Genomic DNA, 72089 nt, shown 5'->3' on the forward strand with positions numbered 1-72089 from the left:
TTTCGGCTGATCTCACTCTTTGCCATTACAACTCGGTCGTTCGGATTACAAACGCTTGCGCCCTTTGAGTCCGCGCTGACAAGGAAGCATTCCTCGCGGAACTTATTGACCATGCGCCTCTCAGCTCCTCCGCCTAAGCTATCCTAGGGGATTTTAACCTCATCCGCTCTCCTGATGAGCGCAACAACGATAACTTTTCGCCCTCTGAGGCTATGTGGCTCAACGAGTTCATCAATGATCTTGCTCTCATCGATCTTCCGCTTCGTGAGCGTCAATTCATGTGGTCCAACAGGCAAGCTTCTCCAGTTCTTGCTAGGCTAGATCGCATGATCATTAACGTTGCCTGGAACTCCAACTTCCCCACCTCTATGCTTGCTTCCTTCACCCGCTCTACCTCTGACCATGTCCCTCTTGTTGCGTCTATCTCCTCGACGACCCCTAAAACTCAGTTTTTTTAGAAGTCATGGACGCTTCATCCGTCTTTCTGCTCCGCCATGCGTTCTGCTTGGACGTCGACGTATAGGTCCTACGCCACGGCCCGGCTTGTGGCTAGGCTTCGCCAATGCCGCATCACCTGCAAACGTTGGGCGAAATGTGTTGCCCTGGCCGCTCAATGTGAACAAGACTGTCGTGTTCTCATCGACACCCTCGATCATCTTGAAGAGCTCCGTCCCCTTTCCATGTTGGAAAACCTCCTCCATACTCTTACCATCAATGCTCTACATGTCTCTATCAAAGAGAGAGTCATCTACTAGAAACTCCGCACTAAGTTTTGTTATGGCATTGACGATGATGAAAACACATGTTTTTTTCGTGCCTCCGCATCCGCTCGTTTTTGTTGTAACTTGCATCACGGTCCTCTCCGTCGAGGGACGCGAGATCACTTCACATGCAGACAAAGGTTTGGCGCTCCGGGAGTACTACAAGGGCCTCCTTGGTACTGCGACCCCTGCGAGTGGGCCTTCTCTCTCCTCCAGCTGTATCCTGACGCCCCCCCCCCTTACGGACTCTCTCTCTCTCTCTCTCTCTCTCTGCCGACGAGGTGCAAAAAGCCTTTTTTGACATGAACCGCCTCTCTAGTCCAGGCCCTGACAGGTTTGGACCCTCTTTTTATGCCTCCTTTTGGGATGTCATCTCTGCGGACGTCCTCGCTGTTTTTCGTGACTTCTTCGAAGGCACTATTGGTCTCTCCAGGATTAACCGTGCCTTTTTGGTTCTCCTGCCTAAAACTAAAGCTGCTCGCTCCCCCCTCCCCCCGATTTCATACCTATCTCGCTTCAAAATTGCATCATGAAATCCATCACCAGAGCTCTTTGCACCCGTCTCCAGATGCACATCCACTCTCTGGTTGACCCGGACCAGACGGGGTTCCTCCCCGGCAGGCGCATTTTCGAAAACATCATGTATGTTGCCGATCTTCTTCGTGTTTCCCACTTGTGCAAGGTCCCCAATGTGGTCTTTAAAATCGACTTCCATAAAGTCTTTGATTCTGTTAACTGGTCGAGTCTGCTGAAAATTCTTTCTGTACAGGGTTTCGACACTCGATGGTGTGGGTGGATCCACGCCATCCTCTCACCCGGGCACACTTTGGTACTTCTCAACAATGTTCCCAGGGATTGGATTCTTTGCTGCAATGGCCTCCGCCAAGGGGATGCCCTCTCCCCATACCTTTTTATTATCGTTGCCGATGTCCTTCAGCGCATAGCGCGTTTGGCAAGTAACGAGGGGCGGCTGTGTCACCCCATCGACTCCTCCCTCCCCTGCCCGGTGTTACAGTACGCCGATGATACCTTGATCCTCTGCCGTGCCGACATCCCCTCTGTCACTCACCTTAAGCGCATCCTTGATAATTTTGCTTATTAACTTCCATAAATCCGGATTCATCCCCATGAACTGTGGCGCCGAGCTGTCATCCGAGATGGCCTCGATTCTTGGGGCCCCATCTCGTCCTTCCCTTAGCCGTATCTGGGGCTCCCCCTCTCTCCGCTTAAGCTTGCCATCTCTGCCTACGACCCTCTAGTCCGTTCCTTTGATCGCTACTTATCCGGGTGGCGCGCTCTTCTCTCGTCGGGTGGTAGGCTTGTTCTCTGCAATGCGGTTCTTAATAACCTTGCTACTTATTTTATGTGTTCCTATTTTCTACCCCCCGGAGTTATTGAGCAGATTGATTGTAGGCGTCGTTCTTTCTTTTGGACCGATAAAGATACCTGCCCTGGGGCTTGCTGTTTAATTGCTTGGAAAACAAGGTGTGTGTTGATGTGCAGGAGGGTGGCTTCGGCGTCCACGACCTACGACAACAGAACATGTGCCTTCTTCTCAACTTCGTCGACGCTCTTCACCGCCCCAAGTGCCCGCCGTGGAAGCACTAGTTTCTTTGCAGCATCAAGGGTGACGTTGGCGACCCCTACTCGGCTCCATCGTTCCTCCAAACGATCATGCATGCTGCCCTTCCAACCAACAGGTCCATCACGCGAGTGCAGCTGCGAGACGGGTGCTCCACTTCTTTTTGGCAGGATCGCTGGCTCCCTGGCGGCGCTTTGCTTCACCTTCGAGGCTCTCTTCTCCCACTCGACGCGGCCGACCGTCTCGGTCGCTACGGTCGTGACGGATGGACTCGTGCTCCAGCCGCGGCTGTCCGTGGTTGCAGCCACCCAGCTTCGCTTCGTTCAGGACCTCCTCTGTGGGGTTCATCTCGTGACTGGGCATGGCCGTCGCTTCATGTCCTGGGGCGCCAATCTTGCCTTGAGCTCGCGGGCTGCCTTCCGCGTGCTGTCGCCGCATGGCATCGTGGACCAGACTTCCGTCGACATTTGGGGGGTCCCGCCTCCCCAACAAAATCAAGATCTTTGGTCGTCTGCTGGTCGGCAACCGGATTAGCACTCGGGCTAATTTGCTCGCCAAGAACTGTGCTCCTTCACCAACATGTGCCTCCTGTCAGGGCCACGAGACGACGGATCACCTGTTCGCTGCCTGCTGCCGTGCTGCCTCGGTCCGGTCTCGACTTGGCATGGGGTCGTTCCTCTCCGTGGACGACATTGTTTCTGCGCCGCCGCAGGCGTAACTGGCTGTTGATGCTTCGAGGGATGGCCTCCTCATCCTCCTTTGGCATGTGTGGAAGGTGCGGAATGACGTGGTGTTCAACTCCATCATCTGTGGGACTGCTGAAGTTCTCCGTCATGCGGCTGACAACACAATGCTCTGGGCCCAGTGGTACGAGAGTGGAGCACGCGAACGACTCTGGCTATTCCGCTCCTTCCTTCACCCGGCCACCTAGCTCGCCTTCTCCCTGTACTTCCTTCTTCTGTAGTTTTCTTTCTTTTCTCTTTACCTTGTTGTTTTTTATCTCCTCGGTGGAAAACATTGTATGACAGCCACGTCGTTTCGGGTAATTACAACAAAAGGTGGGGCTTTGCCTCCCTTCATTCTTGAAAAAACAAGCATGATATGATGGGTTGCAGTAGACCCAGATGTTCGTAGGACGTGTCCGCGGTGCATGCGCTTTGAATGAGGTTTCTTTTTTCTTTTTCTTTTTTGTGGGTTTCATTTTGCTGTGGTTGGTCTTTCCCAAGAACATTGCACAAGGATCTCAAATGAGAGCTTAGTGAAGTATGCGCATATGTTTCCTACACCACCTGCAAGTACTGATTGTTTTATGCAATAATAAGTGATTTTTATTATCTACTTGCTAACTTGTCCTATTCATGTAGGTAGATACTAGCACATATGCCCGTGCGTCGCAACGGGGGAGACAATTTGAAACCGGAACATTTTTCAAAAACATGAACCTTTTATAAAATCACAAATATTTTTTGACTTGTGATTGTTTTTCAAAACATGAACATGTTTTCTACATTCGGAACAATTTTAGAAAATGTGCTCTTGAAACAAGAACATTATTTTCAATTTGTGAACATTTCAGTAAAACAAGAATATTTTTTGAATCTTGAACATTTTTAAATTATAATTGTTTTCTAATCTCAAACAATTTGGAAAATAGAATATTTTTTTTAATTTTGAAGAACAGTTGGAATGATAAAAATAAAATAAATTTCCAAAAATAATAATTTAAAACAGTATTTGTTTCAAAATTCTCAAAGTTTTCGAAAATTTGACCAAAATTGAAATTCTGATAATTTTGAATTGACAAAAAAAGTGAAAAATTAAAAAAAAGGAAGAAAAAGGAAAATATAAACTACAGAAAAAAATAAAATGGGCCGGCCCAGCCTTGGCTGTCATGTGCGAAGCCCTGACTATATGCTGCGGTATGCAGGAAAATAGGATTGTTTTTCCCCACTAAGTGGACAGTAAATTAAGTGGGCTGGCTTCCCTGGGCCAGAGCGCGTGTGGCACATATACAAAATTCTGGGCGAATCATTATTCTTTTCTAACAGACGGACGCACAAAAATTTAGTGCCACCTCGAATAAAGGAAAAATCTTTTCGGCAGTGAACGGATGAAAAAAATCTTTTCTAGCAGACGGACGCCTAAAAATTTAGTGCCACCTCGAATAAAACAAAAACTTTTTGGTGATGAACGGATGAAAAAAATCGGAGAAACGCATCTTGCTTTATTAATAGGTACTACCACATATGCCTGTGCGTTACAAAGGGAGATAAAATAGTATGCATTTAAAGTCAGTGATAATTATATGTGCAAGAAAAACCCTGTGAGCCTACGAAGAAGGAACATTTAGCTTTTCGGTTTCACTACGTGTGAAATCAATCCGCTATTTTTACATTCATTGATCGAGGGCATTTAAGAGTTTTGTTACGTGATCGTACGCCAGAGAAGGCCCATGACTTATTCAATCTACTCTTCCTTTCAATCCTTTCAATCGAGGGGATTTTAAGGTATGAAGTTTCATATGAATAATTTTTTAAATCCTGGAAAGTTTTTTGAAAAAATTGTACACTTTTGAAAACACGCGAACAAAATATGAAAGGGAAAAACTTTTGAAATTAACAATTATTTTCTGAAAACACCCATTTTTTTATAAAAACATGAACATTATTTGAATTTGTGAACATTTTTTTTAAAACGGTAACATGTATTGAAAATTCATAAGATTTTTAGAAAATGTGTATCTTTTATACACGAACATTATTTTTAATTTTGAAAATTTCACTAAAATATGAATATTTTTCAAATTTGGAGAATTTTTTGAAATACCATTTTCTTTTTAGAAATCCTGAACAAATTTGAAAAACAATAATTTCTTGAAAAATGGGCAGATTTTTACAAGTTCCGGATACTTTTCAAAATAGGAACAAAATTTTGAAATTTTTTACATTTTCCAAAAAAATTAATACTGAACGTTTTTTACGAATTTTTAATTTATGAAATAAATCTAAAAGAAAGATAAGCTTATAAGGGAAAAGAGATAGGGAAAGGAGAATAAAAATAGAAGTAAAACGCAGAAAAAAAAAAGAAAATGGGCTAGCTAATTATTGGTGGCATGTGCGGAACTCTGACTATTTGTCGCGCAGAGCGGAAAATAGAATTTTCCCAGCTGCGTGGATAGAAAAATAAGTGGCCCACGTATGAAAACTGTTTCTCTAGCCGACAAACGCGTAAGAATTTAGTACCACCTCGGATTAAAAAAATTCGGCGGTGAATGATGGCTCGGAGTACTGAAAGCTAAGTAGCGCATCATGAATGTTGTACCTAGTTTCCAGCCTCTTACCCAAAGCGATATTCTCTTTGCGAGACTAGGTTGTTCGACAAGGAGTTTGATGAATGGAATGATGATGAGGGTTGTAGTGCCTCAAAAGAATTGGGATTAGAACCACTACAAGGGGGAAAATGTTCCGGCTACACTTGATGCCGTCCACATGAACACAAGGCACGATGAAACTGCCAACTCCTAAATGAGCTTGAGGGAATGATGTGTTTTTCAAGGTGTAATGTGTTCACGTACGGACAACTTTAATTTTGTGATACGTGTGCAAAGTATACATAATATGCTGCACCGTAGCTACTAAGCTAGTTGTTGGCTGGTAGTGTTTTGCTCTTTTTTTTTCTAGAACCTAACTGAAGTCATGTATTAAAGTTGTGTGCTGCATATACAGCACGTCTTGTTTGGTTTCTATGCATAGAGTAATACGTGTTTCCTCTTTATTATATTCTAAGTGATTGAGGTTGCCGGGTCCTTAGTTCATTATTTGTATAAATTACCTACATATTATTAGTTATTTTCGTTAGTATGCTCAATTATCTACAACATGATGCATCTATTTTAACCAAAGTGTGTGACAAAATTTATTCTCATGTGGCCAAACTAGAAAATTCTATTAAAAGATAAACTCTGTAACATGTTATTAGCTACAAGATCACTTATAGCTAAAACAACATTTTTTGATATCCTTATCATTAAACAACATGTAAAGATTCTCTCAAATCTTCAAAGGAGTTCATGACATTCCCACTCACAGTTTGTTCAGACAACTATATAGTTGCTTCCTGAAACACTATGGCTCTAGTGTTGCAGCAGAGCTTCCGTGTACATGATTCTATTTACACTGGCACATTGATTCGACTCACCTAAATATGGTTTGGTGGACCTTTCAGAATCTCCCAGCCTTCACATCACACATCAACAGTGGCGATAATGACATGCTCCACTCGTTCATAGTTCAGCAACATACACATCACAAGAAAAATTACATACATGGATTGATAATCATGAATGACTATTAGTGTTCATGAGGTCTCAGTTCCTTTATCCTTGTCAATAAAGCAAACAAAGGTTTTACGCCAAAAGAAGGCAAACCAAGGTGTTTTAGCTACAAACAGAATCCGTACATGCGGGGAGGATGGTGTCAAAATTTTCTTTCTTAGAAAAGTCTGCTAGGCTTTTTGTAACACCCCCAGTGTCATGCTACAGTAACCCTTTGTGATTAAGCTAATCATTTTTTCAAACAGTGCTTAATCACCTTTGTTCAATATCCCATTTGAAATTCCAGCCAATTCAAATTCAAGTGAAGTTTGAAGTTGCTCAAAAGTTGCTGGAAAAATGTTCATCATTTGTCAAAAATTCCATAACAATTATTTGTTAAGGAACAGAACATCACTTTTGTGCAAAGATGAGCATTAGCAATTATAACAGCACCAATTCAGCATTTTTAAATGTATCCTATTTATGAAAAATACCAAATGAATTCTTCTGGTCTCCAAAATATTTGTGGCACTTTCTATAATCACCAGGGATTTAATGGGACAACTCCCAAAATTTTCCTAAGTGAAATAGTTGACCAAATAATTCCCTTTCTCTCTCTGTTAATAAATAAAAGCTAAAACAGAAGATAAGAAAGAGAAAAAGGCCTAATGACTACTGTGCGACTGTGCCTCAGTGAAACAGTAGCCGGCCCAGCCCATTTGGAGGTCGTCGTCTTGCTCATCGCGCGGTGTCGCGCGCCCGTACTGACACGACGACAGCCGCCTCGCTGTCGGCCATCCCACGGCTCCCCGGCGCCGATAAGAGCCTCCCCGGTCGCCTCTCCCTTCCCCGCAAACCCTAGATACCCCAGCTTTCCCCTCGCTCTCTCTCTATCGCTCCCGCGCGAGCTCGCCCGAAGCGCTCGCCGCCGTCCCCCGCTCGATCCCGCGGCCACCGTCACCTCTCCGCCGCCTCACCGTGCCACAACGACGCGCCGTCCTCGGCTACTCCCTCTGCACCAACCGGAGCGAGAAGGGAGCCACCACCGCGAGCCGGCGACCCCTTCTTCCTCCTGCGGCCGTCTTCGTATCCGACACCGATTCACCGCCGTTGGTCCTCCCCGAGCCCGCTAACGCACACCTACAGGTTCACGGTGAGCAGCCGCATCGCCTCCCCCTCTCTCCGGCCTCTCCCCGTAGCCGTAGCCGCCGCTTTTGCCGCGCCCGAACACCTTGCTGCCGACGAGCTCGTAGCCGTGCCCTCGCTGCCCGTCGAGCTCAAACGAGCTCGGGTTTGTGCTTAGCACGCCCGTGCGAGCCCGAAGCACCCATCCCCGCGCTCTGCCGAGCCCCGTAGAGCCAAACCCGAATGCGGCCAAACTCCAGCGCCGCCTCCGCCACTCGCCGTCGCCGTCTCAGGCTGTTCCCGGTCAAACCGCCGCCGCTGATCGACGTGCGAGCGAGTGCTCGTTCGAACGCACTAGGCCGCGTGCCAAATGGTCGCCTGAGGCCATTTTCCGGTGAGATCCGAGCCGCACCGCCGCATTTGGCGTTGCCGGCGTTGAGCCGCCGGCCACCGCCTACGTGGCACACCTGGGGCCACCCCTGGGTCACTGCCAGCGGGCCCCGCCGGCCCCGTTGACTGGGTTGACCCAGTCAACGTGCTGACTGGGCAGCCCAATGCCACTGACATGAGGGGCCCGCTGTTGGAAATATGCCCTAGAGGCAATAATAAAATGGTTATTATTATATTTCCTTGTTCATGATAATTGTCTATTGTTCATGCTATAATTGTGTTATCCAGAAATCGTAATACATGTGTGAATACATAGACCACAACATGTCCCTAGTGAGCCTCTAGTTGACTAGCTCGTTGATCAACAGATAGTCATGGTTCCTGACTATGGACATTGGATGTCATTGATAACGGGATCACATCATTAGGAGAATGATGTGATGGACAAGACCCAATCCTAAGCATAGCACAAGATCGTGTAGTTCGTTTGCTAGAGCTTTTCCAAATGTCAAGTATCATTTCCTTAGACCATGAGATTGTGCAACTCCCGGATACCATAGGAGTGCTTTGGGTGTGCCAAACGTCACAACGTAACTGGGTGGCTATAAAGGTGCACTACGGGTATCTCCAAAAGTGGCTGTTGGGTTGGCACGAATCAAGACTGGGATTTGTCACTCCGTATGACGGAGAGGTATCTCTGGGCCCACTCGGTAATGCATCATCATAATGAGCTCAATGTGACCAAGTGTTTGGTCACGGGATCATGCATTACGGTACGAGTAAAGTGACTTGCCGGTAACGAGATTGAACAAGGTATTGGGATACCGACGATCGAATCTCGGGCAAGTAACGTACCGATTGACAAAGGGAATTGTATACGGGATTGATTGAATCCTCGACATCGTGGTTCATCCGATGAGATCATCGTGGAACATGTGGGAGCCAACATGGGTATCCAGATCCCGCTGTTGGTTATTGACCGGAGAGTCGTCTCGGTCATGTCTGCATGTCTCCCGAACCCGTAGGGTCTACACACTTAAGGTTCGGTGACGCTAGGGTTGTAGAGATATTAGTATGCGGAAATCCGAAAGTCGTTCGGAGTCCCGGATGAGATCCCGACGTCACGAGGAGTTCTGGAATGGTCTGGAGGTGAAGAATTGTATATAGGAAGTCCAGTTTCGGCCACCGGGAAAGTTTCGGGGGTCACCAGTATTGTACCGGGACCACCGGATGGGTCCCGGGGGGGTCCATCGGGTGGGGCCACCTATCCCGGAGGGCCCCATGGGCTAAAGTGAGAGGGGAACCAGCCCCTGGTGGGCTGGTGCGCCCCCTTGGGCCTCCCCCTGCGCCTAGGGTTGGAAACCCTAGGGGTGGGGGCGGCCCACTTGGTTTGGGGGCAAGCCACCCCCTTGGCTGCCGCCCCCCCCCCCCCTTGGAGATTGGATCTCCTAGGGCCGGCGCCCCCCAGGGGCCCTATATAAAGAGGGGGGAGGGAGGGCAGCCGCACCTAAGCCCCTGGCGCCTCCCTCTCCCTCCCGTGACACCTCTCCCTCTCGCTGAGCTTGGCGAAGCCCTGCCGAGATCCCCGCTGCTTCCACCACCACGCCGTCGTGCTGCTGGATCTCCATCAACCTCTCCCTCCCCTTGCTGGATCAAGAAGGAGGAGACGTCTTCCCCAACCTTACGTGTGTTGAACGCGGAGGTGCCGTCCGTTCGGCGCTCGGTCATCGGTGATTTGGATCACGACGAGTACGACTCCATCAACCCCGTTCACTTGAACGCTTCCGCTCGCGATCTACAAGGGTATGTAGATGCACTCTTTTCCCTCTCGTTGCTAGAAGACTCCATAGATTGTTCTTGGTGATGCGTAGAAATTTTTTAATTTCTGCAACGATCTCCAATAGTGGTATCAGAGCTAGGTCTATGCGTAGTTTCTATGCACGAGTAGAACACAAACTTGTTGTGGGCGTAGATGTTGTCAATTTTCTTGCCACTACTAGTCTTATCTTGTTTCGGCGGCATCGTGGGATGAAGCGGCCCGGACCGACCTTACACGTACGCTTACGTGAGACAGGTTCCACCGACTGACATGCACTAGTTGCATAAGGTGGCTAGCGGGTGTCTGTCTCTCCCACTTTAGTCGGATCGGATTCGATGAAAAGGGTCCTTATGAAAGGTAAATAGAAGTTGGCATATCACGTTGTGGTTTTACGTAGGTAAGAAACGTTCTTGCTAGAAACCTATAGAAGCCACGTAAAAACATGCAACAACAATTAGAGGACGTCTAACTTGTTTTTGCAGCATATGCCTTGTGATGTGATAAAGCCAAAAGGATGTGATGAATGAAATATATGTGATGTATGAGATTGATCATGTTCTTGTAATAGGAATCACGACTTGCATGTCGATGAGTATGACAACCGGCAGGAGCCATAGGAGTTGTCTTTATTTTTTGTATGACCTGCGTGTCATTGAATAACGCCATGTAAATTACTTTACTTTATTGCTAAACACGTTAGCCATAGAAGTAGAAGTAATCGTTGGCGTGACAACTTCATGAAGACACGATGATGGAGATCATGATGATGGAGATCATGGTGTCATGCCGGTGACGAAGATGATCATGGCACCCCGAAGATGGAGATCAAAGGAGCAATATGATACTGGCCATATCATGTCACTATTTGATTGCATGTGATGTTTATCATGTTTTACATCTTATTTGCTTAGAACGACGGTAGCTTAAATAAGATGATCCCTCGCAATAATTTCAAGAAAGTGTTCCCCCTAACTGTGCACCGTTGCGAAGGTTTGTTGTTTCGAAGCACCACGTGATGATCGGGTGTGATAGATTCTAACGTTCGAATACAACGGGTGTAAGCCAGATTTGCACACGCAATACACTTAGGTTGACTTGACGAGCCTAGCATGTACAGACATGGCCTCGGAACACGGAAGACTGAAAGGTCGAGCATGAGTCATATAGAAGATACGATCAACATGAAGATGTTCACCGATGTTGACTAGTCCGTCTCACGTGATGATCGGACACGGCCTAATTGACTCGGATCATGTTTCACTTAGATGACTAGAGGGATGTCTATCTGAGTGGGAGTTCTTTGAATAATTTGATTAGATGAACTTAATTATCATGAACTTAGTCTAAAATCTTTACAATATGTCTTGTAGATCAAATGGCCCACGCTAATGTTGCCCTCAACTTCAACGCGTTCCTAGAGAAAACCAAGCTGAAAGATGATGGCAGCAACTATACGGACTGGGTCCGGAACCTGAGGATCATCCTCATAGCTGCCAAGAAAGATTATGTCCTAGAAGCACCGCTAGGTGACGCACCCATCCCAGAGAACCAAGACGTTATGAACGCTTGGCAGCAGCGTGTTGATGATTACTCCCTCGTTCAGTGCGGCATGCTTTACAGCTTAGAACCGGGGCTCCAAAAGCGTTTTGAGCAACACGGAGCATATGAGATGTTCGAAGAGCTGAAAATGGTTTTCCAAGCTCATGCCCGGGTCGAGAGATATGAAGTCTCCGACAAGTTCTTCAGTTGTAAGATGGAGGAAAATAGTTCTGTCAGTGAGCACATACTCAAAATGTCTGGGTTACACAACCGCTTGACTCAGCTGGGAGTTAATCTCCCGGATGACGCGGTCATTGACAGAATCCTTCAGTCGCTTCCACCGAGCTACAAGAGCTTTGTGATGAACTTCAATATGCAGGGGATGGAAAAGACCATTCCTGAGGTATATTCAATGCTGAAATCAGCGGAGGTGGAGATCAAAAAGGAACATCAAGTGTTGATGGTGAATAAAACCACTAAGTTCAAGAAAGGCAAGGGTAAGAAGAACTATAAGAAGGACGGCAAGGGAGTTGCCACGCCCGGTAAGCCAGTTGCCGGGAAGAAGCCAAAGAATGGGCCCAAGCCTGAGACTGAGTGCTTTTATTGCAAGGGAAGTGGTCACTGGAAGCGGAACTGCCCCAAGTACTTGGCAGACAAGAAGGCCGGCAACACCAAAGGTATATGTGATATACATGTTATTGATGTGTACCTTACCAGCACTCGTAGTAGCTCCTGGGTATTTGATACCGGTGCGGTTGCTCATATTTGTAACTCAAAGCAGGAGCTGCGGAATAAACGGAGACTGGCAAAGGATGAGGTGACGATGCGCGTCGGGAATGGTTCCAAGGTCGATGTGATCGCCGTCGGCACGCTACCTCTACATTTACCTACGGGATTAGTTTTAAACCTCAATAATTGTCATTTAGTGCCAGCTTTGAGCATGAACATTGTATCAGGATCTCGTTTAATTCGAGATGGCTACTCATTTAAATCCGAGAATAATGGTTGTTCTATTTATATGAGAGATATGTTTTATGGTCATGCCCCGCTAGTTAATGGTTTATTATTAATGAATCTCGAACGTAGTGTTACACATATTCATAGTGTGAATACCAAAAGATGTAAGGTTGATAATGATAGTCCCACATACTTGTGGCACTGCCGTCTTGGTCACATTGGTGTCAAACGCATGAAGAAGCTCCATGCAGATGGACTTTTGGAGTCTCTTGATTACGAATCATTTGACACGTGTGAACCATGCCTCATGGGTAAGATGACCAAGACTCCGTTCTCCGGAACAATGGAGCGAGCAACCAACTTATTGGAAATCATACATAATGATGTGTGCGGTCCAATGAGTGTTGAGGCTCGCGGTGGCTATCGTTATGTTCTCACTCTCACTGATGACTTGAGTAGATATGGGTATGTCTACCTAATGAAACACAAGTCTGAGACCTTTGAAAATTTCAAGGAATTTCAGAGTGAGGTTGAGAATCAACGTGACAGGAAAATAAAGTTCTTACGATCAGATCGTGGAGGGGAATAGTTGAGTCACGAATTTGGCACACACTTAAGGAAATGTGGAATAGTTTCACAACTCACGCCGCCTGGAACACCTCAGCGAAATGGTGTGTCCGAACGTCGTAATCGCACTCTATTGGATATGGTGTGATCTATGATGTCTCTTACCGATCTACCGCTCTCATTTTGGGGCTATGCTTTAGAGACTGCCGCATTCACTTTAAATAGGGCTCCGTCGAAATCCGTTGAGACGACACCGTATGAATTATGGTTTGGGAAGAAACCTAAGCTGTCGTTTCTAAAAGTTTGGGGATGCGATGCTTATGTCAAGAAACTTCAACCTGAAAAGCTCGAACCCAAGTTGGAAAAATGCGTCTTCATAGGATACCCTAAGGAAACCATTGGGTATACCTTCTACCTCAGATCCGAAGGCAAGATCTTTGTTGCCAAGAACGGGTCCTTTCTGGAGAAAGAGTTTCTCTCGAAAGAAGTAAGTGGGAGGAAAGTGGAACTTGATGAAGTACTACCTCTTGAACCGGAAAGTAGCGCAGCTCAGGAAGATGTTCCTGTGGTGCCTGCACTGACTAGAGAGGAAGCTAATGATGATGATCAAGGTACTTCGGATCAAGTTACTACTGAACTTCGTAGGTCCACGAGGACACGTTCCACACCAGAGTGGTATGGCAACCCTGTCCTGGAAATCATGTTGTTAGACAACGGTGAACCTTCGAACTATGAAGAAGCAATGGCGGGCCCAAATTCCAACAAATGGCTTGAAGTCATGCAATCCGAGATAGGATCCATGTATGAAAACAAAGTGTGGACTTTGACAGAATTGCCCGATGATCGGCGAGCGATAGAAAACAAATGGATCTTTAAGAAGAAGACGGACGCGGATGGTAATGTTACCATCTATAAAGCTCGACTTGTCGCTAAGGGTTATCGAAAAGTTCAAGGGGTTGACTACGATGAGACTTTCTCACCCGTAGCGAAGCTGAAGTCCGTCCGAATCATGTTAGCAATTGCCGCATACTATGATTATGAGATATGGCAAATGGACGTCAAAACGGCATTCCTTAACGGCTTTCTTAAGGAAGAATTGTATATGATGCAGCGGAAGGTTTTGTCGATCCTAAGAATGCTAACAAGGTATGCAAGCTCCAGCGCTCCATCTATGGGCTGGTGCAAGCATCTCGGAGTTGGAACATTCGATTTGATGAGATGATCAAAGCGTTTGGGTTTAGACAGACTTATGGAGAAGCCTGTGTTTACAAGAAAGTGAGTGGGAGCTCTGTAGCATTTCTCATATTATATGTGGATGACATACTGTTGATGGGAAATGATATAGAATTCTTGGGAAGCATAAAGGCCTACTTGAACAAGTGTTTTTCAATGAAGGACCTTGGAGAAGCTGCTTATATATTAGGCATCAAGATCTATAGAGATAGATCAAGACACCTCATTGGTCTTTCACAAAGTACGTACCTTGACAAGATATTGAAGAATTTCAATATGGATCAGTCCAAGAAGGGGTTCTTGCCTGTATTGCAAGGTGTGCAATTGAGCACGGCTCAATGCCCGACCACGGCAGAAGATAGAGAAAAGATGAGTGTCGTCCCCTATGCCTCGGCCATAGGGTCTATTATGTATGCCATGCTGTGTACCAGACCTGATGTAAACCCTGCCGTAAGTTTGGTAGGAAGGTACCAAAGTAATCCCGGCATGGAACACTGGACAGCGGTCAAGAATATCCTGAAGTACCTGAAGAGGACTAAGGATATGTTTCTCGTTTATGGAGGTGACGAAGAGCTCGTCGTAAAGGGTTACGTCGATGCTAGCTTCGACACAGATCTGGATGACTCTAAGTCACAAACCGGATACGTGTATATTTTGAATGGTGGGGCAGTAAGCTGGTGCAGTTGCAAGCAAAGCGTTGTGGCGGGATCTACATGTGAAGCGGAATACATGGCGGCCTCAGAGGCAGCACAAGCAGCAATCTGGGTGAAGGAGTTCATTACCGACCTAGGAGTTATTCCCAATGCGTCGGCCCGATGACTCTCTTCTGTGACAACACTGGAGCTATTGCCCTTGCCAAGGAGCCCAGGTTTCACAGGAAGACCAGGCATATCAAGCGTCGCTTCAACTCCATTCGTGAAAATGTTCAAAATGGAGACATAGATATTTGTAAAGTACATACGGACCTGAATGTAGCAGATCCGTTGACTAAACCTCTCCCTAGAGCAAAACATGATCAACACCAGAACTTTATGGGTGTTCGATTCATCACAATGTAACTAGATTATTGACTCTAGTGCAAGTGAGAGACTATTGGAAATATGCCCTAGAGGCAATAATAAAATGGTTATTATTATATTTCCTTGTTCATGATAATTGTCTATTGTTCATGCTATAATTGTGTTATCCGGAAATCGTAATACACGTGTGAATACATAGACCACAACATGTCCCTAGTGAGCCTCTAGTTGACTAGCTCGTTGATCAACAGATAGTCATGGTTTCCTGACTATGGACATTGGATGTCATTGATAACGGGATCACATCATTAGGAGAATGATGTGATGGACAAGACCCAATCCTAAGCATAGCACAAGATCGTGTAGTTCGTTTGCTAGAGCTTTTCCAAATGTCAAGTATCATTTCCTTAGACCATGAGATTGTGCAACTCCCGGATACCATAGGAGTGCTTTGGGTGTGCCAAAACGTCACAACGTAACTGGGTGGCTATAAAGGTGCACTACGGGTATCTCCGAAAGTGTCTGTTGGGTTGGCACGAATCGAGACTGGGATTTGTCACTCCGTATGACGGAGAGGTATCTCTGGGCCCACTCGGTAATGCATCATCATAATGAGCTCAATGTGACCAAGTGTTTGGTCACGGGATCATGCATTATGGTACGAGTAAAGTGACTTGCCGGTAACGAGATTGAACAAGGTATTGGGATACCGACGATCGAATCTCGGGCAAGTAACGTACCGATTGACAAAGGGAATTGTATACGGGATTGATTGAATCCTCGACATCGTGGTTCATCCGATGAGATCATCGTGGAACATGTGGGAGCCAACATGGGTATCCAGATCCCGCTGTTGGTTATTGACCGGAGAGTCGTCTCGGTCATGTCTGCATGTCTCCCGAACCCGTAGGGTCTACACACTTAAGGTTCGGTGACGCTAGGGTTGTAGAGATATTAGTATGCGGAAATCCGAAAGTCGTTCGGAGTCCCGGATGAGATCCCGGACGTCACGAGGAGTTCCGGAATGGTCCGGAGGTGAAGAATTGTATATAGGAAGTCCAGTTTCGGCCACCGGGAAAGTTTCGGGGGTCACCGGTATTGTACCGGGACCACCGGAAGGGTCCCGGGGGGTCCACCGGGTGGGGCCACCTATCCCGGAGGGCCCCATGGGCTGAAGTGGGAGGGGAACCAGCCCCTGGTGGGCTGGTGCGCCCCCCTTGGGCCTCCCCCTGCGCCTAGGGTTGGAAACCCTAGGGGTGGGGGCGCCCCACTTGGTTTGGGGGCAAGCCACCCCCTTGGCCGCCGCCCCCCCCCTTGGAGATTGGATCTCCTAGGGCCGGCGCCCCCCAGGGGCCCTATATAAAGAGGGGGGAGGGAGGGCAGCCGCACCTAACCAACTGGCGCCTCCCTCTCCCTCCCGTGACACCTCTCCCTCTCGCTGAGCTTGGCGAAGCCCTGCCGAGATCCTCGCTGCTTCCACCACCACGCCGTCGTGCTGCTGGATCTCCATCAACCTCTCCCTCCCCTTGCTGGATCAAGAAGGAGGAGATGTCTTCCCCAACCGTACGTGTGTTGAACGCGGAGGTGCCGTCCGCTCGGTGCTCGGTCATCGGTGATTTGGATCACGACGAGTATGACTCCATCAACCCCGTTCACTTGAACGCTTCCGCTCGCGATCTACAAGGGTATGTAGATGCACTCTTTTCCTCTCGTTGCTAGAAGACTCCATAGATTGTTCTTGGTGATGCGTAGAAATTTTTTAATTTCTATAACGATCTCCAACACCCGCGCTATTTAAACATATTTTATAAATAATAGAATGTTAATTAATCTGTTAATTAGTTTTAATCACTAATTAGTCACTAACTAATGGGGCCCACACCCCTAATTAGTTCTGTTAGCCATATTAACCCACTGTTCGTCCCCCAGAGGCTGACAGGTGGGTCCCACCTGTCAGTTTGACTGGTCAGCTGGTCAGCCAACTGCTGATGCGAGCATGACCTCAGCATGATGTCATAATCCATTTCTGTTAATTTAGCTAAACTCGGAAAATGCTGAAATCTTTGTAAATTCATAGAAAATAAACCGTAATTCGTATGAAAATGTTTTCTACATGAAAGTTGCTCAGAACGACGAGACGAATCCGAATACGTGTTTAGTTTACCTGTCAGATGCCTCTAACTATCTGAACATGGAACATTTCCCCTCCGGTCATTTGTGTGACACAGGTCCGGAACCGGGAATACATTCCCGGTTGATTTTCCCCCTTCACCTATATCGTGTAGCCATACGTTAGGCCACACCTGGCACATCATATTGCCACGTTATGCTTTGTGATGCTATGTTTGCCTTATATTTACTGTTTCTTCCCCCTGTTCTCTCCGGTAGACCCCGAGACCGATGTTGCCTCTGTGATCGACTACGTCGGCGAAGACCCCTCCTTGCCAGAGTAACCAGGCAAGCCCCCCCCCCCCCCTAGACCACCAGATATCGCCTATTCTTCTCTATGCAGCTTGCATTAGAGTAGTGTAGCATGTTACTGCTTTCGGTTAATCCTATTCTGCTGCATAGCCTGTCATTGTTGCTACAGTTGTTACCCTTACATGCTATCCTACTGCTTAGTATAGGATGCTAGTGTTCCATCAGTGGCCCTACACTCTTGTCCGTCTGCCATGCTATACTACTGGGCTGTGATCACTTCGGGAGGTGATCACGGGTATATATTATATACTTTATATACATGACACATGTGGTGACTAAATTCGGGTCAGCTCGTTGAGTACCCGCAAGTGATTCTGATGAGGGGGCTGAAAGGATACGTGGCTCCATCCCCGTAGAGGTGGGCCTGGGTTCCTGACGGCCCCCGACTGTTACTTTGTGGCGGAGCGACAGGGCAGGTTGAGACCACCTAGGAGAGAGGTGGGCCTGGCCCTGGTCGGCGTTCGCGGATACTTAATATGCTTAACGAGATCTTGGTATTTGATCTGAGTCTGGCAATTTGGTCTATATGCACTAACCAACTACGCGGGAACAGTTATGGGCACTCGGCGTCGGGGTATCAGCCGAAGCTCTTTTTGACGTCAGCGACTGAGTGGCGCGCGCCGCATTGGACCGTAAGCTCGCGCTTGTATTAAGGGGGCTAGGTCTACTTCCGGCCGCGTACGCAACGTGCAGGTGTGCAATGGGCGATGGGCCCAGACCCCTGCGCGCATAGGATTTAGACCGGCGTGCTGACCTCTCTGTTGAGCCTAGGTGGGACTGCGACGTGTTGATCTTCCGAGGCCGGGCATGACCCAGGAAAGTATGTCCGGCCAAATGGGATCGAGCGTGTTGGGAAATGTGGTGCACCCCTGCAGGGAAGTTTATCTATTCGAATAGCCGTGTCCCTCGGTAAAAGGACGACCCGGAGTTGTACCTTGACCTTATGACAACTAGAACTGGATACTTAATAAAACACACCCTTCCAAGTGCCAGATATAACCCGGTGATCGCTCTCTAACAGGGCGACGAGGAGGGGATCGCCGGGTAGGATTATGCTAGGCGATGCTACTTGGTGAACTTAACATCTACTCTCTTCTACATGCTACAAGATGGAGGTGGCCTGAAGCGTAGTCTTCGACAGGATTAGCTATCCCCCTCTTATTCTGGCATTCTGCAGTTCAGTCCACCGATATGGCCCTTTACATAGATACCCATGCATATGTAGTGTAGATCCTTGCTTGCGAGTACTTTGGATGAGTACTCACGGTTGCTTTTCTCCCTCTTTCCCCCCTTTCCATTCTACCTGGTTGTCGCAACCAGATGCCGGAGCCCAAGAGCCAGACGCCACCGTCGACGATGACTCCTACTACACCGGAGGTGCCTACTACTACGTGCAGGCCGCTGACGACGGCCAGGAGTAGTTTAGGAGGATCCCAGGCAGGAGGCCTGCGCCTCTTTCGATCTGTATCCCAGTTTGTGTTATCCATCTTACGGCAACTTGTTTACTTATGTCTGTACTCAGATATTTGTTGCTTCCGCTGACTCGTCTATGATCGAGCACTTGTATTCGAGCCCTCGAGGCCCCTGGCTTGTATTATGATGCTTGTATGACTTATTTATGTTTTTAGAGTTGTGTTGTGATATCTTTCCGTGAGTCCCTGATCTTGATCGTACACGTTTACGTGCATGATTAGTGTACGATTGAATCGGGGGCGTCACAAGTTGGTATCAGAGCCAACTGCCTGTAGGAATCCCCCTTCCACACTCCTTGGCCGAAGTCGAGTCTAGACATTGCAAAACTTTTACTAACATGGCTGTGTATCTTACGGGCCGACACCACCATTGGGTGGTATTAGGATCTTTTACTCCTTGTCTATACTCTGGGACTCTGATCTCTCTTCTATTCGGGTTAAATGAATTCTGCTAAATCTAACATTAGGATCTCGTGATCACTTTCACCCGGAGAGCATCTTATTACCGATGGTCGACTGCTGCACCAGAAGATTTCGAAGTTACTCTCCGATACTCTTTCGAGAATTTGTGCCCGTCGCTTTTGCAGTTCCCTACCACCGAAATATCCCTATGGATAAATACATAAACCTGCTGTCCTTACTTTTATTCCCAATTGATCTTGTTATTACAAGATACCCTGAAATCCTCTCTATTGTTCCGAGAATATTTTGTGCCAACTGCCTTGCAGTTCCTTGCCACCTGAATACCCATACGGATAATTCCTCACACTTATCGAGGATTCATTCATCCCCAGTTGTTCATGCGTTTCACAAAATACTTCGAAATGCCATTCGATCTTCCAAGAATCCTCTACAGCTTGGTGCTCTTGAGAATCTTGTTGCCTGCTGCATTGTGGTTAATTCCATATGCCTAGCAATATTCTTTGACGTCCTTTGTCATTATCACCTTGAGTCCCTCGATTCAATACGTGTGTGATTTCTCACAATCATCACCTGATCCTTAGGAATTGTCTTTCTGGCTCAGACGTCATTCCAGATATGAGCTGGTTTTCCGCCAATCAAACATTGACTGATGGTGCCTCTAAGTCTACTCAACTTACTCGTAATTGATCAGGGCATCTGATTCTGATACACCGATCTGGTATTCATAATTTCTTTGATTTTAAAACATCGAAGTATTCAGATATTGCCATAATCTTATGCCTTTGTATTCTTTCTTCCTCTGGTTGTGTGCCGATACTCACATCAGCTCCGCTATGGACCGTCGGATCCTTTGTTGAAATATCATCCGACAGTGTCCTTCTTATACAAAAACCTCAAGAAGTTCTTTCCCTGATACATAATGCCTTCGGTAAATTGTATCCTCTCCTTTTGTCACCCATGCTCTACTATCGAGCTTGTGTTATTTACTATTAAAGCTTGTGGTATATGTTCCCAAGATGCCCCTAAGGGTTGAACCTATGCCTTCCCAGATCCGGGTAAACCTGAGAGCTATCACGAGTCATACTCTTCTCGTGTTTTGCTAGATAAAATTTAAACATTACAACTTCATCGAAAAATGAGAAGTGAATGAAAGGTTATGCATTGGAGAAGTGGGAGTCGACCTTGAACTTTGTGTTCATGCCCATGGACACAATGTAGATCCTATCATAGAAGCTTCTTGTAATAATAACTATTTCCTTGATATGATATCGTCTGGTATCTGTGTATTGATCCTTTGCAATCGTGGTTCCGACCACATTTTCTCCTTGATTCCATTTCTCAGACAAGTTAAAGCACTTGCCTTCTGTTGATCGATACATCTCCGCAACCTCTAATTTTTCTTTTCTTCCTCGAGTATTACCCTCTGGTATCTCGAGAACTGTGTTGCTTCATGCGAGTCTTCATCTAAGTATTGCTTCTCACCGATTTCAGATTTCCCCCAGGTTCTGAGTTATTAGTCACTCGAGAACACCGATAAGTGAATCGATTCCGCACTCCGATTCAATAACTCTTAAGTAATTTTCGTGGCTTACGAGTTTAATAATCCTTCAAGCCATTCCTAGCCTGATCGGCTATATCATTATCGTGCTAAATTTTAACTGTGCTACCGGGTCCTTCTTCCCGGAGCAAAAGTTTCGACGGTGAGCTAATCTTACGTCGATCTTCCTCGTCATATCATTTGTCCTTGAACGACAAGTTTGATTTCGAGTTTGTGTCGTACCCTTGGTTCCAATAACCTTTCGCTTCATCATTCCCGTGACTTGATGTCAACACCGGTTGATTACATCTTCATGAAATCTCTCAACAAATGTGTCATGATCATCAGCAGCATTCTGAGATCTTCTAGGATATCAATTGAATTCATGATGAGAAATACCATCCTTGCCCTTGATGAATTTTATTATCATCGACCACTTTATTGCCTTCCCACCAACACAACTTGTTCGTGTTTGGTGTTATACCTTGAGTTCCCTGCCATCCAGCAATTGTTCTTCTTTACTCGGAACATTACCATCTCTTATGTCATCAATGTTGTGAGAATTACACCACCTCTTAAGAATTTGTGATACAGTGATGCTTCTCACCATCACCATTCTTTTCTTGGTCCCCGTGTTGAGTGAACTCTGTTGTGCAAATTTAATATCTCCAGCAACCCTATTGCTTCAGAGTTATTGGACAATAATTCCAATTTAGTGTGTTGGTTGCTCAATCGCCATTCCGACGTTGGGCGTGCAACCCAACCCACATTTCGGGTGCACCCAAGGTTGGAAAAAGCGGTAGGCGTAAGCGAGGCGGTTGGCCTTCGCCTAGTGCCTAGGCGGTGCTTAAGCTCCCTAGGCGCAGCCTAGGGGATTATATAATTTTTACTATTAGGGTGTATATGTGGTTATTATATGTGTATTTTTTTAATTTAGGGCATATAAGTATGTTAACGACCAACTACTACGATTGGAATATGGCCCTTTGGCATATCAGTGCAATATGGCATATGATTTCTCGCTTGGGTAGACAATTTTTACTTGCTCTGCCTAGACTTCTGCTTATGCCCTAGGCGAGGCGTTTGTCCATTGCCTAGCACCTAGGCGTGCCTAAGCGCCTCCTAGGCACTGCCTTTTCCAACAGAGGGTGCACCTACCAATGTTTAATTGTGTATGTTTTCCTTGAGCATACATCATTATACCATTTGATCTGAAAAATGTTATCTCCTTGTTCACATAATTGTGGAAATCCATATTTTTTTAATCTCGATAAATTGTTGCTGATTCCATCAGCCACCTCCTCATCCTCTCATTAGTTTACTGATAAACTCTTGTTTCGGAACTCGCTTCCATAGTTCATTTATCGAGAATTTTACAATGTCATCTCGTCAATTTGTATTGCACCTTTTCCTCTCAGGCATCCTGAGTCTGAGTTATCCTAACACCATTCAGATCTGAATTCCGGTCAGATATGATGGTTGGAACATATTTCCAAGAGTTATAACATTTGTCTCTACATAACCCGGTAAGGTGGTGTCTTTGCTTAGCACCCCTAGCCAGAGGACCTTTTGTTATAATTTCCTTTTTAGCAAGGTTAACCATTCTTCCATGAGGAAATTGAAAGACTTATTCTATATGTTGTTCCTGATGAATCCTTTTTGTATCCAAGTCCGACCTTTGCTTCAAGACCATGTCAATGCTATCTCGAAGCATGTCTGTGGTACTCCGATTTTCAACAAGAACACTTATCCCAATGCTAATTGTTTCTTGCTCAATTATCCAAACACTGTTGTATGGGTAATGTCATGAAAATTTCTCTCCCCCTACCTAGCGGGTTTTCTACATTATATCCTGTCACGGATATCATGCCCCGCTTGTCCTTGGGAAGGATATATCCCTGAAATATGTGCTTAAACACATTTTCCTTGCCATTGTTCTGTTTACTCTGATAATCAGATTTTCCTTTCCATTGTTTGGTTTAACCTTTCTTGTGATCTATATGATCTAAGCATTAATATTCCCTGCTTATGTAAACACCTCGGTGTACAATTCTGTCAGTAAGACCCTGTTACTTTTGTTGATGACATTCCGGTAACCGTCGATGGACGAGAACTTTGCCTACTGGTCCGCCTCGTTTCAACGAGCAGGAAAATGGTTCTCTTCGTCCCTCGCCCTTGGTACCAACGTTGTTGCCAACATAACTGACAGGCCATCCTCTGACATGCCTTGCTACCATGACCGTGCAATATGTCGGCGTCCTTCCTACTTTTGAACCACATGGTGGGCCCATAACCCACAGCTCCACAGGATCGAAACCTGACTCCTATACATCCTTGATTCCGAAGTATCCTTTTTCACCTGACTTCGTATGTAATTCATGAGCCACCTTCCTAGTGATCTATTCTAGTATCAGACGTAATAATTTTTGTTGTTGTTGCTCTGAACCCCTTTCACCTTTTGATTAGGCATCGAATGATTTCCTGCCCGTTAAAACTTCTCATGGTACCTTCATACTTTGCTCTCGATGTTATATTAAGTTTCAACTCGAGAGGTACTTCCGCCTCATTCCCTGAATTGTTCACCAGATAATTAACCCCCATAAGGGTCAGTTCTCCCGAAGTTACTCTTTACTTCCCAACTTAAATCTCGGGACGAGATTTCTTGTAGTGGAGGAGACTTGTAACACCCCCAGTGTCATGCTACAGTAACCCTCTGTGATTAAGCTAATCATTTTTCCAAACAGTGCTTAATCACCTTTGTTCAATATCCCATTTGAAATTCCAGCCAATTCAAATTCAAGTGAAGTTTGAAGTTGCTCAAAAGTTGCTGGAAAAATGTTCATCATTTGTCAAAAATTCCATAACAATTATTTGTTAAGGAACAGAACATCACTTTTGTGCAAAGATGAGCATTAGCAATTATAACAGCACCAATTCAGCATTTTTAAATGCTATCCTATTTATTAAAAATACCAAATGAATTCTTCTGGTCTCCAAAATATTTGTGGCACTTTCTATAATCACCAGGGATTTAATGGGACAACTCCCAAAATTTTCCTAAGTGAAATAGTTGACCAAATAATTCCCTTTCTCTCTATGTTAATAAATAAAAGCTAAAACAGAAGATACGAAAGAGAAAAAGGCCAAATGACTACTGTGCGACTGTGCCTCAGTGAAACAGTAGCCAGCCCAGCCCGTTTGGAGGTCGTCGTCCTGCTCATCGCGCGGTGTCGCGCGCCCGTACTGACACGACGACAGCCGCCTCGCTGTCGGCCATCCCACGGCTCCCCGGCGCCGATAAGAGCCTCCCCGGTCGCCTCTCCCTTCCCCGCAAACCCTAGATACCCCAACTTTCCCCTCGCTCTCTCTCTATCGCTCCCGCGCGAGCTCGCCCGAAGCGCTCGCCGCCGTCCCCCGCTCGATCCCGCGGCCACCGTCACCTCTCCGCCGCCTCACTGTGCCACAACAACGCGCCGTCCTCGGCTACTCCCTCTACACCAACCGGAGCGAGAAGGGAGCCACCACCGCGAGCCCGACGACCCCTTCTTCCTCCTGCGGCCGTCTTCGTATCCGGCGCCGATTCGCCGCCGTTGGTCCTCCCCGAGCCCGCTAACGCACACCTACAGGTTCACGGTGAGCAGCTGCATCGCCTCCCCCTCTCTCCGGCCTCTCCCCGTAGCCGTAGCCGCCGCTTTTGCCGCGCCCGAACACCTTGCCGCCGACGAGCTCGTAGCCATGCCCTCGCTGCCCGTCGAGCTCAAACGAGCTCGGGTTTGTGCTCAACACGCCCGTGCGGGCCCGAAGCACCCATCCCCGCGCTCTGCCGAGCCTCGTAGCGCCAAACCTGAATGCGGCCAAACTCCAGCGCCGCCTCCGCCGCTCGCCGTCGCCGTCTCAGGCTGTTCCCGGTTAAACCGCCGCCGCTGATCGACGTGCGAGCCAGTGCTCGTTCGAACGCACTAGGCCGCGCGCCAAATGGTCGCCTGAGGCCATTTTCCAGCGAGATCCGAGCCGCACCGCCGCATTTGGCGTCGCCGGCGTTGAGCCGACGGCCACCGCCTACGTGGCACACCTGGGGCCACCCCTGGGTCACTACCAGCGGGCCCCGCCGGCCCCGTTGACTGGGTTGACCCAGTCAACGTGCTGACTGGGCAGCCTAATGCCACTGACATGAGGGCCCCGCGCTATTTAAACATATTTTATAAATAAATAAAATGTTAATTAATCTGTTAATTAGTTTAATCACTAATCAGTCACTGACTAATGGGGCCCACGCCCCTAATTAGTTCTGTTAGTCATATTAACCCATTGTTCGTCCCGCAGAGGCTTACAGGTGGGTCCCACCTGTTAGTTTGACTGGTCAGCTGGTCAGCCGACTGCTGATGCAAGCATGACCTCAGCATGATGTCATAATCCATTTCTGTTAATTTAGCTAAACTCAAAAAATGCTGAAATCTTTGTAAATTCATAGAAAATAAACCGTAACTCGGATGAAAATGTTTTCTACATGAAAGTTGCTCCGAACGACGAGACGAATCCGAATACGTGGTTAGTTTACCTGTCAGATGCCTCTAACTATCTGAACATGGAACATTTCCCCTCCGGTCATTTGTGTGACACAAGTCCGGAACCGGGAATACATTCCCGGTTGATTTTCCCCCTTCACCTATATCGTGTAGCCATACGTTAGGCCACACCCAGCACATCATATTGCCACGTTATGCTTTGTGATGCTATGTTTGCCTTATATTTACTGTTTCTTCCCCCTGTTCTCTCTGGTAGACCCTGAGACCGATGTTGCCTCTGTGATCGACTACGTCGACGACGACCCCTCCTTGCCAGAGTAACCAAGCAAGCCCCCCCCTTGATCACCAGATATCGCCTATTCTTCTCTATGCAGCTTGCATTAGAGTAGTTTAGCATGTTACTGCTTTCGGTTAATCCTATTCTGCTGCATAGCCTGTCATTGTTGCTACAGTTGTTACCCTTACCTGCTATCCTACTGCTTAGTATAGGATGCTAGTGTTCCATCAGTGGCCCTACACTCTTGTCCGTCTGCCATGCTATACTACTGGGCCGTGATCACTTCGGGAGGTGATCACGGGTATATATTATATACTTTATATACATGACACATGTGGTGACTAAAGTCAGGTCAGCTCGTTGAGTACCCGCAAGTGATTTTGATGAGGGGGCTGAAAGGACAGGTGGCTCCATCCCGGTAGAGGTGGGCCTGGGTTCCTGACGGCCCCCGACTGTTACTTTGTGGCGGAGCGACAGGGCAGGTTGAGACCACCTAGGAGAGAGGTGGGCCTGGCCCTGGTCGGCGTTCGCGGATACTTAACACGCTTAACGAGATCTTGTTATTTGATCTAAGTCTAGACATTTGGTCTATACGCACTAACCAACTACGCGGGAACAGTTATGGGCACTCAGCGTCGTGGTATCAGCCGAAGCTCTTTTTGACGTCAGCGACTGAGTGGCTCGCGCCGCATTGGACCGTAAGCTCGCGCTTGTATTAAGGGGGCTAGGTCTGCTTCCGGCCGCGTACGCAACGTGCAGGTGTGCAATGGGCGATGGGCCCAGACCCCTGCGCGCATAGGATTTAGACCGGCGTGCTGACCTCTCTGTTGAGCCTAGGTGGGACTGCGACGTGTTGATCTTCCGAGGCCGGGCATGACCCAGGAAAGTGTGTCCGGCTAAATGGGATCGAGTGTGTTGGGAAATGTGGTGCACCCCTGCAGGGAAGTTTATCTATTCGAATAGCCGTGTCCCTCGGTAAAAGGACGACCCGGAGTTGTACCTTGACCTTATGACAACTAGAACTGGATACTTAATAAAACACACCCTTCCAAGTGCCAGATATAACCCGGTGATCGCTCTCTAACAGGGCGACGAGGAGGGGATCGCCGGGTAGGATTATGCTAGGCGATGCTACTTGGTGAACTTACCATCTACTCTCTTCTACATGCTGCAAGATGGAGGTGGCCTGAAGCGTAGTCTTCGACAGGATTAGCTATCCCCCTCTTATTCTGGCATTCTGCAGTTCAGTCCACCGATATGGCCCTTTACATAGATACCCATGCATATGTAGTGTAGATCCTTGCTTGCGAGTACTTTGGATGAGTACTCACGGTTGCTTTTCTCCCTCTTTCCCCCCTTTCCATTCTACCTGGTTGTCGCAACCAGATGCCGGAGCCCAGGAGCCAGACGCCACCGTCGACGATGACTCCTACTACACCGGAGGTGCCTACTACTACGTGCAGGCCGCTGACGACGGCCAGGAGTAGTTTAGGAGGATCCCAGGCAGGAGGCCTGCGCCTCTTTCGATCTGTATCCCAGTTTGTGCTAGCCATCTTATGGCAACTTGTTTACTTATGTATGTACTCAGATATTTGTTGCTTTCGCTGACTCGTCTATGATCGAGCACTTGTATTCGAGCCCTCGAGGCCCCTGGCTTGTATTATGATGCTTGTATGACTTATTTATGTTTTTAGAGTTGTGTTGTGATATCTTCCCGTGAGTCCCTGATCTTGATCGTACACGTTTGCGTGCATGATTAGTGTACGATTGAATCGGGGGCGTCACACTTTTATTGATCAAAGTTCAAAGTTACAGGTAATACAACCAGATCATGGGGTTGACCCAACCAAACATGTTGCCCCTGATGTAATGAAAGTGCATGCCTTGATAGACTATGAGGTTCATAGTTCGAATTTCTCGACTCATGAACAAAAACACAAGAACTAAAACACTCGCTCCCTGATTTTATGTCCTTAACCACTCCTTCGTAGCAACCACATGTAGAGTCATGTATGTGTTTAACAACGTTCATGTAATCTGAAGCAATGTGAAGCTGCTGAAGTCCAAGATGCCCTACCAGAGTTAGCGCCTGTCGGCGAGCCACTCCTTCAAGACTTGAACTATTTGAATTGATTTTGTAGTATTTTTGGACAAGAACTTGCTTTGATGTGGGGTTATCTTATTTCTGGTTTGCACTTAATGGGCTTTACAGTCCTCAGTATTTATTGGATAAAAGGCTTGTCATTGCCCAACAAGACGGGCACGTCTAGCACATTTTTTAAATGTACATGCATTACGCAAATGTTCACATGTTTATAAAACTATTCACCAGATTTTTTCCAAAATTCTACATGATATGTAAAAAATAGATCACGTAATTTTTAAAACTTTCATGACATATAAAAAGTGTTTGTAACATTTAAAAAATATTGAACCCTTCCAAAAATGTTCACACATTTTAAAAAGTTCATGAAACTTATTTAAAAAGGTTGCACAATTTTCAAAGATATTCATGACATATTAAAAAAATGATCATGCCCATTTCAAGTGGTTCACATGTTTTAATATTCTCCATGAAAATGTGAACAACTCTTTGCGTAATTTATGAAAGTGTTTATGACATATAAAAAAAGTATGTGAATATTTATAAAAAGGTGGCATCATTTTTAAAAAATCACAATTCTGCAAAATTCTAATAGAAATGTAAACAATTGTTCGCACAAAAATTAAAAATGTTCATGATAGTAATGAAAATGTTCATGCACATTTAAAAAATTGTTTGAAGCATTTAAAAAACATTTCATATAAGTGTAAATGAAATGTTCATCTCATGTTATATTGAGGTACCTGCCTTTTTAAAAAGTAACATACCTTTTAATTTGAAACTTATTTTGACAATAGTTTGAAGGCATATTTAATAAACTATTTATTCCCAAATGTTATAAAAACAAAAATAAATAAATTGGGATGTGACCATCATTGAACCATATAGGCGTCTTTGGACGTTTGCCCAATAATCCGGTGGTATGGGCACTAAATAGGACTCTTCCAGCAAATACAAATGTGTTTAATTAGGATAGCGTCAACTATACATCATTATTTATTTTTGAAATGTTGATACATTTGTTCTTCCATAAGCCTTTTGTTGATGTCAATTTTTATGGTTCCCCTATGCGGTTGAGTTGATGAATGAATTTTTGTGTATTTCTACTTTTCTAGTGTATGATTATCACAAGACCCGAAACATTAAAAATTGACGAGATGTCCATTTGAAGATTGCGAAAAAGCAATCTGGTTATGCATGGAATATTTGTCTCATGAAGAAGCACATACAAAACATATTTGATAAGTGGAATATTTTTGCTTAATCAAGATGCATTTGCCGATCCTAAAGTCAAACCTTAAAAAGTACAGGGGATATAAAAAGGTGCCCAAGGAGAAATACCACTGGAAAAAATAGTGCGCTATAGCGCCGCTAATAGCATGCTATAGCGTACTGAGAATTGCCTCGCTAAAAATATTAGTGTACAACGTCTCACTAATACCACGTTATAGCACGATATAGCACGCTAATAGCATATTTTGATGTCGGCACTATTTTGCTGTAGCGTGCTATTTTTTTCCTTGAAAAATCCACAAGACAAAAGAAAACACGTTGGGAGAAAGCACAGGATGGCAAAACTGCAAAGGCGCGGTCTCCTTCTAGTAACAGCAAAACTGCACAGGATTGTAAGTCCACAATATGAAACAAAACTGTGCAGCAATATTATCAAACAAAACTACTCCCTCCATTCCATAATATAAGACGATTTTGCAGTTTAAATTGAACTACAAAAGCATCTTACATTATGGGACAGAGGTGGTAGTATATATGATGCCTGAGATGGTTGGCTGAAGCTTAAGGCCCTGTTTGATAGCAAAGTATTTTCTAAGTATTCTAAGAATACTACAGTTTTTCCAAATATCATAGTTTTATTTATTGTGACCTGTTTGGTTAGCACTAAATATTGTGTTATTAAAACTAGAGTATTCTCGAAACTGTAGTAATTTCTCTGCATAAAAAAAAAGAACCCTGGACCTCTTTTTTAAAAACAGAGCAAGGGAAAGAAACGAGCTAGCTAGGCTGGGTACATACGTACCTTGTGGTGGATGGTTGGTACGTACCTTGCCTGTTCAGTTTTGGGTCTGTCTAGATCTCGACTTAGACTTCGCGAAGTCTAAATCGACTGACGTCATATATAAATTGATCGCACGATTTAACTCCGTCGCATGCCTGGAATAAGTTTCCCTGTACGTTTTGTGTTGGCCTGCATTGGCCTTTGTTGGCTCACCACGTGGGCTGCTGTTGGGCTGTGTTGACATCGTTCATTTGTTGTGCCTGAGTTTTTTTGTTTTTTTATTTGTGCTTTTTACTGGAATTGCTAGAACATTGTCCCGTTGGTGTATTGCTACACAACACAATGTAGCTCTTATTTTTTACGCTAGCATTGCTAATGCTCTGTTCCTTCTTTTTATGTCATCTTGTTTCTTTTTTAATATTTTTTACAAAAAAATTTGTATTTTTAAATGATAAAGAAATATTTAATGCAACAAAGAAAAAATAAAAACAAACAAAATATAAAGAAGAAGACAATTTAATTGTCTGTGACCAACGAATAACTATACGTGGCCGACTAGTGTGCAAATGGGTGTCAATATTATTTTGGAAGGGGAAAAAGTAATTTTCATGTGAATAACATGTAATTGTGTTCGATCGAGGACATGCAATTGCATGCGGCTGACATGTGTGCAACTGGGTAGCCAAACAAGCAACTCATGTGGCCAACGTGTGTGCCACCTGATGGCAAATATTAAAAAAAAATAGTTAAGTTTGCTGGCAAATATTTAAAATACGAATTTGAATCTTCCCTCATCCCTCACAAAACAATCAAGAGTTGCAATATCTTTGAAGACATGCAATTATAGTCGGACGACCCTTGCACTTGCGTGCATAGTAGCAACTGCAATTGCCTTCCTTCACCCGGACAGAACAATACTGAGTTGGAGTTGCAATTAGAAGACGCACATGCAATTGCGTAACTATTGAAACACATGCAATTTGCGGTCGGGGCGAAGCTTGCAGTTGCGTGCCTACTAGCAAACTCCCTTCACAACAGCATTAAAAATGTGTCCGAGGATCTGGGCAAGTAACTCTTCTCTCCTTTAATATGCTCATTTTTTTTGAGAAAATGAGCTCTGCTATCAGAATCAGATACAAAAAAAAAATTCTTCATCCTTGGAAAAACAAAAAAAATGCAAAAGGAAAAAAGGAAAAAATGTGTATGATTTCAAAAAATAAGAAAAAAACACAAACTGGTTGTGAGATCGGGTGCTTGATTTGTGTTTGCGGGCATGGCAGAAAACGGGGGTGTTATGGTGCTCGTGTGACACATAGCGAGGGTAGGGGATTCACGGGGGAGCTGCCCCCCTTCCGACCAAGCAAAAAAAGTCTAGTTGCGAAAAATGTTTGTAAAAGGACATGTAGGTATAGTCCAGGGGACAACGCTTGTAATTGCATGACTAGTTGCCCTCTTCTCTCTTGTTGCCGCCCCTCAGACAAAACAAATGCGCCTAGTTGCAACTAAGTTAGAGGAAACTAAGTTACGACCATGCTAAAAGACATGCGGTTGCATGAGTATAGTTGGACATGCAACTGGACACCTCTCTCTCGCTGCCGCCCCGTCCGACAAAACAAGGGTCCCACCTAGTTGCGACCAAGTTAAAAGACATGCAGTTGCGTCCCCGTTGTGGGACATGCAACTAGCCCCATCTCTTGTGATGGCGTCCCCTCCAACAAAACAAGGGTCCGCCCCAGTTGCGACCATGGTCGAAGACATGCAGTTGCGTGTCTAGTGTGGGACATGGAACTGGTGCCTCTCCTCGTACAACAAAAAATTGGAAGTTGAGTTGCAACCAAGTTATAAGACATGCAGTTGCAACCAAGTTAGAAGAATGCAGTTGCATGCCCGTTGTGGGACATGCAACTGGTGCCCCTCCCCGTACAACAAAATGGAAGTCGGCTTGCAACCAAGTTATAAGACATGCAGTTGCGATGAAGTTAGAAAGACATGCAGTTGCGTGCCTAGTGTGGGGCATGCAACTGGGCCCGATCTCTCTCGACGCCACCCCCTCCAACAAAAAAAAGGTCCTCCCAGTTGCGACCAAGTTAGAAGACATGGAATTGTATGCCTATTGTGGGGCATGCCAACTGGCGCCTCTCCCCGCACAATAAAAATGGAAGTCGAGTTGCAACCAAGTTATAAGACACGCAGTTGCGACCATGGTCGAAGACATGCTGTTGCGTGCCTAGCGTGGGACATGCAACTGGTGCCTCTCCCCGTACAACAAAAAATGGAAGTTGAGTTGCAACCAAGTTAATTATAAGACATGCAGTTGCGACCATGCTCAAAGACATACAATTGCGTGCCCGTTGTGGGACATGCAACTAGCGCCCTCCCCGTACAACAAAAATGAAAGTCGAGTTGCAACCAAGTTATAAGACATGCAGTTGCGACCAAGTTAGAATACATGCAGTTGCGTGCCTAGTGTGGGGCATGCAACTGGGCCCCATCTCTCTCTATGCCCCCGCCCCCCTCCGAGAAAACAAAGGTCATTCCAGTTGCGACCAAGTTAAAAAACATGGAGTTGCATGCCCATTGTGTGACATGCAACTGGCGCCTCTCCCCGCACAACAAAAATGGAAGTCGAGTTGCAACCAAGTTATAAGACATGCAGTTGCGACCATGGTCTAAGACATGCAGTTGTGTGCCTAGTGTGGGGGCATGCAACTGGGCCCCATCTCTCTCGACGCCGCCCCCTCCGACAAAACAAAGGTCCTCCCAGTTGCGAGCGAGACATGCAACCCTCCCCCTCTCCAGCCGCCCGCTAACAAATCAAAAATGTCGGTTGCAGTTGGGTGTGTGGGCATGCAATTGCAGTCTAGTGTGTAGGCATGCAGTTTTAGCCGAGGGCGACACTTGCAATTGCAGGACTACTGTCGGAGTATATTTTAGTAGATACATAAAATTATGAAGAAGAAAAAAAATAAAAAGTGGAAGTGGAATAAACACATAAATTAGGCAGCAACAAAAAAGCAGAAATTTTCAAGTAAAAAAGGACGGCCACTTGCACACAAGGAAAAACAACATGCTACAAAGAGAGTACGCACAGAGGAATGTATGTGGCAGGACCCCTTCCCCTCCCTAAGTCACAGGCAGTAATGATGACAACTTGCTCTTCTATCTCTCTTCAATTGTAATAGTTTACAAAAGAAAAGAAACAGAACAAAAAGCAAACAACAAAAAATGGCTGAACGCCTGCCCAGCCCACGGGCAAACCCCTGGCCCCGCCACAACAAAAGGAGCCCGGACCAAACAAGGAAACGGGAAAGAAAAACAGGCCAAACGCACGCTTTAGCAGGCCGAATTGAGACAAAGAAGCTGAGCTGCGGGAATCTTGAAGAAACGACAATCCAACGGTTGAGGCGTCGACTGAGACTCCACTGGTCGACTGATTTTTAGCAGCTCCGTTCAGTTTTTGCATTCTCCTGTTCTTATGCACGCGTATGGTAAGGTAAGGGCTACCTAGCTAGCTGCCGGGAATAACGCGCCAGAAATTGTAAAGAAGCCAGCTAGGCGTGTTTACCCTGCTAACGGTAAGCTATATGCTAGCTAGCTGCATGTGCATGGCAGATTAGTTGAATGCAACAGAAAAAAAATATTCAAACGGCCAGCTAGCTGCGCTTGTTTGCACTGCTAACACAATGGCTAGACAGCAAAATTTACAGCGGTATGCGACAATAACCAAACAGGTTCTATGTATTGTGAATACTTCAAAATATTGTGTTTTGATGAAACCATGGTATCTCATACCTACTGGCAAAATTACTTCAGTTTTGGATACTTCAGTTTATTTCACCATTTGCAATCAAACACAGCCTAAGGAATCATTTTGAGGCGATTTTGCATTATCTGCAAGTACATGCACATTCATGCAGATTACTTGCAGATTGCAGAACTAGAACCAAAAATAGATAGGCACACATGAAAATTAGTAAGAGCTTTGCTAATGAGATTACATCATCATCCGATCTTCTTGAAGAGAAAAAAGATGTTCGCTTCTCCAGAGAATCAGTACACGTGTTGCAGGATATGTATCAGCCCGAATCAGCCGAATGGATGGGCAGGACTAGATTGGATCAGTTGACGCCGTCGAAGTTGCTGCTCATGAGTTGCAACGTCGCGCTCGGCAGCGCCCGGTTCACATGCGGTTGCTCTGCATGCATGCCCACGTACACCACATCAACATCGATCTAGCTAAGCTAACTGATTGCAATCAATTGATCAACGGGGCTTGAGCTTACTCTTGATGGCCTCGAGCTCGGCCGGCGTGACCCTCGCCGAGAAGCCGCTGACCACGTTCTTGTAGTTGTATATGATCGCCGCCTTCGCCTTCTCCTCGCTTCAACACGAACCCACAATCACCATGCACCCACGCACGCCAACGTATGAATGCTTCGCATGAGTTGGATCACACACGGTCGATCGAGTCGTATACGTACCTGCCGAGGGCGGCGGTGAGGATGCCGAGGTGGTACTGCATGCAGGTGACGCCGGGCGGTGTGGGGTCGACGAAGAACAGGTAGGTGGCGGGCGGCCCGTCCGCCGCGGCGACCATGGTGATGGCGGCGAGGACGAGGAGGGTGAGGGAGGTGGCCGTCGGAGGCGTCATTGCATGCAAGATCGATGGATCGATCGGGCAGGAAAGGTTTCCTCTTGTCTTGTTGGTTCTCTGTTTATGGAGCTATGAAGAGACGAGGCCCGTATTGAACGGCGCCGGTTGTTCGGTTGCGACAGCGCTTTCGTCCCATGGCTCCAAAAATAGCAACCGGCATGCATATACGTACGTTCATCTCGATGTTGCAATCAAATTTCCGGCGTTTTTTTGCTTCAATATACATGAGCTACATCGTCGATGCGTTGAAGGAGGCTGGAGCGCTTGTGGAGCACCATCACGGTGTATACCACGGCACGCTGCCGACCAGCACGCCCTCCCCCTGCACCACACGTCCACACCTACATCATAGTATGTGCGTGTCACCACCATGGGGTTAAGCTGTCAGATTCCCAAGTCGCCGTCACTGCTGGATACGTACGTTCGGCTGTACTTGGACGAACTTTTCTTCCATTTTTAATGGGAATTTGTCTACGAGGAAATTTTGCAGAAACAAACAAATGCAAGGCTTTGTGGGGACTTTGACTTGAGATTGTGATTAGTACCGACATGGGCAGACACGACAAAACTGGGACACCAGAGATTCCCATGGGTCCTGACAAAATAGGCATCAAGATTCCACCTACTTGATGTTGCTTGTTCACTAATTACTTTACTTACTTTACAATGACAACTTATTTATGTATTAGGATTATAAAAAACGGTTGGTATTTCATTCAAATTTAATCCAAAGTCAACTAGCAAGTTTTTTTTTTGCCAAATAACAAGCAAGGTTGTACTAGAAGAATCTCACTATGCATACATGCGCTTTGCGCGCGCCATCACGTGGCCGCAATGACGTCTTAATTACGTTCCAACAACCATGCCGGAGAAATGAATTAGTACTACAAAACTTCTACGTTAGATGATCTAGAGGGCACTTTTTTTGTTTTAAGATATATTGAAACAAGTTATACAGCTAGACTAGCCGGGATACAAACGCCATTAGGCGGAGATAGGAGCCAAACGTGTTTTCGTCTCAGCAGGGAAACTGCATAACGAGCAGGGTTTATTAGGCTTCCTTATTGACAAATAGATAGGACTAGAGGATACCATGCTCTTCGCCGCTTGTTCTTCGGTTTTGAAATTAATTCTATTTTTCTCCACAAAATAATTTCTATTTTTCTCCAAAATCTTATATGGCAATCCATATTCCGTGCGTACTGTAAAGGTGGTCGAGCAAATGCGGAACGCGCAGGTGTACAGGGTTGGACATGTACGCCGGTCCTTTCGGTTTTGGGAAAGTTTCGTTCGGTATTTTAATATTGTTATCTACCATTTTTTCATGTTTATTTTCCTGTCTTCTATATATTTGTTTTATATTATTGATTTTTGATTAATTATCGAATTTTGGGAACACAATCTAAATTCTTGAAATTTTTCTCAAAATCTAAATTATTTGCTTCAAAATTGTGAACACTTTAAAAAATCCGTGAAGACTTCTCCATGTTTGTGCGTGTTTTTTAAAATAACAATTTTTTTATAAATACATGATATTTTTAAATTTTGTGACAATAATAAAACTCACGAACATTTTGTAGAATTCATGCATAGTTCTTTTGACATTCGTGAAGAAATGTTTCAATTCAAGAATGTTTTTTTAATTTGTGGAAAAATTGGAAACTCACAAACAACGTAATTTCCAAATGTTTTAGAATTTTGAAAAGAGTTTTCATGGAATGGCGGCTCCGATACTGTCATACGGGACCCACAACCCAATCAGACCCTTACAAGTGGGGTCCATCTCGAGGAAAAAAAATCCGTGCTCGCCTAGGCCTCTATTACTAGGGATCTTAGTACCTCTTAATATTAGGAAGAAGTTCCCCTAGAAAAATATTATGAAGTTAATTAGCTCGCCAAGTCAACCGATGTATGGATTGATGAAGAGGGAATTTTAATTTGGTCATTCTTAAAAATAAGATTTCTTATTTGACCCAAAAAAAATTAACATTTTCCCTATTTGTCCACGAATCTAAATTTAATGTCTTGCGCGACACTTCCATCCATTTCCTAGATAACGATATTGAAATGACAGGTAAAAGACATGTTTGCCCCTTGTTTGTACACTACTTTGTTTCCCGGCAAAACACCACAACAAAATTCACCCCACGTGTCAGTCATAGTGACCACCCACGGGACAATGGTGGAGCGGCGCCGAAGAGACGCTCTAGCCCCCACTGATGAGTGGCTTGCACCAAAATTAAGCAAAGGATGTTGCGGTTCTCACCGTGCCAGCTGAGGACCTATGGTGGCCGGATCAGAGAGAGACAAATGGGTAACACATACTCCCTCCGTTACAAAATAGATGATCCAACTTTATATTAATTTTGTACTAACTTTAGTACAAAGTTGAATCATCTATTTTGGAACGGAGGGAGTACTATCTATGAAAATTTCAGCAAACGCATACTATCTATGAAAATTTCAGCAAACACATACTATCTATGAAAATTTTGGTCACATTATACATGAGCTACAAATTTACATTTGGAAGGCAAGAGACAAGAGAAAATAAAGCAGGACACAATATAGACGGGACAAACATAACAAGGAAGCAAAGCAGAGAAAATCACACCGGCACGACGGCGGCGCCGTGCTTGGTGTCATCGTAGTGCTCGCCATCGCCCCACAACGCGTAGGCCTCCTCGCCGTGCACGGCGTCGTCGCCAATGGCGAGCTTCTCCTCGGACATGCGCAGCGGGACGACAAGGCGGATGACGACGCAGATAATGGACGTGACGACCACGTTCCACCCGATCACGAAGAGCGCTCCGGCGATCTGCTTCCCGAGCTGCGCCCCACCGTTACCACCGTAGAAGGCGCCCCGGGAGTTGGTGACCGGAAGGAATAGATTGCAGAGGTTCGGCTCGGCGAAGAGGCCCGTGAGGACGCCGCCCAGCAGGCCGGCGACGCCGTGGGTGTGGATGACGCCAAGGGTGTCGTCGACGCGTTGAAGGAGCTTGGAGCGCTTGTGGAGCACCATCATGGTGTACCACGGCACACTGCCGGCCAGCACGCCCATAACCAGCGCCGCCCAACCCTGCACGACACCTGTATCGCCAGGGGCAAACATGTCAAACCACTGAATTAGATGTGAAAAATGAACTAGTTTTTCTTTCGTTTTCCGTGTGACTTGTCTACGGAGAAAATTCGCAGATCAAAGAAATGGGCAAGTTGGTCAAGAGTTGATCGAGACTTTGACTTGAGATGGTGACAAGTACCAAAATGGGCAGAAATGATAGACTGGGACGTTAGAGATTCCTAATCCTATGGGTCCTGGCAAAATACGCATCGAGATTCCACCTACTTGATCGATGTTGATTGTTCACTAGCTAGTAGGAGTAGTTATTTGGGTTTTATAAATCGTACGTGCTGACTACGTCCACCCAAGTGAGCTAACCAAGATTTTTTGGTCATTAGATTTGAACAAATTGAAGGTAAGACGTGCTACTGATCTTCTCCAGTTTTGACTTTTGCGGGCGACGCACACAATTTTGTCTCGAGGAAAATTCAGAGAGAAAACAAATGCGCAAGTTGGTCAAGTTGAGACTTTGACTTGAGATGGTGATAAGTACCGACATGGACAGACACGACCAATTGGCACACCAGAGGTTAGTTCCTCTGCTCCTGGAAAAATTATGCACCAAGATTCCACTTACTTGATCTTACTTATTTAGTTCTCTAATTATTTATATGTGTCGTAATATGACTATATATATATATATTAATCAACTTGCTCACTACGTGTAGTAGTAGCTGAGATTAGTTGCCATTCAATTCGAACGAAGATAACACTTTCTCGCGGGCAACGCGTACAATTTTGAATCCATAGTCAACTTTGTAATAGTACTAGAAGAATCTCTCAATGCATGCATGCCATCACGTGCACGTCTTAATTACGTGCCAGCAAGGGAACTTAATCAGTACTCCTATGTTAGATCGATGATCTACTAGATGTCACAGAGATAAGATTAAGAAGAAGTTATTAATTAAATGAATGAATTGGCCGATGAAATAGCAGGTAGCAACGTACCTGCGCCTGGCGTGATGCAGACGAGACCGGTGATCACGGCCTGGACGGCGCCGACCACGGAGGGCTTCTTGAAGAAGACGGCATCGAGGCAGGTCCAGACGATGAGGCTCGCCGCCGTGCAGATGTTGGTGTTCAGGATGGCCATGGACGAGTCGACATTGGCCGCGTACGGCCCGCCGCCGTTGAACCCGGCCCACCCCATCCACAGCAGCCCGGCGCCGGTGAGCGCGAACAGGATGTTGTTGGGCGGGAAGCTCTCCCTGTCCTTCTTGGTCCTTGGCCCGACCCAGTACGCGGCGGTGAAGCCGGCGACGCCGGCGGGGATGTGGATGACGTAGCCGCCGCAGTAGTCGATGACGCCCCAGTGGAAGAGGAAGCCGCCGCCCCACACGGAGAAGGCGCCGACGGTGTAGGAGAAGGTGAGCCAGAGCGGCACGAAGAGCATCCACGCCAGGAAGCTCATGCGGCCCAGCAGCGACCCGGCCACCAGGATGAGCGTGATGGCGGCGAACACGCACTGGAAGTAGACGACGGTGGCCATGGGGAAGTAGGGCTCCACCATGGCCGTCTCGAGCGTGCCGTCTGCGCGGTAGTGCGCGGTGGCCGGGAGCGAGGCGCGGCCGACGAGGAAGGCCTGGTCGAGCGCCGGGCCGGCCTTGCCCCAGAACGGGAGCAGCTCCTCGCCGAAGGACATGTTGTAGGCCCAGACGACCCAGCAGATCCAGACGGCGGCGAAGGCGTAGAGCGCCATGAAGGCGGAGTTGACCGCCCACTTCTTCTTCACCACGCCGCCGTACAGCACCACCATGCCCGGCACGCTCATGAGGCCCACCAGCGTGGACGCCGTCAGCTGCCACGCGTTGTCGCCCTTGTTCAGCCAGTCGGCCACCGCCGCCGACGTGTTCCCCTGGTACGCCACCGGCACCGACATCTTGCCCGACTGATCTACCTACCTATACCTTGCTCAGTTGCTTGTCCTCGCCGTCCGGCGGCCACGTAGCTGCTAGCTAGCTCGCGGCCCGAGAGGGAATGAGCTGGAGGTATGAGGTGTAAGTGCTACAGCCAGGCCGTCTTCTTCGTATATATAGAGTGGGAGGGCAGCCTCCCCGCGTAGGTGGTGCAGTGGCCATTGATGACGTACGTTACACGTACCGGCCGGCCGTGCGGAGGAATCTCGCGCATGCATTTCACACTACCGTTTGAATAAATCTCGGGATTCCGTTCACTGTACTTCAGTTGATGATCTGTACGTGTACGTGTACGTGCTAACGACCTTGTATGTCGTGGCCTCGGAGCATCTCCAACAGCCGCCCAACGCGCGACACGCTAAAAAATACTCCCTCGGTTTTAAATTAGTTGACTTGGATGTATCTACATACGGATGTATCTAACACTAAAACATGTCTAGATATATCCGTATCTAGACAAATCTGAGTCAACTAATTTAGAACGGAGGGGGTACTTTGCAGCGTGCCCATCGCTTGAAAAAGCGCGGCGGCAGCGCTAGCTCCAGCAGCCGCGCTAAAATGCAGCGCGCGCTATCGCACGAACATTGCGTACATATTTTTAATAAAAACGATACATAATAAAATTCATAGATAAAAACGATATATAGATATTTTACATAGTTCCATAGCATAGATAGATAAAACTACGGTGCAACGACATAAAAAACGACTAGATAGTGCAACTACAACCAACTGCCATTCGTCCTCGTCATCATCATCATCATCATAATACTCGCTGGTCTGGTCCGAGGTATCGAGCCACATGTCCTCCCAACGAGGAACATTAGCCGTAAAGGTCGACTCCCTACCTGCTTCAACGATATCGCACTGCGATAACGCCAGGGCCTTCCGCCGACCCCTGTCCAACCGATCCGCGCGGCGCTTTGCCGTCCTCTCCGCCCAGTAGGCTTGCTCGTTGGCGACGTCCTCCGGGTGGCGTCGGCGCCACACCGCCATGCCTCGCTCGTCCTCCTCGGCGATGAGGAGGCGGCGCTGTCACCGAGTGTGCTCCGCACAGTCCTGGTCCGTGGTAAGACGAGGCGGGGGGGGGGGGGGGGCGACGTCCTGCGCCTGCTAGCGCGTGTAGACGTCCTGGAAGTTCATCTGCGCGCGCAGCCTGTCCAGGCGCCATGCCGCCGCGTCGTACGCACGGGCGGCCTCGTGCGCAGTCTCGAAGGTGCCGAGGCCGAGCCGGACGTCGCCGGACCGGATCTCGGCGTAGTACCAGCCGTTGGGGCGCTGGCGGATGCCACGGTAGCCCGACGCTCCTCTGCGGCGCGGCGGCATGGTGGCGCATCGGTGGCGGGGCGCTGGAGCGGCGAGGAAGCAAAGGGAGCTACCAGGAAGCGGGGAAGAGCGCGCGTGGCAGTGTGGATAGCCGCGTGGCGAGCGCCGCAATTTATAGGCACACCGGAAGTGGTGCGCCAAATCTAGCACGCGAGCTGCTGCCTTTTTCCGCGTGCGCGCTAGTTTCCCGCCATCGCTAGAGCGTGCAAAAATGTCCCACGCGCGCTAAAAAGCCAGTTTACCACGCGCATCTTTTGGCGCGGCTGTTGGAGATGCTCTCACTAGCTAGTGCAGCTTACAGTTCACACCCGTAGACTTTCAAGTCTAGGGCCGGTATGTACCGTATGGAATCTTGATTTGGACGGCAGATTCTTCTTTGTCACAGGTGCGGCCTCAATGATGGACAACCTTTTCACCGCAACTGTATATAAAAAATGAAAGTCCCACTGAAAATAAAAATCTTCATGTGGTATTTGGATTGCAAGGTCATCCTAACAAAAGATAATCTGAAAAAAAAGATTGGCAAGGATGCACTAAGTGTTGCTTTTGTGGCAACGAGGAGTTGATTCAACATATATTTCTTCAATGCCCACTTGCCAAGCTACTATGGAGAACATTCCATATAGCTTTCAACCTACCTCCACCTACGAGTAGTACGAATATGTTTGGAAACTGGTTAGTGGGGTGCACCCCAAGTTTAACTCTCAGATCCATGTGGGAATTTGTGCTTTACTTTGGGCCATTTGAAACACTCGTAATGATTGTATTTTTAACAGAACGAAGTTCCGAACTTTTTGCAGGTTATCTTCAAGGCTACCAACTGGATCCATGCGTGGTCATTACTTTGCACGGAGGAGGATTGGGCGCCCACGGTCTTTGGGTGCAACCGATGGGAGATAATATCTCGGGATTTGTTCAACCGATTTGGTTGGCGGCCTACTAGTAGGATTTGTGATGCATGAGGCTCATTTTCCTATGGTTTTTTATTTTTCAATTTACCCTTCGGGCAGTCATGAACGACAATTTATTGGTTAAACTTTGTTATGATCGGATGATGAACTTTGATATGATAAATAAAAGGTTGTGCATCACTCGATGCAGAGGCCGAGGGATGTCCTCTCTTCCCGAAAAAAGGTGCGGCCGTGTAGTGTGGTGCAGAGTAAGTACTTTGTTTCATGCGCGCCCTGGCTGGCCAGGACTAGGACTCGATCGAGCTACCAAGACAAATGTACTCGCTCGGCGTCCAATCGATTTTTAGAGCATCTCCAATAGATGATGCAAGTTTGAAGATGTAAAAATAGGTGTTTTACAATTTACGTCATCAAAAGATGATATATAGTTGGCAATGTAAAACTCCAACTTCAATAGATAATGCATATGTGAAGATGTAAACCCCGACGGCCACACGGCTGGCTACAACCACACTATAGCCACTGTACATCCGCATTGCGAAATCAAAATCATCATCATAGAACAATATTTTCAGATTTCTACAACCAAATTGCATCATTATCAATCAAAGTTTGAAATCCTACAATCAAAAGTGCATCATATCAATCAAAGTTCAAAGTCTAAAAAATTAAAATGCACATAAATATAACATCGAACATAGCCCTCAATTTTCGTCCTCTCCGTTGTCACTTGTCACATTGTGGATGGTGGCATCATCATCATCAATGACTTCTTTTTCGACGTTTTCATGCTTTGAAGTCTCGATCGGAATTTAGAAGAACAAACAAAAAGAAAAGGAAAAAAAATCACCTTTGCGACATTTCGTCGAGCACGTTGGACATGGTGGCCCTAAGCATAGCCGCTTCTTCCTCCATGGCCGGCGGCAGCGGTGGAGGTGGAGGAGTTCCATGCCGGATGTAGTTGCCACTGCCGCCGCCAGCAGCCAATCGGCTAAAGCAGGCGCGGCCGGCTTCGCCTTTTTTGTCCACTTGAGATGGATTCGACGCCCGGTTGCGCCCCGCCAGCCGCTTCACGCCTCCACCGCGGGGTTTGGCCGCCAGCTACTTCTTCACCGGCGACGCACCCGCGACAGCGACCAACCAGGGTGGGGCAAAGTCGGGGCGGCGGCATGGCAGCGGACGCGGGATCAGTGAAGATGGTTGCGCCGGTGGCGACCACTACGAGGTGGGTCAGACCAGCGATGGCGGCGGTGGAGGAGGTGGCGGGGTCATCAGAGTTGGCCATGGCCCAGGCGGCGGGCAACGCACAGGAGGCAAGCGGGTGGGCGGAAACGAAATGAAGGACGGTTGGGCAGTTGGCGCGCGACTGGACTTTTACATCACTTGGGAGGTGGAGATGCAAATTTGCATCTCCAAGTGTTATATTTTACATCATTTGGAGGAGGTGATGTAATTTTTTTCATCTACATCATCTATTGGAGCAGAGTCTTTATGCCTCGGAGATGTATACATTAGTTATTGATGAATTAGAAGCTTTGGCAGAGGTTAGACATCTATCTGAGCATGAAATCGAGATCAAGAATCATTCGAATGCACATATAGCTAAAATGTTGCGTGAAGAGGAGCTCAAATGGTACCAATATTCTAACTATCAATTTATCCTGAAAGGTGACTCGAATACTAGATATTTTCATGGAGTCGCCAATGGAAGACACCGGAAGAAAATTATTCATTCCCTACAACAGGATGAGGGCACGATTGAGGGGCATGAGCAACTTAAATCTTATATCACTAATTACTATAAAAATCTGTTAGGACCCCCAAAGGAAGGAAAATTATCGATGGATGAGTCCCGAACAGATGACACCCCCTAGATCTCTGATGAGGAAAACAACCTTCTAACAGCCCCATACTCCGAGGAGGAAGTTAGAAAGGCGGTTTTCCTAATGGGGCATAACAAAGCCCCGGGTCCGGATGGTTTTCCCGTCGAGTTCTATCGGAACTTCTGGGAAGTCATCAAACCGGATCTCCTACTTTTGTTTAGCGACTACATGTCGGTCAACTAGAATTGTTTCGCTTAAACTTTGAATGGGATTATTTTATTACCTAAGGTTAATGAGGCTGAAAGGATACAACAATATAGACATATTTTCCTCCTTAATGTTAGTTTCAAAATATTCACGAAGGTTGCGACTATTAGGCTAAATTCGGTTGTTGAACATGTGGTTCGGCCTTCACAGGCAGCTTTTATGCAAGGCGGGCACATCCTAGATGGAGTTGTTATCCTGCATGAAAGAGTCCATGAATTACACCGGAAAAAGTTGAATGCGGTGGTACTCAAACTAGACTTTGAAAAGGCTTATGACAAAGTCAAGTGGCCCTTTCTTCAACAGACTCTCAGAATGAAAGGATTTTCTGCAGAGTGGTGTGCTATGATCCATAGCTTGGTTTCTGGAGGTAGTGTTGCCATTATGGTCAATGACGACATTGGACACTATTTCCAAACGAAGAAGGGACTGCGACAAGGTGACTCGATATCGCCCATGTTATTATATAGTGGCGGATATGCTAGCGGTCATGATTGACCGTGCCAAGGTTGTTGGCCAAATTGATGGGGTAGTTAATCATCTAGTTGATGGTGGTCTCTCTATACTTCAATATGCCGATGATACGATTCTCTTCATAGATCATGACCTCGAGAAAGCGAGAAATCTGAAACTGATTTTATCAACATTCGAGCAACTCTCGGGGTCTTAAGATCAATTTTCATAAAAGTGAATTGTTTTGCTTTTGGCGAGGCTCAAGACGAGGCCCACCTATATGCTGAATTGTTTGGATGCGGTTGGGACAGTTTCCGATCACATATTTGGGGGTACCGATACATTATTGGAGACTCACAAATGCTAAATGGAAACACGTCGAGGAGAGACTACAAAAAAGACTTGACAGTTGGAAAGGTAAATTGTTGTCTCTGGGTAGAATATTGGTCCTCATAAATTTAGTACTAAGGCCCTGTTTGGTTCAGCTTTTATCGACGGATTCCGCTGCCGCGTAGCAGAATCTGAACCAAAGGGCGAACCCAGCAGAATCCGCTGCCAAAATTTGAACCAAAAGCGGAAGCAGCCCAGGACGTGCTTTCCAAAATCTGATTCTGATGCGGGCCAAAATCTGAAAAAGCTGTATCAGCTGGTTTGCCAAATGACCTAGATCTTTTTCACATCAGATTTTCCACATCTATTTTTCCACAACAGGTTTTTCACAGCTTATAGAAATCCACAGCTGAACCAAACAGGGCCTAAGTAATATGATACTATATATGATTTCCTTCTTCCAGTTGCCGAAAGGGTTTTACATAGATTGGATTACTTCTGATCAAGATTCTTTTGGCAAGGAGATAGCGAGAGAAAGAAATATCGACTAGCTAAATGGAGTGTGGTTTGTCGTCCCAAAGACCAAGGCGGGTTAGGCATTCTTGACCTTGAGGTTAAGAATAGGGCCCTTCTCGGCAAATGGTTGTTTAAATTATTGACGGAAGATGGTGTATGGCAAACCCTCCTAAGGAGGAAATATGTGGGTTCCAAGGAGGTATCCCAAGTATACTAGAAGCCTGGGGATTCCCACTTTTGGGCGGGTCTAATGGCTACGAAGAAATATTTCTTTTGCTATGGATCCTTCTCGATTAAGGATGGTTCAGAAATTAGATTCTGGGAGGACAAGTGGCTAGGAAATGCAACACTCCGGGAATAATATCCGGCTCTATACAACATTGTCGCCACAAGGGTGATACTATCGGCACGGTAATGGAATCATTTCCGCCAAATGTGACGTTCAGAAGAGATTTAATTGGACCCAGACTCCAATTGTGGAACATCCTGCTACAACGATTGTCCATGGTGCAATTGACACATGAGTCTGATGTATATCGATCGAACCTCCATGGGAATGGACAATTCTCAATGGAGTCTATGTATTGAGCGTTAATCCAGTCTGATGTGCCAGTTGATAATAAGAAGAAGATCTGGAAGATGAAGATACCTCTTAAGAATAAAATCTTTGCATGGTATCTTCGTCGCGGAGTCATTCTTACTAAAGACAACCTTATTAAGAGGAATTGGCATGGAAGTTCACAATGTGTATTTTTTTCACCATGATGAGACAATAAAACATTTATTCTTCCAATGCAAATTGGCTCATTCTATATGGCCAGCCATCCAAATAGCTACTGGCTTGTATCCTCCCTGTAGTGTTGCTAATGAATTTGGCAACTGGTTACATGGGATTGATCACAGGTTTAGAACTCTTCTTAGGGTGTGAGCACTTTCCATTATTTGGTCGCTTTGGCTATGTAGAAATGATAAGGTTTTTAATGATAAAAGTACTTCTCTATTGCAGGTTATCTATAGATGTACCGGGACTCTTCGTCTATGGTCCTCTCTACAATACGTGGAGAATCGAGACCTGTTTACGAAGGTGTGTGCATGATTGGAGGCTACAACGAGGGATGCTTTTACCCAACATCGATGGCAGCATGATCTTAGGATTGGCCCTCCCCACTTTAGGCGTTATACAGACTCTACATGTTTCTTTGTATTTCGCCTTTTTATTTTTCATTTATGTGAGAGGACCTTGCTTGGCTGTGTACATCTTAGTTATGCACAGGCCGGGTGTAATACTTTTATAAGTAATAAAGTGCCCCTTTTCAAAAAAAATCTATTGGAGATGCTCTTAGTTTTGAATTGGCCTGGATTAGATAGGTTTGGTTCAAATGTGAGGGATTTCCCTTTTTGTGGTGTTCAAATGTGATTGTTTAATAGAAGCGGAAGTTTGCATATAAGCTGGGGGTTTGGAATAGACTTCATTCTTATATACTAGTCCTAAAATCATTTGGTCATTTTTGTAATTGAAGGGATGTACACTTCAATTTTTCGATCTCTTCAAATCTTTGAACTTACCCTTCCAAAAAGAACATGTGTTTCAACTAATATGTTTGTGTTTTATCTCAATGGTATCGGTTTGAAAGGATCGAGAAGAGGTGTCTAGAGGGGGGTGAATAGACTCTAAGAAGAAAAGTAGCAGTTTTTAATTTCCTTAAGTTGATGTGGAGTTATGGCACAAGTTTAACCATTCACAATACATATCAAGCAAGCATGACAAGAGTATATGAGCAGCGGAAAGTAAAGCATGCAAGTTGCAAGAATGTAAAGGGATGGGATTGGAGTGTGCAAACGCAATTTGGAGACACGGAGATTTTTTATCCATGGTTCCGATAGGTGGTGCTATCGTACATCCACGTTGATGGAGGCTTCAACCCACGAAGGGTAACGGTTGCGCGAGTCCACGGAGGGCTCCACCCACGAAGGGTCCACGAAGAAGCAACCTTGTCTATCCCACCATGGCCGTCGCCCACGAAGGACTTGCCTCACTCGGGTAGATATTCACGAAGTAGGCGATCTCCTTGCCCTTACAAACTCCTTAGTTCAACTCCACAATTTTGACGGAGGCTCCCAAGTGACACCTAGCCAATCTAGGAGACACCACTCTCCAAGAGGTAACAAATGGTGTGTTGATGATGAACTCCTTGCTCTTGTGCTCCAAATGATAGTCTCCCCAACACTCAACTCTCTCTCATAGGATTGGATTTGGTGGAAAGATGATTTGAGTGGAAAGCAACTTGGGGAAGGCTAGAGATCAAGATTTATGTGGTTGGAATGGAAGATCTTGATCTCAACACAAGTGTAGGTGGTTCTCTCTCAGAAAATGTGTGTTGGAAGTGTAGGCATGTTCTGATGGCTCTCTCCATGAATGAAGAGCGGGTGGAGGGGTATATATAGCCTCCACACAAAATCTAACCGTTACACACAATTTACCAAACTCGGTGGGACCGAATCATGAAACTCGGTCAGACCGATTTTGTTCATAATGTGACCGTTAGGCATTTCGGTGGGACCGATATGATCAACTCGGTAGGACCGATGTGCTAGGGTTAGGGTAAAGCATGAACTCGGTTTGCCCGACTACACAAACTCGGTGGGACCGATTTGGGTAATAAGCAAAACAGAGAGTTGGCCAAGCAAACTCGGCGGGACCGATTCCATATCTCAGTGGGACCGAAATTATTGCAATAAGCAACAGAGAGTTTGCAAGCCCATCTCGGTGAGACCGAGATCCCATCGGTGAGACCGAACCGATTAGGGTTTCTGGCAGTGGCTATGTCAACTGAACTCGGTGGCGCCGAATAGAAAGTTTCGGTGGGGCCGAGTTTGAGTTTTGGTTTGGGACATATGTGGATGTGAGAAACTGGTTGAAGGGCTTTGGAGCATATCACTAAGCACTTTGAGCAAGCAAGCCGTTAAGCAACACCTCATCCCCTCTTGATAGTATTGGCTTTCCTATGGACTCAATGTGATCTTGGACCACTAAAATAGAAAATGTAGAGTCCTGAGCTTTGAGCTTGAGCCAATCCTTTGTCCTCAGCATCTTGAAGGGGTTCCACATCCTCTAGTCCATGCCACTCCATTTTTGAACTTATCTGAAACATACTAGGTAGAAGCATTAGTCCAACAAGAGATATGTTGACATTAATTACCAAAATCACCCAGGGAGCACTTGTGCTTTCAATCTCCCCCTTTTTGGTAATTGATGACAACATACATCAAAGCTTTAGATAAAGATATAGAGAATAACAAGTAAAGCTTTGGAAAGACATGTAACATGCATAGGCTCCCCCTACATGTATGCAAACATGTAAATATGGGATATAGGAGCATGTGAATGCATAAGCATGACAGGGTAAGCAATGTGTTACATGTACCTTCATGCTCATGAGTCCTTCTTGCAAACAGTATGTACAACAGCAAGAAATCCTCATACACATGACTATGATGCATATACTTACCTTGTGGTCTTTAGTTGGCTTAGGAAGGAATGAACCTGAGTAAACAAGGTTAGATAACACAGATGCACCTACTAGCCAGAGCAAACAAAAGAAACCACAAGAGTACCAAGACTGGGATGACATGTAGAGAGTGAGTACTGAGTACTCTATTGGATATAGACATGTCCCCAAAGGTAAAGATGGGCAATGAATTCAAGAATTTCCTTCCCTTAGATGTCTTGCTCCCCCTGAATCTAGCATGGGATACTGGGAGAAGATAGGGAACAGAAAATCAGAGCAAAGACTAGAAACAGAGCTAATGCAAACAATCAAATATGAACATGTCTTTCCCCTCTTAAAGACATGTGACTTCTCTCCTCTTGAACACCAAGCATCTGGGGTTTCTACACTCTCCCCCTGAGCATTCTCTCCCTTTATAAAAATGATTGAGCTTTGATGTGATCTCTCTCTCCCCCTTTGAGATCAATTTCCAAGAAAGGTTCTTCTGGATTTTTGTTTCAAATGGGTTTGGTCCTTGAGTCACAAAGCAAAGCAGCAAGTCGAATATGATGCTGGTAGAGGACAAGAATCATTGAGTGAAGCTGGAGTAAAAAGAATGCAGGAACAAGTGGCAAGCTATCTTTTCTGCAGTGAAATTGGTAGCACCGAGTTGTGTGCTTTGGTGGCACCGAAAGAATTCGGTTGGACCGAAGAAAACAAACCGGTGTGACCGAGTTCATCACAGTGAAAACACTTGTCACCTCAGCTCACTACGCAATTAAGATCTCACAAGGATTTGCAAGGAATTAACTAAAAGATTTGCAATGAATTGGATGCAGGGAATGCAGAACAGAAATGAAAAGATCTAGATGAAGTTTTTTTGAAAGGGGAAACAAATATGCATGAGACAAATGCAACAGCACGGAGAAACACAAGAGAACTTCATCTAGAATTGGTCGGTGACAAAGTCACCTATGTTAGAGTATATTGACTTAGGAGTCAAGTGAGGTCGCTTGATCATAGGTCATACTCATCGTTTAAGCTCAAAATGGGGTTACCATTTTTCGTTTAAGCATCTTGATGTATTCACATCTTGTTGAGTTGCTTTGACCCATGACTTGGAGTAAAGCTTCTCTAAGATGGAATAACATACCTTGGGTGGTGGTGCTAATCTTGATCATGTAGATGAACTTATGTGGGTTGTTCAAGGTTGATGTAGCTTATCAAGAATTGGGAGCACCACTTGGAATTTGAGTTCATCTTCCTACATGGGTTAGTCTTGCAAGGAAGAGCACTTGTGTATCCAAAATGACAATCATAAAATTTAATATATAATTTTTCAAAGGATATGTTTGAAGGGTTTCGTGCTTCCTTGTCTTCAACCACCATTGTGTAGAGACTTGGTGATGTAGAGATTGCTCAAGATGTGAGTGAGTTGCAATCTCATAGATTTAGATTCATCCAAGTACCTACAAGGGTTAGATAGCATGCAAGGGTGCAAATATATCCAAGACATATAAATAGCATCATGAAAGAAATATCAAGGATTAGTCAAAAGCTCATGCCTTGCATGTATCCAAATGGAGTTCCTACTCCAAGTTTGAAGCATCAATGATGTTCAATTCTCCTCTCAAACGACAAAAGACTTTCTCATCAAGCGGTTTGGTGATACGCCAATTGCTTATCGATGCGAACATGCTTAAGATCAATGTCCCCTTTGGCAACGTGATCTCGAATGAAATGATGATGACCTTCAATATGCTTAGTTCGAGAATGTTGCACGGGATTGTGAGCAATATTGATAGCACTTTCATTGTCACAAAGCAATGGAACATGTTTCACATATATCCCATAATCTTTAAGAGTTTGGGTCATCCAAAGTAATTGAGCACAACATGAACCAGCGGCAATGTATTCCGCTTCGGCAGTGGATAAGGATACCGAGTTTTGTTTCTTGGAGGACCAAGACACAAGAGATCTACCAAGAAATTGACAAGTACCCGAAGTGGACTTTCTATCAACCTTGTCTCCGGCATAGTCCGAATCGGAGTAACCAACAAGATCGAAAGAAGACTTCTTAGGATACCAACTGCCAAAATTTTATGTGTGTATTAAGTATCTCACTATCCTTTTCACAGCCTTAAGATGAAATTCTTTAGGGGCCGCTTGATATCGTGCACACATGCACACACTTAGCATAATATCGGGACGAGAGGCACATAGATATAACAATGAACCAATCATGGAGCGGTAAACCTTTTGATCGACCGGTTCACCATCTTTGGTCAAATCAAGATGTCCACTAGTAGGCATGGGTGTAGTCATACCTTTGCATTCTTGCATACTGAACTTCTTGAATAAGTCCTTGGTGTACTTTGTTTGAGAGACAAAGGTACCTTCCTTAGTTTGCTTGATTTGCAAACCGAGAAAGAATTTGAGTTCACTCATCATAGACATCTCAAACTTCTCCGACATTAGCTTTCCAAACTTCTCACTAAAGTGAGGGTTAGTCGAACCAAATATAATATCATCAACATAGATTTGGCACACAAATAGTCCTCCATTAACCCTTTTAGTAAAAATAGTAGAATCTATTTTCCCAATTTCAAAGCCTTTTTCAATAAGGAACTTGGTCAAGCATTTATACCACGCTCTAGGAGCTTGTTTAAGACCATAAAGAGCTTTGTGAAGTTTGTAAACATGGTTAGGTTTCTTAGGATTGACAAAGCCGGGAGGTTGCTTAACATAAACTTCCTCCTCAATTTCACCATTTAGGAAAGCACTTTTAATGTCCATTTGGTACAAGGTGATATCATGGTGATTAGCATAAGGAAGTAAGATGCGAATGGACTCAAGTCTGGCAACGAGGGGCATATGTCTCACCATAGTCCATACCTTCGACTTGAGTGTAGCCTTGGGCGACGAGACGTGCTTTGTTGTGAACTACCTGTCCATCTTCATCTTGCTTGTTGCGAAACACCCATTTGGTACCGATGATGTTGTGGTTGTTGTCGGGCTTCTCAACCAATGTCCACACTTGATTTCTCTCAAAGTTGTGTAGCTCTTCATGCATAGCGTTTATCCAATCCGGATCTTCCAATGCTTCTTCAACCTTCATAGGTTCAATGCTAGATATGAATGAATAATGTTCACAAAAGTTAGCCAAACAAGTTTTAGAGCGAGTGATTCTCCTGGTTTGGATATCATTGTAGATTTGCTCGACGGGATGGTCTTTGGCGACTCTTGCTCGAACTCGTGGGAGCTTTTGCTTGGCTCGGCGTGGAACATATTCTTCATCTTGTTCTTCTTCTTGGCCTTCTTCATTGTTGACGTCGTCATTCTCTTGTCGTGGTGGAGAAGGAGGTTGTTGATGTTCATCTTGGTGTACTTCCTCGTTTTCTTCGCCTTGGTGTGTCCCACTTGTGGATGCTTCCGTATCAACTCTTGGTTCAACTTGTCATGAGGTGGAAGCTTCCACTTGGATGGACGAGGTACTCTCCTTCACCTCCGTTGGACGAATCTTGCCAATAGACAAGTCTTGGATTGCTTCCGAAGGATCTTTATCTCCTACATCAATTGGCAACTTCTCTACTTGCGAGCTGTTAGATTCATCAAACTTCACATCTACCGTCTCTTCAACCTTTCGGGTGAAATTGTTGTAGACACGATAAGTGTGAGAGTTTGAGCCATAACCAAGTAGGAAACCTTCATGAGATTTAGGAGCAAATTTAGAACGACGATGCTTATCAAGAATGTAACACTTTGAGCCGAATACTCGAAAGTATCCAACTTGGGGTTTGTTACCGGTGAGGAGCTCGTATGCCGTCTTGCCGAGTAGCTTGTGAAGATACAAGCGATTTGTTGCATGACAAGCTGTCTCAACCGCTTCCGCCCAAAAGTGTTTTGGAGTCTTGTACTCATCAAGCATCGTTCTTGCCATCTCAATAAGAGTCCGGTTCTTCCTCTCAACAACTCCATTTTGTCGAGGTGTGTACGTAGCCGAGAACTCGTGTGAAATCCCCTCTTCGTCAAGAAAGGTATCTACATTTGTGTTCTTGAACTCCGTTCCATTGTCGCTCCGAACCTTCTTGATCTTCACTTCAAATTGATTTTGGGTCTTCCTAGTGAAGTGTTTGAAGATCTTTTGGACCTGCGATTTGTCATCAAGAAAGAACACCCACGTAAACTTGAAAAATCATCGAATATGACTAAACCAAATGAGTTACCACCAAGACTCTTGTAGGCATTGGGACCAAAGAGATCCATATGAAGTAGCTCGAGTGGTCTTCTCATGGTCATGATGTTCTTCACGGGGTGACTCCCTCCAACTTGTTTTCCTGCTTGACAAGCACTACAAAGTCTATCCTTGTCAAATATAACATCTTTTACTCCAAGGATATGATCACCTTTAATAAGCTTATCAAGATTTCGCATGCCCACATGACCTAACCTTCTATGCCACAACCAGCCTTTAGAAGATTTAGCAATTAATCAAGTTCTAGGTTGAGCCTTTTTAGTGAAATAAACAATGTAAAGATCACCTCTACGTATACCGGTAAAGACCATTTTATGATTGTCTCTTCGAAACACTTGGCAATCTACTTCAGTAAATAGGACATTGAAACCGAAATCAGCAAGTCTAGATACTGAAAGTAAATTGTACCCAAGAGATTCAACGAGCATGACGTTTTGTGTGGAGCTATCATGTGAGATGGCCACCTTACCGAGGCCAACCACCTTACCCTTTGAGTTATCACCAAAAGTGACATACTTTCGAGGGTCGTCGTGTTCAGCAAGCTCACGAAACATATCTTTGTCTCCGGTCATATGATCAGTACATCCACTATCAAGGACCCATTCCTTTCCTCCAGCCATGTAGCCGCAAAGATTAGCCATAAGACCAAAGTGTCTCATCGCATCGTCAAGATCATAGTCACTATCATCATCCTCATCATAGTATCCATGTTCAACATTGTCTTGTATTTGATCAATTCCTAGAGAGGGTAATTCATTAGATAAATGATCATCACAATGATAACCTTTATGAATTCTAATAGCTTCGGATATGATATTCCTAATGATTCCATCATTTCCTTTGGCGCGCATGAGATTGGTAAGCTCAAATAGACAATCACCAAAGCTAGGATCACTAGAATTCATCTTACTCAAGGCAATAGACTTATGAAGAATTTCATCTAGGTTTTGCAAGGAATAGTTTGGAAATCTTTCCTCAAGAAATCTCCATATAGTGTAGGCACAATCAAGAGTAGGCAAACATCCAATCAAGTTTCTAGGCAAGCCTCTAGTGATAAGATTAACAGTTCTAAGGTTGCGGATCATGTCAATAGACTCATCAAGGGTAGGATGCAAAGGATCAACATGAGGTGCACAAGGGCTAGTAATGTACTTGTTCAAATGATATTCATTGAAAATCTCAAGCATTTCATTTTTCCACCATGAAAGAATTCTCCATCAAGAATAGGCACTCTACGTCTAAGACTCCCCAATGTAGACTCATCCATCTTCCTCCAATGGTGATTAAACCAAAGCAATGGAGACCAAAACTCTGATACCAATTGAAAGGATCGATAAGAGGTGTCTAGAGCGGGGGTGAATAGACTCTAAGAAGAAAAGTAGCAGTTTTAAATTTCCTTAAGTTGATGTGGAGTTTTGGCACAAGTTTAACCATTCACAATACATATCAAGCAAGCATGACAAGAGTATATGAGCAGCGGAAAGTAAAGCATGCAAGTTGCAAGAATGTAAAGGGATGGGATTAGAGTGTACAAACGCAATTTGGAGACACGGAGATTTTTTATCCGTGGTTCTGATAGGTGGTGCTATCGTACATCCACATTGATGGAGACTTCAACCCACGAAGGGTAATGTTAGTGCGAGTCCACGGAGGGCTCCACCCACGAAGGGTCCACGAAGAAGCAACCTTGTCTATCCCACCATGGCCGTCGCCCACGAAGGACTTGCCTCACTCGGGTAGATCTTCACGAAGTAGGCGATCTCCTTGCTCTTACAAACTCCTTGGTTCAACTCCACAATCTTGACGGAGGCTCCCAAGTGACACCTAGCCAATCTAGGAGACACCACTCTCCAAGAGGTAACAAATGGTGTGTTCATGATGAACTCCTTGCTCTTGTGCTTCAAATGATAGTCTCCCCAACACTCAACTCTCTCTCATAGGATTGGATTTGGTGGAAAGATGATTTGAGTGGAAAGAAACTTGGGGAAGGCTAGAGATCAAGATTTATGTGGTTGGAATGGAATATCTTGATCTCAACACAAGTGTAGGTGGTTCTCTCTCAGAAAATGTATGTTGGAAGTGTAGGCATGTTCTGATGGCTCTCTCCACGAATGAAGAGTGGGTGGAGGGGTATATATAGCCTCCACACAAAATCTAACCGTTACACACAATTTACCAAACTCGGTGGGACCGAATCATGAAACTCGGTCATACCGATTTAGTTCATAATGTGACCGTTAGGCATTTCGGTGGGACCGATATGATCAACTCGGTAGGACCGATGTGCTAGGGTTAGGGTAAAGCCTGAACTCGGTTTGACCAATTACACAAACTCGGTGGGACCGATTTGGGTAATAAGCGAAACAGAGAGTTGGCCAAGCAAACTCGGCGGGACCGATTGCATATCTCGGTGGGACCGAAATTATTGCAATAGGCAACAGAGAGTTTGCAAGGCCATCTCGGTGAGACCGAGATCCCATCGATGAGACCGAACCGATTAGGGTTTCTGGCAGTGACTATGTCAACTGAACTAGGTGGCGCCGGATAGAAAGTTTCGGTGGGGCCGAGTTTGACTTTTGGTTTGGGACATATGTGCATATGAGAAACTGGTTGAAGGGCTTTGGAGCATATCACTAAGCACTTTGAGCAAGCAAGCCATTAAGCAACACCTCATCCCCTCTTAATAGTATTGGCTTTCTTATGGACTCAATGTGATCTTGGACCACTAAAATAGAAAATGTAGAGTCCTGAGCTTTGAGCTTGAGCCAATCCTTTGTCCTCAGCATCTTGAAGGGGTTCCACATCCTCTAGTCCATGCCACTCCATTTTTGAACTTATCTGAAACATACTAGGTAGAAGCATTAGTCCAACAAGAGATATGTTGACATTAATTACCAAAATCACCCAGGGAGCACTTGTGCTTTCACGGTTCAACTACAGTTAATGTTAGGGAAATTGATGGCATAAATATGATAAGATATAACTTATTCGCTCTTTGACCAGTGCAAGTGAATTGTACTAAATTTAAATCATGTTTGAAATGGAGCTACGCTTGTTTTTTTTACATTTTAGACATATCCTCTCAAAATAACTTCTCCTTCAATTGAGGATCTTCAATAAAGGTTGCTTGCCCCCATGGATTAATTATAGTGTATTTGGGTCTCATTCAACAACAACAAAAATGGTATAGACATGCTTTAAAAGAATGGATAAAATTGGAAATAAGATAGATACAACAAGTAAACAAAATAGTAACAACACCTGAACTATGAACAATGACAACACTGTGCACCAATGAATTTTACATAGATGCCGACCCCACCCTGGACATCCTGATCCCGATCCCACAATAGTGAATTTGACTTCAGCCTCGGAGTAGGCAGGGGTGCGGCTATGTCTTCGACGTAACTAATTAAACGCTAGATATATCTTTCACGAAGCAAGCTTCCTCCATTATGGGTCTGACAACCACTCCAAGGCTGCTCAAAAGTTAGCAGTTATAGACATATATTGGTAAGTAACCTTTTACAATATGCATGCACTACACTTAGAAAAATTAATCACATAACATTAATGAGATACCACTTATTTGTTGTTCGAAATTTGAAATAAATGTGCATATTCAGAGAGGAAGTTACATTGCTTTTTTTTAACCATTAGAGAATAAATTATTTCAAATGGATTCTCTTCAAGAAAAAAATGTTTGCTTCCACGGATTAACAAGAGTGTGTCTAGATCTCACGCAAGTAAATTTTAAAACCATGCTTCAAATTCTTAGCAATGGAAATGAAAACATGTCTTAAAACATTGCCTATATATGCAACAAAAACCTTTCTCAAGAAGGATAGTGGAATCGGCTCATCATCGGTTGCTCGGGACAAACTAAGCCAAATAAACCATTTTGTGGCACCTAGACACTCCACATTAGCGAAGATATCCTAGCTTAACCTACAACCAAACACCATTAGTGATACTTACATGGATGTTTATATATGATTCAGTCTATTTTAGTGTCGTTAAATATCTTAAGAAAGTTTTTTGTATTTTACTATATTTAAATATCTTTGCAATGATCACTAAAACATGTTGTCAAAAAAGTATCTCTATAGGATTCAAGAATGTATGATTGCTATATTAGATGTAAAGAAACGAAACAAATAATGTAATTGTTAGGTATGGCTGGCTTAGTGTCACTCCAATGCCCTGTCTAGAGAATTGACAACCACCCTCCTCCTTCATCGAGGAATATGGAATGCGCTAGGCACTTTAGGTGCACCGGTGCACTAAGAGGACGTTACTTTTGGTCCAGATCCTAGCATTTTCTCAATTTTTGCACTCTTTAGCTTTATGAAAAATGGTTTTTATCATTTATGCCACCAGTTGTGTCCCACTATTCAGTTTTGCCACTAGGATTTTCAACTGCTCAAAAGTGCCATCGCTTCGTTAGAAACATGCTCAAAAATGCCACTGGACACCATTATTATGATCTCAAATCTCTTTTGCCATGTTATAATGACATAAATACCTATGGACCAACATGCCAGCTCTCCCTCTATCTCACTACAATCAAGTGTGGGACCCACTTGATCCCAACAGCGTTCTTATTTTCCTGTAAAATTATTCACTTGTTTACTCCTAACAAGTGGGGCCACACTTATCATTGTGAGATGGAGAGAACTGACACGTGGGTCTAGGATTATTTTTGTCATGTAACATGGTCAGCGGGTTTGACGTGAAAATAACAATGTTTAATGGAATTTTGAGCAAACATCTAACGAAATGATGGCATTTTTTAGATATCTAATGGGATTTTTGAGCAAGCATCTCACGGATCGATGGCATTTTTGAGCAGTTGAAAATCCTAGTGGCAAAAGTGAGTAGTGGAACATAACTGGTGGCATAAATAATAAAAACCCGATGAAAATAAGCCCATTGTACACCCTCTCTTCCCCAATCCCTTAATCCATGGGTTTGAACTTTACCCAAACTAAGATAAAACCCCTTGTATTTTGATTCAATTTGGATCTGTTTGGCCATTCACTTTTATCGTGACAAAACCATCATCTCTTATCTGCAATGTCAAGACGTTAACAACTACATGTATGTTTGATCGATAATAGATCCTAATGTTATATCATACCTCCATATTGATATACATGAGTATCGTTATAGCATACCTCCATATTGATATACATGGGTGATACTGAGTTCCAAACATGGCAGCCGAATGTACCGAGGCAAGATATGTGTGCACAAGCCCGCTCAGGTGGCGCCCCAGCCTCTAGTACAGGTCCATAAGACCAAGCCAAATGACACGTAGGGCCGGCGAAACAAAATGACTTAGACGGCGGCCATCCCGGATGAGCCAGGGGGAGCGTTCGTCTTTGTTTGTTTGGTTGTTTACATGTTTGATCCTTCTGATCTACTACTTTCTTCATCAACGATTGTTGCTGTTTTGGTGTGCAAGTCCTATGGAGTCTTAGCACGACGACTTCCTGACTGTCTACTACAACAAGGTTTGACCGACTCCGACAAGGGATGGGCAATGACGTCGGCGCGCCTTCGGCTCGCTCCAGTGCTTGTAGTCATCGGTAGGTGGTCCATGGACCTGATTGTAATTTTTATTATCTCTAGTATTCTTTGTACTGCCATTAGATTGAAAGTTTTTTGAAAAAAAGACGTTAACTCTGTAAGTATGTTTTTCGCTAGAAAGTTAGTAAGTTGACAACTTACTTCGAGAAGTTAGTCCATATACTGAAGTCTTCACCCTTGTGTTGCAAAATACTCCCTCCTTCATAATATAAATGTTTTGGTAAAATCTGAACTAAAACTATGACACTTATTTTGGGATAGAGGAAGTACATTGCATATTAGTCTTGTCTTAGTCAAACTTTGAAACTTTGACTAATTTTATATTAAGAAATATAAGCATTAATATGATATCGATTTGGCCTTTGTGAATGTTGATACATCTTTTTAAAAATTTGATCAAACTTTATAAAATGTAACTTAATATCAATATGCAATGTATTTTAGAACGGAGGGGTAGCTATTGCTGGAAGGCCTTGCTGAAATCTATAAAATGCGAATATGCGGCGGTGCAGTGTACGGCACTAGTACTAAGATGGTACGGCTGCACGTACTACTGAGATAAGCATGACAATGCATGCGTAGAGGCCTACTTCATTTTGCTTTACAATAACTGCGGATCTACCACTTCTTTGATGTGACATCTACTCGCAACCAGAAACCTAACGGACTCCAGGCATGCGCCTTGTCTTATTGCACCGTTAATTCACTCGATCACACAACCTACTTATTTGTTTAACTATCACTATCTCATTCGTAATCCAGTGTCAGCTCTGACACGGCACAAGTTGAGTCAAGCAGGTCTCCGGCCGGAGGTTCGCGTGGAGCTGGAGAAGCACTCCACATCGCCAAAGTCAGAATCAAACCAGTTGCTTTTTTCTATTCTATCGCTGCAGTTTTTCTCATTGATGAGCCATACAGCTGTACGTGTCTATATGTTTGAAAAATCAGCGAAAGCGGCGGGAAGAAGATTCCTACGACCGCACCTATAAGGGATATGATTCTGATCGACTAAGAAATTCTGGGATGGCCAATCATGATCGATCTTTGATTCTTCAATCAACTGGTTTAGGTAGCTGCACATTTTAGAAATTAATCATGTCTAAGGCCAGGTCCATAAATGTTGCCCACTATGGAATGGTCCTGCTGATATACATACCATTCATATCAATTTAGAAAGATATATTAAACGTCCATCTTACAAATTATTATCAAAACTGTGTGGAAAAACTAGGATTAAGGTACAATCTTGTGGCATCGCGCTATGCCAATCTAAAATCATTTTTGTTTTGTTGCCAGGGACTATCGACAAAATCGTAGACAATCGGTGTGTTGTCATCGTGATATTCACTCTTTTTTTGGCGGGGGAATCGTGGTATTCACTCTACAAGTACAACAATCATCATTGAGAAATTATATGTAACAAACTTGGTGTGCTGTCATATAGATATAGTGCCACCAGCTTAGGATATAGAAGCTTATTAGCAGAGTAGTGAGCTCCAGGATAATGGCCACTGATAGGCCCTAGGCCGTTGACATTGCAACGGTCCCTGAACCCGAACTCCTGGAGCATCGTACGTACGGGCATCTATATCTATATAATAAAACCACGAGTGTTCCACGACGAAATTAACTTTCTATATGTTCCATTAGTGCTGCCTACGCGTACGTACATGCCCGGCTACCCATACAAGATCAGTATCAACTATCAAGTTCACCAGCAAAAAAAAAAAAGATCAGTATCAAGTTTTTGTTATTCAGCAAGAAGATTAGCATCAAGTTGGTGTGCTGTAGAATATGTAAAGCTTAACCGGCCGAGGAATCTGGCCATTGCTCTGGTAACTATCTAGCTTATGGCTCTGGACAAACGCAAACGTTTTTTTCTTTTTTTTCAAAAAAGGGATTCCCCGGCCTCTGCATCAGAACGATGCATACGGCCATCTTATTGAAACAAATAAATATGTTCCAACAAGGTTTTAAAGTCTCCAAAAGAAAATAAAAAATAGCTCACACAGAGCCAAAAGGGCTAGAAGACAAACTAGCCAAATAAAGGACGCCACAACCGGCTGGCAAAAGAGAGATAGGTAAACTAATTGCCTATCCTATTACACGACCGCCGTCCAAACCGGTTGAAGATATCCCGAGCTACTATCTCCCAGCGGATAGATCCAGTAACCAAACGCTCCCTGGCCTCCGTCGGAGTGAGTAGCGACCACGAACGGATCAACGCCGTGGCTCTGAAAATAACCTGCAAAAAAGAATGTGTGTTGTCCTGTTAAAAACTAAATCATTTCTGCAATTCCAGATCGCCACAACAAGGCGCAAACTCCGACACGAATATGTCTCGCTAACTCGGGCTCTATCCCGTTAAGCCACGTTCCAGATAACGTGTTGACAGAACTCGATGGAGTAATATTGAAAGCAATATGGACCGTTCGCCTTAAACCTTTGGCTAGCGGGCAATCAAGAAACAGGTGTTTGATCGTTTCTTGATTGTCTTATTCCAATCAAAGAAACTATACCTAGTAGGTCCTGTCCAATTACGCTTTGTCAAGTTGTTCTTGGTTAAAATAACTTGTTTATGGACAAACCACATAAACACTTTGATTTTCAAAGGGACTTTGACAGCCCAAACATGTTTGGAACTAGGAATCGAGCTTGAATTGATAACATCAACATACATTGATTTAACTGTAAATACTCCAGACCTAGTAAGCTTCCAGCGTAATTCATCGGGTTGTTGAGAAAGCTGAACCTCCATCAGTCTACTTACTAGACGGAGCCAATCTTCCCAACGATTGCCCACTAGCGCCCTTCTGAACTGAATATTAAGGGGGATAGATTGAAGTACCGTTGCAACAAAAACCTCACATCTTTGAACAATACGATACAAAGACGGGTATTGAATGGCTAAGGGCGTCTCTCCGAGCCAAGTATCCTCCCAGAATCACGTACTAGCACCGTTACCAACAATAAACTTTGTCCTATTAAACAGGGATAGTTTGACTTTCATAAGCCCTTTCCAAAAAGGTGAGTCAGTCGGCCTTACTATCACCTGAGACAAAGTTTTGGTTTGAAGATACTTGCTACGGAGAATTTGCGCCCAAGTGGCGTCAGTTCCACTAGATAACTTCCACAGCCACTTGCTGAGAAGACATCTGTTCTTAACTTCGAGATTCTCAATACCAAGACCCCCTTGGTCTTTTGGTCTACAAATGATATCCCATTTGGCTAAACGGTATTTTCTTTTTAGTTCATCACCCTGCCAAAAGAATCGTGAGCGATAAAAGTCCAGTCGTTTCCTAACTCCAACTGGGACTTCGAAGAACGACAAAAGAAACATAGGCATACTCGTGAGAACCGAATTTATCAGAATTAATCGGCCTCCTATGACATGAGCATGCCCTTCCAGCAGCTCAGTTTCTTTTCAAATCGGTCCTCGATGCACTTCCATTCTCTGTTTGTCAGCTTACGATGGTGGATTGGTATTCCTAAGTAAGTGAAAGGTAAAGCTCCCAAATCGCACCCAAACAATTGCCTATATGCCTCTTGTTCGTCATTGGCTCTACCAAAGCAGAACAACTCGCTTTTGTGAAAGTTAATCTTTAACCCGGTCAATTGTTCAAATAAGTATAACACCAGCTTCATATTTCTTGCTTTGGCCAAGTCATGCTCCATAAAGATGATTGTATCATCGGCGTACTAAAGGATGGACACACCTCCGTCAACGAGATGAGGTACCAGGCCACCCACTTGACCAGCCTCCTTAGCCCTTTCTATCATAATTGCCAACATATCAACTACAATGTTGAACGGGATAGGGGACATCGGATCCCCTTGTCTCAGGCCCTTATGTGTCTGGAAATAATGACCTATTTCGTCATTCACTTTAATTCCAACACTCCCTTTTTGCGTATATGATTCAACCTAGCGGCGCCAGGCTTCATCAAAACCTTTCATACGCAATGCCTGCTGTAGGAATGGCCATTTTACTTTATCGTACGCTTTCTCGAAATCCACCTTCAAAACGACTCCATCCAATTTTTTCGAGTGAATTTCATGGAGCGTTTCATGAAGGACCACCACCCCTTCTAGGATGTTTCTGTCCGGCATGAAAGCAGTTTGGGAATGCTGCACCACAGAATGCGCAATCTGTGTGAGCCGATTAGTCCCAACCTTGGTGACAATTTTGAAACTAACATTGAGAAGGCAGATCGGCCTGAACTGCTCGATTCTCACAGCATCCGTTTTCTTAGGAAGCAGTGTTATTGTTCCAAAATTTAAGTGAAATAACTGAAGCTGTCCAGAGAAAAGATCATGGAACATTGGTAGCAAACCCCCCTTAATAATATGCCAACACTTTTTTAAAACTCCGCTGGGAATCCATCAGGCCCGGGAGCCTTATTGTTTTTCATCTGCGCTATAGCATCAAACACCTCCTTCTCAGAGAATGGGGCAACCAGAATATCATTATCATTAGCAGTTAGTTGAGGCACATCCTCAATCCTGGACTCATCGAGGGACACACAACTATCCTCCGGAGGTCCAAATAACTGCTTATAATACTCGGTGATGTAAAGTTTCAGGTTGTCCTGTCCTACAATGGTTCCTTCATCTTGTTCAAGCTGAAAGATCTTGTTCTTTCTGTACTTGCCATTAGCAATCAAGTGGAAGAATTGAGTGTTTGCGTCCCCCTGGACCACTTTGCGGACCTTAGCCTGCAACGCCCACTTCAATTCTTCTTCGCGGAGAAGTTCTTTCAACCTCAACTCCGCATCCAGTTTATCCTGGAGCTCTGCGGCTTGCAAGATCGTGGACTCGACTTTTATATCTAGGGACTGAATCAAAGAGAGGAGCCTTTCCTTTTCAACCTTATAAACCCCACTAAGGTGTTTAGCCCATTCCCGTAGGAAACTTCTCAAATGCCTAATCTTATTCTGCCAACGCTCAACAGAAGTCGCACCTCCTGCATCCTTAGCCCATTCCCTGGCAATCAGATCCAAGAAACCTTCTCGTTCAAACCATGCCAGCTCAAAACAAAAGGTGTTTTTGTTTCCCACGTGATTTGGCTCTCCTAAGTCCACGAATAAAGGTGTGTGATCCTATATTCCGCGCGAGAGAGCCTGAACCGTTACGAGAGGGAACTTCTGTTCCCACTCGACACTCGCGAGGACTCGATCAAGTTTCTCATACGTCGGATTTGGCAAAGCATTAGCCCAGGTAAATTTTCTACCAGAAAGCTCTGTCTCTCTCAGATCCAAGCTTTCAATAATGGTATTGAACATAAACGACCATCTGCCATCAAAATTATCATTATTCTTTTCCTCTCTCCTCCTAATGATGTTGAAGTCACCCCCAACTAAAATTGGGAGATGCTCGGATCCGCAGATTCGGACTAGGTCCGCCAAAAACTCCGGTTTAAGCTCGGGTTGCGCGGCACCATAAACCGCCACCAGAGCCCAGTTAAACCCATCAGCTTTGGACCTGACCGGAAACTTAACCGCGAAGTCACCCATCACTACACTTCGGACTTCCAGCGAATCACATCTCACTCCAAGCAAGATCCCACCCGATCTTCCTCGCGGAGGAAGGCAATGCCAATCAAAATCGACACCACCCAATAGAGTGTTGAGAAACTGCGGCGCAAAATTATCCCTACCAGTTTCCGATAGAGCAATAAAATCTAATCTATGCTCAAGAGACGCCTCAGCAAGAAACCTTCTTTTAGCCAAGCCCTTCAGACCTCTGCTATTCCAAAAGATTCCTCTCATATTTCATCATGAAATTTTTTGGTAGTCCGAATCCTAGCACTCCTACGAACCGCAGAAACGGGATAAACCTTCCGCTTCCACTTACGTTTGGGTTTACTTTGGTCCTCCATCCGGTCCTCATAACCGGGCTCAGTGGGTCTAGCTACTGCATCCTCTAGAGTTACATCCTCCTCCTCAGACTCAGGAGTGGATGGTGCAAGATCCGCACAAAATTTCTCGAGCACCCTGACCCCCAACGCATCAATCTCTGCATCATTCATGGGTTTTACCGCTGCTAGGTTTCGAATGGTTTCTAAAGCGTGTTCCACTTCCAAATCTAGGAGATCATTAACTGAGTTGGAAATTTCACTAATATTACTCCCTAGCGAAACTCCTAATTGGTTGGCATTATTTATAATATCCTCATTAGAAAAATGCAAGATAGAATTAGACACGTTGACAGACATACCAGTAGTGACCTCAATGTCACGAAGCTTGGCCGCCCTCATAGCGCACCTCTGCTGCATGTCATCAACCTCCGGGTGCTCCTGGATACGAGAACTCATCCGTCGCCCCGCAGAGACCGGGTATGGGATCCCACCAAAGGAAATGACCTCCTCCCGAGTATTACCTCGCGCTGAAGGGTCAGCGAAAGATAGCTGCGGTGGGCTCCCAAGCCCCATGGACGAGTGTCTCAGACTGAAGCCCTGGGCCGCCGGACAGCCACAAGAGGGAAGCGCTGGCGTCGCCTGCCCGAGCACTCCCCCCGCCCCACCCTCTGTCCAGAGGGCGCAACCATCCTGACTGCCGAAGGAGAAGGGGGGGGGTCGAGGCCACCTGCCTCAGACCCCTACCCTGCGCCACTGGAGATGTGGCCGCTCTAGCCGCCGCCGGAGAAGAGGGAACCGAGGCCACCTGCCCTGGTCTGCCTCCCCCCTGGGCGGCCGTCGTCGGCGCCGCCGGCGCCAGGATAGGAGGAGAAGAAGTCGAGGCCACCTGCCCCGGACTCCCCCCCTCAGACACAACCTCTGAAGCAAGCGTCGTCTCCCGGAACGCGACCACTGGGAGAGTGTGGAAAAGAGAAGCCACCTGAGGCTCCACCTCCCCTCCCCCATCCAAGGTCGTCCCCGAGGGCGTCCTCACCAAGCCTCCAACCAAGGGACTATCAGCATTATCAAACTCCAAAACCGGAAGCGTGCACCAAACACATCATCAGATTCCACCCGGTCGCTCCATAGTCTGGGAGGGGCAGAAGCTGGTTCAAAAGACCCAAACCGCAGAGAACTCATAGGCACTGAGGAAGCTGGTGTCGGCTCTACCCCGGGCCCATCCCCGGGCAATTGAGCAACAGGCTCCGATCCGTTGGACATCTCTCGTCTAGCCTCATCAGCCGGTGCCCCTTTATCACCCGCGCTGTCATCACCCTCGTGCATATCCACATCAGTCCCATTAATCGCCTCAGCAAACAAATCTGCATCCTCAAACTCAATCTCGAGAGGAAACACCTCTTCCAGTCCAGTTGACCACATCAGGGACGAACTCAATGTCCAGAACGCTCACTAGAAGTCGGGCCACCCCATGAGCACGGGTAAAGGCCATATCCACTTTCTCAGTTTTTCCAACCATAATGCCCAGACTAGCCACAACTCGAGCATCCTGCATTGACTCGGAGGGAGCCCCGGAAAACCGCAACCAAACCTGAGTAAGGGGTTTGCCCTTAGGCTCCACCTTCTTCCACTCGTGAAATTCCAGAATGCATTTAGTGCCAGGAACTCTGCACAAACCAAAGCTGAGCAATCTCTGCAAATCATCCACAGTTGGGACAAACGCAAACGTAACGCAGCAGCTTTGAGTTCGTCGTATGTACGTTCATTAAATAATACTTTTAAGTTACAATTATTTGAAGGTCTAGCTTTTGTCTTAGGTCGATTTTATTTTAAAGTCTGATCAAGTCTATAGTAAACCAAACAAAATCTACACACTAAAACAAAGGTTATAGTTACACGAAGGTATTGAAAAATAAAGTACTCCCTCCGTAAAGAAATATAAGAGTGTTTAGATCACTAAAATAGTATTCTAAACGCTCTTATATTTGTTTACAGAGGGAGTATCTAATAGTTCTAAGCAAGCTACAATTTTTTTCATGGTCGTGATATTTCAGATCACATCTACCTAATCATGTGCCGTTGTAGATTTTAGAAATGCATAAACAACACAAAATGTGTCTAGAAAACACGAAGGTGCAATCTTGTGGCATTATTGTACTAATAAAAAAGAAGCTACCTACCGACAGTTCCTTTTATCTGCTAGAAACTATCAAGAAATTATACACACTACCGATGTGCTGCCATCTTAATATTTACTCTACAAGGACAACAATCATCGGGAGAAATTAAACTTGGTGTGCTGCCATGTTGCATACCTAAATTATATATGTTTAACAGAATAGTGAGCTCCAGGATGAAGGCTCCTGATAGGCACTAACACAAAATTAAGCTACACGCTCTCCACGGCCGTTGACATTGCAAGTTGGCAACGGTCCTTGAACCTGAACTCCTGCGGCATCGTACGGGAATTTACATAACAAAACGAAGAGTGTGCCACGAAGAATCTATCTAATGTTTTATTAGGGCAAGTTGGTGTTTGTGTTGTATAGGATATGTAAGCTTAACTGGCTGGGGATCTCACTAATCTGACTATTATATATGGCTCCACGGTTGCTTCAATTGATCACACAATTAATCCATTCATTTGTTTGTATATCTATCACATTCATAAGGTGTAAATCACAACTTGAGTCAAGCAGGCTTTGGGCCAGTTCGTCATGAAGCTGGAATTAGTCTAAAACACTCCACATCATACCATAAGCACATTCTGTTTTATGAGTGGCCAATTCTGATGAGGAATACAGCTATAATTGTTGACGTTAGAAAACAAATCGATGAAAGCGTGGGGAGCAAGATTCTTACGACGGACGGAAAAGGATTCTCATGACAAAAATAGATATCATGGGGCAACAATATTATAGGAGTGTTCTTTGTCAAAACCATCACGAAACCAAAAACATTGGAAAATATTTGTTCACATAAGGGTTTCAGAATTCATAGACGGTACTATTTTGGTCCCATAGAGATAATGAACGTTTTGAAAATTCCAGATCATTCTGGATGCACCTTTTCAAAACCATGTCCAAAATAGTAGAATTTAATTTGAAATTTCAAGAAGTGTGTGTTTCTGTGAAATTTGATCGAAATTTAAAACCCTAATTCGAAATTGCACTAATTTCGGCATGCAATGTGACGGATCTAATGACTGATTTACTTTACATAAGGACACGGTACCTTACTTTTTTTTTCTGCGGTTTGACGGTACCTAGTTAATTATGGGAAGGTGTGGTCAATAGAACTCTAACAACTTTATGATGGCCTGCAACAAAAGATATGGTTTTGAGATAATATACTCTCTTGGTTTTCCGCAAAAAAAAACTCTCTTGGTGTGCTGCCATTCTGCCAACCTGATTAAGATAAGAAAAATAATACTATACGCAACGCGCTCTCCACGACCGTTGACATTGCAACGGCCGCTGATCATGAAATCCTCGGAGCATCTCGGAGTGTATATTGGAAACCAAGATGAGCAAGTTTTTCTTTTCTTTTTTGAGGGAGCCAACCAAGATGAGCAAGTTGGTGCGCCGTAGTCCGTAGAATACGTGATTTTTGTATGAACTGCACTGAAATTTTTGTTATTAGTGCAAGTAAACCAGAGCAGCAGAGCTGTACAAAGTAGAATACGCGAATTTATTCGGCTGAGGTGTAGTCTAGCTGTTGTTCAAGTGAGCTAGTCCGTACGTACGTAGCTTACGGCTCTGGACAAACAGAAACGTAACGCAACAGCTTTGTTTGAGCTGGAATTGGTCGTCCGTGTGTTCTTTTGTGCTATTGGCGGTAAAAATGATATTTTTTTCTCTTGTGCTACTGTAGTAGATTTTATTCGGATTTTGTTTATTCCAACTCTAGTCAAAGTAATTAAATAAAAAATCAATTCTTAAGTTTTTACTATAGTAGATGTTTCTGTTGTGATGACACCTTTAAAAAATCAACTTTCTTTTTAATAGAACACCTTCTAATTATTTTCCTGAGGGAAAACAGGACACCTTCTAATTTTACTCTTTTTTAGTTGGACCATCTTCTCTTTTTTGTTTTTTTATGAGTTGGGTTACCTTCTATTTTGTTGATTTTGCACTCGGGCAGTTGTACTACGCTGCTGGACCCATTTATCTCCCGCATACGGATTGCAACACACAAGAAATAAAGAGGGGCTTTGTCTCGCTTATAGCGAGATGAAAGAACGTGACAGCGATGTGTCGCCCGTACCCTAGCGGGCTAGCCCATTTAACTCCTGTCATTCGCTGCATTATTTGCTCGTCCTGGTTCGACTGAGGTGTAGTCTAGTTGTTGTTCGGTCCATGGGTTCGGTCGGTTCGCTCTGGTTTCTTTGTTTTTTTTTTCATTTTCTAAGTTTTTTTCACTGTTTTTCTTTTATGCTTTTCATTATTGTTTTCAATGCTTGTTTCTTTTTCTTTTTTCCTTTGTACCTTTTGTTTTCTTTACTTTCTTGGCTTTCTTCGGCATTTTTGCTTTTCTTCGCATTTGTGTTTGTTTCTTTCGCCGTTTTTTATTGGGTTGATTTTTTAAATACATTTCTACCTTTTCACATCTAAGATGTACATTTTTTTACATAAAAACATTTATTTCTACCATTTAATATTTTTCACAAAACATGTATTGATTCTTTTTAAATACCTGATAATATTTTCTAAATACATGTTGAAACAGTTTTTAATGATAAAAAATATTTCTATACAATATATAACATTTTTGTACATTGTACACGCATTTTTTCAAATTGCCACAAACACATTTTTGAAACTTTTGAAGATTATTTTTAAAATGTAATGTACATATTTGTGAAGTATGAAACATTATAAATTAATTATGCCTACATTTTTTACATCTGTATAGACATTTCTTAAATGTCACATGCATTTCTTGTAATATGCGACATTTTATGATTATCATAAATATTTTTCGTACATATAGTTAACATTTTTAATACATGATTAACACTTTCTACTTTTCACATTAACATTTATACATTTTTCATATTCCACTGAAATATTTTTCTATACACGTTTAACATTTTCAATGCAAGATTACGATTTTTGAAAATTTGATGTAATGTGTTTTTGTAATATATATTTTTAAAATATTTCGAAATGTAAAAATGTTTAAAAATAAAAATGTCAAGAAAAAAGTTACAGGACGTCATCACGACATCAGCACAGTGCGGCAGTTGGTTACCGTACTGGTCCAGTTCCGGCTCCCTGCAGGGAGTGTCGGAGCAGGGAGCTCCTATTTGACACATCGAGCAGACGCACGCAGTGACACCTGACTGGGCCAGCCCATTGTGTAGCTAGCGCGTCCAACAATTGACCCAATCGACCCAACAAGCGTTCATGACTACTCCCTCTGTTTCAAAATAGATGACTCAACTTTGTACTAAAGTTAGTACAAAGTTGAGTCATCTATTTTGGAACGGAGGGAGTAATAAGGAGTGCGCAAGTTTAAGATCAAAGTTAAACGCAGAACACGGCGTTTTTAGTTTTTTTCCCTAGATTTCTTTGAAAAGCGAGTAATGTTTGAAAAGCTGATAATTGTTTGAACAACCCGAATAAACTATAAAATTTCAAACTTTATAAAAAAAAAAGCGTGAATTGTTTGACAGAAACAATTGTTTAAAAATGCCAAACATTTTTTAACTTTGAGAACAAAATTGGTAATAGGAATAGTTTTTGAAAATTCTGAACAATTTATCAAAAGCTCAATTTATCTAAAAAGATCTTTAACATTTGTTGGAAAAGCGAACATTTTTCAAGTTTGGAGAACATTTTAAATTCTGAACATTTTTCGAAAAAAACAAAAATATCAAGAAGTGAACAAGTACTGAAAAATTAAGCATTATTTGAAAACACGAACAATTTGGAAAATTCCCGAACTTTTTAATTGTTGGGCAAAATTTTAGGAAAAGACTTTTTGAGAATCAGAATAAAAAATGAAACGCGAACATTTATAAAAATTTGAACAAAAATTCCAAAAATGGGAACATTTCTAAAATTCAGGACAAAGAGTTTTTAAAACACGAATATTTTTTTGAAAAAAAATGAGATGAAAGTTTGTTGTAAATTTTTTCGAAATGCGAACAAAATTCATTTTGTAGAAATTTATTCGAAAAGAAAATATTTTGAAAATCCGAAATTTCTGAAAGTCAATTTTTTAAATATAGTTTTTTCGAAAAGAAACAGAAAAACTGATAACCAAAAAAAAAAGAACAACAAAAATAAGAAAAATTAAGAGGAAAAAATAAGAAGAAGAAGAAACAGAACAAACAGCCAAAAATGGTACATAGAACCTTCTACAAGGTTCCCGAAACCAGTATTTGTTTTTTTAGTGGTTCCCAAAACCTGTAAAAACCGGACAGGTTTTTTTTCTAGACAAAAAACCGGACAGGTAGCTGGCAGAAGGTTCCCAGAACTGAACAGATGAAGAAACTGGGCCGACCCAGTGCACTCGATCCTATGGGTTTGGTCGACATTTCGATGTAACGAGCATCATATAGGGATTTCCACGGCAGGCGGCTCATTGCCGCGCCCACGAAAGAACTCCCCCTAAATGGACTCGCCCATGGCAGGATGGAGGGCTGGCTCCTAGCTCTTGGGTTTTTTTACTTTGTTTTATTGCTTTTATTATATTTATTATTTTCTCAAAAAGCTATATTTATTAATGGATACATCATTTATTTAAATCATTAAAACCATTAATTTCTCATTCAAAAAATGTTCATGCAGTTCAAAAAGTGTCCGCGCAACTTTTGAACAATGATGGTAACATAGTATAAAAACTGTCCCAGACCATTCAACTAATGTACCTGACATTTCAAATAGATATTCATGCATTTCAAAAACTATGTCCTTGATATTTCAAAAAGTGGCTAAACTGGATTGCTTGTCTCTTTCAATCAGGAAAATCTTCGGTCCTTCTAAATGGCACACCAGGAAGGCAGTTCACTTGCAAACGGGGAGTGCGCCAAGGGGATCCTCTTTCACCGCTCATTTTTGTCCTAGCAGCTGACCTGTTGCAATCTGCCATCAACCATGCTTTCCGTGAGGAGATATTTCAGAAACCAATCCCGTCAGCTGAGACAGACTACCCGGTAATCCAGTATGCGGACGATACGATTGTCTTTCTTCCAGCTGTGAAAGAGCAGGTTGAGGCTCTGAAAAAACTCCTGGTAGATTATGTCGCGTCCATTGGGTTACGACTCAATTTTCAGAAATCAGCCCTGATTCCGATTAATGTTACGCACGCGGAGGCACTGGATTTTGCGGACATGTTTGGTTGTGTTGTGGGGAAAATGCCATTCACATATTTAGGGCTCCCGCTTGGGACTACTAAACCCACAATAATGGATTTCATGCCTCTTGTGACGTCCGTTG

At 44.5% G+C, this 72089-nt stretch overlaps 2 protein-coding genes across 2 annotated transcripts; both read right to left on the reverse strand.

Annotated features, from left to right (window-relative positions):
* Nucleotides 1-34104: 34104 nt before the first annotated feature.
* Nucleotides 34105-34789, reverse strand: LOC109735955 (subtilisin-like protease SBT3.1). Its single transcript, XM_020295157.3, has 3 exons — nucleotides 34620-34789; nucleotides 34422-34519; nucleotides 34105-34333 (listed from the first exon to the last, which is right to left on the reverse strand). The coding sequence occupies exons 1-3, from the start codon at nucleotides 34787-34789 to the stop codon at nucleotides 34257-34259; spliced, it is 345 nt and encodes a 114-aa protein (XP_020150746.1). The 3' UTR covers nucleotides 34105-34256.
* Nucleotides 34790-37250: 2461 nt separating this feature from the next.
* On the reverse strand, nucleotides 37251-39921 carry LOC109735949 (ammonium transporter 3 member 2). Its single transcript, XM_020295151.4, has 2 exons — nucleotides 38865-39921; nucleotides 37251-37882 (listed from the first exon to the last, which is right to left on the reverse strand). The coding sequence occupies exons 1-2, from the start codon at nucleotides 39793-39795 to the stop codon at nucleotides 37401-37403; spliced, it is 1413 nt and encodes a 470-aa protein (XP_020150740.1). The 5' UTR covers nucleotides 39796-39921; the 3' UTR covers nucleotides 37251-37400.
* Between the last annotated feature and the right edge of the window lie 32168 nt (nucleotides 39922-72089).

The sequence above is a fragment of the Aegilops tauschii genome, chromosome 5 (assembly GCF_002575655.3).
Source record: "Aegilops tauschii subsp. strangulata cultivar AL8/78 chromosome 5, Aet v6.0, whole genome shotgun sequence".
Classification (NCBI taxonomy): Eukaryota; Viridiplantae; Streptophyta; class Magnoliopsida; order Poales; family Poaceae; genus Aegilops; species Aegilops tauschii.

Bases quoted from the DNA above. Each gene is read 5' to 3' on its own strand.
- LOC109735955 (XM_020295157.3), bottom strand. From the start codon at position 34,789: ATGACGCCTCCGACGGCCACCTCCCTCACCCTCCTCGTCCTCGCCGCC. The intron at 34,520-34,619 runs GTACGTATACGA...TTCGTGTTGAAG, and splicing joins CTCACCGCCGCCCTCGGCAG to CGAGGAGAAGGCGAAGGCGG. The intron at 34,334-34,421 runs GTAAGCTCAAGC...GCATGCATGCAG, and splicing joins CGAGCTCGAGGCCATCAAGA to AGCAACCGCATGTGAACCGG.
- LOC109735949 (XM_020295151.4), bottom strand. From the start codon at position 39,795: ATGTCGGTGCCGGTGGCGTACCAGGGGAACACGTCGGCGGCGGTGGCC. The intron at 37,883-38,864 runs GTACGTTGCTAC...CTGGCGATACAG, and splicing joins CTGCATCACGCCAGGCGCAG to GTGTCGTGCAGGGTTGGGCG.